The sequence below is a fragment of the Lonchura striata genome, chromosome 3, assembly GCF_046129695.1.
Source record: "Lonchura striata isolate bLonStr1 chromosome 3, bLonStr1.mat, whole genome shotgun sequence".
NCBI lineage: Eukaryota > Metazoa > Chordata > Aves > Passeriformes > Estrildidae > Lonchura > Lonchura striata.
Window position 1 is genome coordinate 42,714,876 of NC_134605.1, and position 60,948 is coordinate 42,775,823.

Genomic DNA, 60,948 nt, shown 5'->3' on the forward strand with positions numbered 1-60,948 from the left:
TAATGCTCAAATTGAAGCATTTCCTTAAATACCTTGCATCGTTCACATAACCTGTAGAGAGCATGGAATATATAGCGCCTATTCAATGTATAATTTGTGTGCATTTTTAGAGGAGGAAAGACATAAACAGAGTTCTAGTGTATTTTTGGAGACCGTCATTGCACAGTTGCTTGCATACAGGATTAACCCTTAAGGACAAATGAGAGAAGTAGAAATTTGCAGTAATCTCTGCGGGGAAGAATGAATTCTGGTTTTTGCATATCTTTTATCCTGTCTCATGCCCTTTCTTATAGGGTTTGCTTGAGGTCTGAGTTCTCATATGTAAATAGGTTTGTCTTGTCTCCAGTGCTTTGTGTGGCTATACAATGGGACTTTTTGCTTATCACTAGCCAGTCATTCAAAAAGTCCTTTCTGTTTCTGTTGCAAATACAGGACCATTTGAAGCTTTCAATGTTCCTTCTTCTCATGGAGAATAATACTCTTTTCTGTGCTTTCGAATGCAGGTGTGTACAGGCAGAATGTATCAATCAGTGTTAGAGAAGCCAAGCATATCTTGTTATTACTGAAGACATTTATTTGTATAAGCATCTGCTAAAATGTGTGCCCACTAATGAAAATTTACACTACAATTTCTTCTGCATTTGTAGGGATGCACTTATTCTCCAGGAACAGAGATCTCAACACACTGTGCCCTTTCTCTCAGTCTTCAGATTATTTTCATTTGTAGGCACTGATTGTATTTTTGTTTCAGTTTAATGATGTGTTACCCAGGGCCCATGTCCTTACAAAAAGTTTGTAGTAGATCCAAAGAGGTGCAGGCTGCCTTGTTCATTTAAAATAAAATCTTCAATGCTTTGTGGTCCTTGCAGCCAAGGAATTTGATGGATTTTCATGTCACTGGTTTAGCAAGTGTAAGCAAGGAGTAGCGGAATAGGAAGCGTGCAACCTGGAGAATAAAATTGAAGGACAGAAACTTTCTAAATGACCAAGCCACCATCTTCACAATGGATTCCTCAAGTAAAATAATATATTTTCACACAATCATATTACTTGAATAAATGGTCATAGCTGAAAAACAATTGGGCATCAAACTGCTGCTACACACAGTGGGGGCTGACAGGTCTCCTAATTTAGGAGAAAGGCAGCTTAGGTTTTTGGTCTCTGAGAGCCAGAATCTCTGCCTGCCAGGGAGAACATCTGTCAGGAGTGCCTATCCATCCCAGTGGCTGGCGGAAGGACCAGATGACCTCTGAGATCACTTCTCGCCCTGCCTGATTCTGTGAAAACAAAACTGTTCCCGAGGGGGTGGCAGAGGCAGCTGCCTGCTCAGGACAAAGAGCTGAGGCTTCAGGAACAGCTGCTGCAAAGAGTTTAGAGGAGACAGCACTTTCCAATACAATGGCATGAAATGACAGATGGCACCTTCCACCCTGCCATTATAGTGAGGAAGGATCTGCACACGAGGGCTTCCTGTTTTGCCATCCTCTATTAGGTCGTGTTAGACAGGATTAAAAACACCTCTCTGAACTTTCAATCAAAATGCTTGTGCAGCTGAATTAGATTAGAATCACCATGCTGGCATTTTGTTACATAAAAGGAGCTGAGTAACACAGAAGGGAGACGTGATAGCTACATACTTCTGATACTGTTTTGTCAGGGACATGACTTTTTTTTTACATTGATACAATCTGTTCTGTTGCACAATACTCAAACTATTGTGGGAGGAAGGTGCTTTTCTTGCTGATGGCCTTTTCTTTCAATGTAGGACCTTTAAAAGACAGAAGCTGCACCATTTCATACACAGATAAGGCAGAAAAAGCACAGTCTGTGGGAACAGGATTGACCTTCCCTCTCCTTCCATCTACACACATGCACACATCATTTACATAAACTGCACAATTCAGTTGAGCAGAAAACTACTTTAGGGGAAAATCCACTTAAAGAAGGGCAGAATACATTTGAAAAAATGAGTTCTTGTACAAACTAAGTCTTGTCATGTGGTTGTGTAGAGAAATGAATACCTGCCATTGTGTTTGTCCACAGCAAAGTTGATTTGCTTCTCTACAGAAAAATGTTCAAATAATGTCCACCATTCCTGAAAAAATTCTTCATGAATCATCAGTGTTTTGTTTTCATTTTGCTCCCTCCCAGGACAAAATGAGTAAGAGGCAGATTGTGCTTTCCTTGCTGTGCAACCCATCTGCCATTTTCACACTACTAAGTAGGGTAAATGTCCTTAGAGGGAAACAGATTCCTGCTTTGGACAAATTTATAAGGCATATGCTCAATGTAATACATTCTCTTTTGGTCCCTATCCTGCAAAATCCAAGACACTTTTTCTGGTGCTGGTATATGGCATGTTATTATGCACTGCGTGTTCTCAATGGGAAATGTTTTCTTCCTAGCTATTATTACACTTCTGTTGGCTTTTGATTTTCAGTGATCAAAAGAACGCTGTAGCCCTACTGAGACAAAGAGAGACTATCTCTACTGTAGCCAAGACATGATACATTTGTGGCTTTGATGGTTAAAACCAAAGCTTTATTCTGGAAGAGAAGTGAGAGACCAAAGAAAGGATCAAAGTTAAGGAGTGATGCATGTATTACAGTATCAGATGGGCTGCAGTTTGCCTGGTAGGGAATCATTATAAAGGTAACACCCACAGATGCTTACAGAGTGAATAAGCCGTTCTGAGAAAGGAGTGCAAGGTGAGTAGAAGTGCTTATATGTTGTTGAGGTCTTGTTTTCTTGTTTAAATCTGTGCAATGTTATTGAATTTGTTTACTGAAAAGATACCAATGGTTTTTAGTCTTTTTAAGAGATATTTTCCTGCAAAATGTACCAGTGCTTTCTGTCTCAAAGTCTCAAACTGTCAAATAAAATACCTTATTTTTTCTTCTAGTTAGCCAAAAGTAAGATCAGCTAATGTGCCAGTTCCCTTTGCTCCAAGTTTTTAAACTGATTTCAGATTTATTTTGGCACACAACAGCTGCAATAACTTCAAAATCATAATAAGGGATCACTGACTTGCTGTATATACTCCTGAAAGTCTTCAGATGTGTATGTTCCAGAACTGCATGCCAGCAAGGGTCAGAATTAAAGCTCCCCTTAGTATAACAAAGACTTTAAACATGTCACCTTTAATATTCACATTCTCTGGCTCCTGGCATGTCTGTTTCATATCTGACATTCATGGTGTTGACTAACTCCTAACAACCTGCAGCTGAAAGGACTTAATGCTTTTCATCTTTCTAAGCAGACATGAACAAATTAATCCTCCCCCAAATCCTGTGATGGTGGAGATACAATCATTTTATGGAACCATATATATGACTTGCTCAAGGTCACAGCACTGGTCAGCCTTAGTGCCAGGATTAGGATTCAGGTATTAATTCAGGTCCCCAGTCCTGTGCTCAGAGAGCCATGGCACGCACTTCTGTGCAGCAAAGCAGTTCTTCTGCCTTAAAAATGTCTTCAGAATTACAGTCAGAGATTGTAAGAAATCAAGGGGATCATCTGGATTTATTTCAGCAGCAGTCAGCACATGTAAAATCTCTTAAGTTCACACTCTTACGCTTCTATGTAAAGGAATTTAAACCACATTTTTACCCAGGGGAAAAAACCCAAACAAACCTAAACAATAGCTATTATTCTAATGAATAGCAATTAAAATACCATTAGCAGTATTCCCAAGTTGCTTTGCAGACCTGTCATTCGTCTACACAGAGCTCAAAAACAGCTTTACAAATTTAGGACAGCAGATCAAGATTTTATGAAGCTCCTTATGTTCATATCTTCTTTCTTGCCACCTCAGTAATATAGTAAGCATTACCAGAAAGACTAAGAAGGTCATAACAGCTAAGGCGTGAGAGAAAATGGGAATCTTGTTATATACAACTTCCTGCAAATTTTAACTGCAGAAACCTGAGTTTCAAATTAATTCATAAACAAAAATCCTACTGATTTTTAGCAGTGGAGGAATGCATTAATTCTCTCTCCTGCCACATGAATTTTTGCAGAGCTCAACAAGATTCAGAACAATCCCACCTTGTGGGACTGTTTAGGTTTTTAAGAGATATCATCCTGAAATAAATTAAATTTTATAGCTTTTGTGGTTGTATCTTAAATTGACCTTGATACCAAGTCACTAAAACAAACATTTTGTGATCTGTTTTTCATCACTAATTTCACTCTCCAAACTGAAGATGGATGTTCATTTTTTACAGCTTGGATTTTAAAAAACAAACATTAATCAAAGTACACATATGTAAGAGTGTCTGTGTATTCCTTCCAGTTTTGAAATCAACAGTGGTTTCCTCATCAACTCCAGATTGGCACTGCAGTGCTTAACACCAGTCGGCTGGGGAGTGCTCAAGGAATGCAAAAGCAGGCGAGCCCCTGAGAAACAAGGGCCTGCTTGTTTTATGAGAAATCAACTAATAGTTTTCCAGTACAGATGTCCTGCTTTACTTTCAGTTTGGTGAAGACTGGGGTAACAAATGGCAGCTTATATGCCTCTGAGAGAGGACTTGTATGGAAGAAAGGGCTCCCTTGTCTGTATGTGCAGGAGGGCACAAGACCTGCCCTTACAACAGCAAAGCCTAATGCAGCACACACTAATGCAGAGTAAAGGGAGAACCTCTGCTGTTGCACAGCTCTTCCTGTTCACTGTAATTCTGTACAGTTGCTAATTCTGTCTTATAAAAGTGTATTTTCAAGGCTGCAGTGCGAACCATTGAGGTAATGAGGTTACTGGTATATTTTCTAGGGAAACCCATAGACTTTACTGCTTGGAAAACATCTTTTGCTATGTTATGCTGTCACTTAGACTATTACAAAAAAGTCTGCAAATAATACTACTCTTTTTTCATGTTCATAATTTGTAAACTTGGTAGAATGTTTTTATATTTGCTTAATGATATAAACATCTATACTGCATATTTTCTTACATATTTTTCTCAAGATGCTATCTCCTTAGTTTTTATTGCCATCTTAATTTTGTAGAAGTCTGCCAGACTCCTACTTTCTCTTTTAACTCTCCTTAGCTTTTACTGTAATTCTCAAATTTTGCATACACTAATTTCTAATTACTTGCTACATGGCCTAAGGACCCACAGGAGTTCCCAGCTCCCACTGTGCAATCACTAAGCCATTGCTCAATCCAAGTCTCAGTAATACCCCTGGTTTTTCTGTGCATTTCATGCAACACAGTTCTGAATTTGCTCCACAGGCCACAATACCCCTTCTGATTCCAAGCAAAACTCAAAAGAGTTTGAGTTTCTATAGGTTCACTCCCAGGCTGCTGTATTTTTAACTCAAATAAATCCTCTCCTATAACTTAATGAAACAGATTATGATACCCAGAAAGAGCTATTTGCCATCCATCTTCCAGCACAGGTAACTGTTTCATTACAAAAAGTTGATGGAAAAAAAGAGACGTTCAAAAGACAATAAAGAGTAAAAGCAAGAGAGATGTGATGGTTTTAAACAGACAGAAGCTTAAAATAGTCTTGGTTCTCTCTGAAGCACCATATGCTTTCAAAAGCATAAAAATTGCACTAATCTGCACCCCCCCCTCCCCAGTGGGTGTCCTTAAGCTCTGCCTAGATTTATGAAATGTTAGTGTATTTGTCATGTTAGTTTCGGTAAAGGAGTAACTTTAACACCAAGCAATGCTGAATGCCCTACATTATTAATGATGCCTCTGAAGACTGAGAACCTGTACCACACCTGCTTTTGTTCCACAGCTCTGTCACTTTTAATTGTCTTCTTTTGCTTCAAAGTTGTGTAAGGGCAGTGGTGACTCCTGGCAGCATTACAAAGTGCATAACTGATATATGTCAGTGTATGTGACACAATAGGTAAACACTGCTTCTTTCAGAATGCGTTCGTGTCCATTCTAGGTGTTCTGAAAAAAAACCTCAGAAAATACCTGAAATCAGTTTTTACAAATTCAAAATAAAGTTTAATTTAAGACTAGCCTCAAATAAAATTTATATACATTGTATTTACAATTTTGCCGCTGACAACATCATGTTTACATATAATAACCTGCATTAGTTACACTGAAATGGGCTCCACTCAGCCTTTAGATTGAAACCACTGCCTGTGCCAGTGTGAATATCAGATGCCCACCAAAGCTGCTCTGTCACTCCCCAGTCAGGCACTAGAGAGAAAACAAAAGGAAAGGCCCACGGGTTGAGATAAGAATGGAGAGAGTTTAGTCACCAGTTACTGTCTTGGACAAAGCAGACTTGACTTGAGGAAATTAATTAATTACCAATCAAATTAAGAGTCTCACGTACATTAAAAAGTTACAATTTTGGGTTTTTTGCTTTCTCTGACATGCTTAGGAAGTTGCAAAATGTAACACAACAAAAGGGCTGTCAGCCTTTGATTTAGTAAAAGAGAATCAGCAACCGTTTGCTTTTCTGATCAAGTAACTTGCATAGCATGGGCAGTTCCATCAGACAAACACATTTGATGTCTTTTGTGTTCATAATCTAGACTTACTCTAAACCTGTTGGGAATTAACTTGAAAATGTTGCAAAATGTTTTTTGATTCATTCTGGAAAACACAGACATGAGACAGCATCTGAGGAAAACAAAGAATGGAAGCAATCCCTATGGACAGTAAGGCCTTCCAGAACTCAATCAGGAGAGTAAAATATTGGATGGAATGAATGGAAACTGGTCTGCACAAAAGTGGGTTTGTGCCCTTTTTACTGTCTTGTGGAGTCTGATTCTGTCAGTTCCTTTGTGGGCTACTTAGCCCTCCTTTTGCCTGCTGAGGAAGAAGGTCCAGAATGTCTACAAATGTTTCTTCATTAATTTAGGCATAAACATTTTTGTTTGTTTGTTAATTTTTAAACTACTACTCTATTGAATAGCCTCATGTTTCAATTTTTGTTTCCATTAAATGAACAGCCAGATGAGGACTGGGTGTGAGGGATGTGACTTAAATGCAGAAGAAGCAGTATCCCTAAGAGCCCTGCATGTTGGGGGTCAGTCCCTTCACTCTCTTCAGCTTTCAGAACAAAGCAGCATTTATGAGATCACACAAAATTTCAAGTATTTATGAGATCGCCTAGAATTTCAAGCCAGTTTAAAATGATCATTGCTAGAGATTACTCTAGAACTAGATACTTTATTAATTTGGATTGTTACACAAACATTCCAGAGAATGCAGCTTGGTATTCCCACTGTAGTTTCACTCTGGAATACTTGCTTTTTCTCTAATAAACTATTTGCAAATATTCACTTTTCTCTTTGAAAATCTGGTTTTGCGGAAATATAAATTTTGGCTTTTACATTTTTCCACTGACTCCCTTCCTCTTAAGGGAACAATTCATCCTCCTCTCTCTGCCAAAATGCACTGATTGGTAGCAGGGCTAGGTTTTTTTAGTGTACCTTTCTTCTTACAGCCACAGCTATGCAGCCAGATTTATAAAACTGTTAGGATAGTGAGACATTCATATTTTTAATGGGAAAATAAACAACCTAAGGCTGAAGTTTTATGGCTCAGCACAGTAAATAGCCAAACCTGCAATGCTTTTTTGTTATCTATCACCTTCTTTATCCCTATGAAAACAGGGCTTTTGTAGCCTGCTGGCAGAGATCATTCCTAGAAAATGATCATCATGTTGTTAGTATTTCTTCACTGGGCTGACATTTCAAACATCCCATCCCATTTTCTGGAACAAGCAGACCACACCATCTTCCAAAATTAATCCAAAGAAGATGGCAAACCAAGGGAGTATTCGGTTCAAGTTCAATGTAACTGCAAAAAAAGCCAGAACAAATTTATCATGTACCATTTAAAATCATAGAAATCATATGAGAATTCATATTAATTTGCGTGTATTAGAAATCACACAAATTTGTTAAACCACTATATTACAAAGACATTAATAAAATTAATATGAAATTTTCATTTTTCAGAAACCCAAAAGAAATCTATTTTTTATGTTTTAATGATCCATGAGTTGCCTCAAATTGTAACAGATGGATCTGGTGGATATAATACCATATATACAAAGAGATAATGGTGAGATAAGAGGTACTTTCTTTCTTCCTTTTAGAATTTTTTTTTTGTTTCAATCACTTTCTATTAAAGTTTAAGGAACACAGTTTTAAACTAGAGCTATTTCATTCATGTATCTGATACAGATTTAAAACATAACAATAATAATTACTTCTGTAACATCAACAGTCTTTCACAAATATTCTATACACATAATGCAGTATATAAAATGCAAAAATGTACCTCTAATTGCCTGAGAGTTTGATATCAAGACAAATACTTTTATAAATGCAAGGCACAAAGGCGTGTAGTCGTGCTCCCAAATAACAGCTGGAATTAGCAGGAGCTTTCCATAGGTGGACAACAGCAGTGCTTTGAGAAGTAAGATGAAGTCAGACTTTGTTTTCAGCATCTCAGGTGTCATCCACCACAAGGTAATAAAAATGCCAATGAAAAATGAAGTTTGCTCTGAAAGGAGATAAGAGGCATTGGAAAGTAAGAACAAAATGCCAAAAATCAAGTCCAGATCTTACTGAATTTAAGTGACATGTTCCAATTACATGTCCCAAATGCAATGGAGTCACATTTTAAAAGCTACAGGCAAATACAAATGTTCTCTATCTCCTGTGTTCATTTTAATATCCAAATATTTCTTAAACCAATTCAGTATCACGACATTCAGAGTAATTCTATCACAGGATTCTATCTAGAGAATTATAATATTTGTGATTTCTGACTCCATATAGCAGAGGAAGTTAAGCACAAGAACCTCTCACTTTCATTTTTTAGCAACAAGAGAGGAGTTTTTTTCAGCTGTCTGTTAGGCTGTAAAACAAAATCAATCCTTCTTTGCAAAAGGTCACCAGAAATGAACCCTTTTCATCCAGCATGAGAAAGAACACCAAGCTACCAGACTTTTTTTGACACCACTCCTGTGATATGCTGGAATTAATGCAAATGTCAAAGAAACTCCCACAATAATTGTAATAGATGAGTCACTACTGAAAAATCAGCTCAATATTTTTACTGACATTATAAAAACCTACTTAAAACAACATTAGACAATAAAGGATTTAAATTAAGCTCTGAATGTGTAAGAAAAATATTGGTTTTAGTCTGCAAGTTTGATTAAAACACTATCACATCTGAAGAAGTATGATAAAAAATGTTTTAACCAGCATAGAACAAAACCACTCCCCTGCCTTCAAGTGCAGTCTTAGAGCACAGAAGTATTTACTCTTTATTGTGGATTACACTGGTCTGTATTTGTTCAAAAAAACCAACCTCAAGCAGATACTAAAGTAAACAATTGGGAATAGCTGTATCACCTTAATGAATAATAAACCTTGAAGTCAACAGAAACATGGAATAAGGCTGAACTCTACACTGATCTTCAAACTATGTCAAGAGATATGAGGCAAAAATTTCTGAATATGGCCGCTTTTCAGTCTCTTCATATCTCATGCTGATCGTATCAGTCTGAACTGTCATTAGGACCAAAACAGGCATTTGCATTAAATGCAGGCAAGTTAGAGAGTATGTGTGTAATTGTGTAACCATACTGGGTTGGACATCACATCCATTCTGTATCAATTTTTGCAGCATGGGCTTGAAGTTCTTCAATGCTTAAAGAATATATAATATAAATCACCAATCTTACCTAAAGAAGCTATGCCAAACATTCTATAAAAATCCCATTCTTTGGCATATCTGATTAAGTCATCAGGATCTGTATTTTGGCTTGAATCCTGTAGTTGCAACCACCTGAGATAAGCTTCACAGAGCAAACAAAATATGCAGAGCTTCCCATGAATCTGGTAAATGAAAGAATAATAAAAGTAGTAGTATTAAATCAGCACAAATTAAAGCCTTAGCAATAAATCAGTATTTAAAATACATCTAAACACCTCTACACAAACACTGCAGGTGTGTTATTTTTCTTTAGTATATAAGCAAAATTACTTCTGTTGAGCCACTAGATTAGCACATCATCCTTTTAACATCTGTTGACATGGTAGTCAAATTACAACACGCACAAAACTGCATGAACAGTTCTGTATAGAAGAGGGTATATAACTGTGGTTAAGGCCTGATCTATACTATTAAAATTGGGAAGGCTATTTGGCTAGGAATGAAAAACCAAAATTGTGCCATTGCCAGCACAGAATTATACTATCTAAAATTTCTGTTCAAGGGCAACTACTCCATTCAGCAAACTGGTTTAAGTGGCTTTGTTTCTCTTTTTCCCTGGGACAATCTCCATTACAAGAAACTGGTAGTGTAGTTATACCAAAATATTTCTTAGCTCATATAAGGGTAAGGCACCAAAAATAAAGGGAGCAATATAACCAAACAAAACTATTTAAAATATCTTCTGAACTGTTGTCAAAATCATGTTGTGAGGGCCAACAGTTAGCATGTTTCCACAATATACAGTCTACAAGGCAGTGCATATATGAGGTGATTTCTGGTCTTATACAGATTTAAACAAGCCATAACAATTTCTGTGCTGGATTCTACTTTTTCCATTGGAGGCAAGTTATGCCAACTGCACATACATGCACAGACTTTGCCAGTTTAAAATTCAACTCAATTTATTTTAATAGATGAACTTTTCACAGACAGTCCTCGCAGAAGCCTCACAGGAAACATCATTACCAATCTCTAGGAGCTAACTTAATTAAAAAACTATTGAAAGATGAAACAAGTGTATTTATTCTACACTGCTTAAAATGAACTGGCTAAGAGGTACCAACATGAACATACATACTTATGTTTAGAGATTTCACTCTAGATCAGCTTCCCTCTCCTGGGAAATCTGTCCTTAGAGTAAAAATATGCAATACTAAAACATTACACTTCTACACTCCAGGCTGGCCAGCCCAACTAAGTAATTCTGCATCAACCACACTTCAAGGGAAAGCCACCATTTTTTGCTCTGGTTTTGAGGGCATGGTTAATTACACAGAAAGAAATTTATGAGAAATTAGTACAGTAAGTTTAACTGGCACAGTATTGTTAATTTGATATGTTATATTCCTACTGTTCATTTGAAAAATAATTGTTTCCAACAGAAATTCAATTTGAAAATTAATCTGCAATTAGGTCTTTCTCCTACAGTGGAATTTAGCACATCGTACTTTTAGCACCAATTAACGTGATAGGCAGGTTAGAGATTAGGTAGAAAACTGCATGAACAGTTCTTTGTAGCTCCTCTTTAACATGTAAGATGACTTTGTATTTGTTGGTACTGCAGCATCACTTCTGTGAAGACAGAAGGTGTCTGAGTAACAGTGGGAGCTTGAGATTCCATGTGTTCTATTCATGATATAACTGGTTCAGCTTGCTGAAATCTGTAGAAGTGCAGGAGATGAACAGTCTTTAAAGTTTTATAACTATTACAACAGACTTACCAAACCAAAATACATTTTTAACAAAAAAACCCTCAAGGTAGGAACATAGCAACTTACATTTATCTTTGTATTGAAAAGAATGTGCCTGTATGCTTGTGCTTTGCATAAAACAGCATTAATCAAGATGATAACAGGATCATACTCAATGTATTTATCCACAGGTTTCTGGCAGGATTTCTGAAAATCACAAAATAAGAACAATTAGGGAAAAAAAAAAAGGAAAGTTTATAAAATTTTTCTCTGATCTTAGTACAACTGGATAAATACAAATTAGCAATTCAATTATTATTAGTTTTTCCCTAATGTCATCTTCATTTTCAATACAGTTTTAATCCACCCAGAAAAATTGCTTCTTCTCCCTTGACACTACACTTGACACACAGAGTTCCCTTATAAAATAGAAAGATTTATTACTGAGTTTTACAGGGTTTGGATTAAGGTCAATAATGAAATATGCAGGAATGGACTTAGTTACCATTTTGTGCTCTACAGATGCAAAAAACTAAGCTACTTTTCTAAGACTCAAGAAACGCACCAGTATTATCCTAAAGGTTAACTGATCATGGCTCATCTACTGCATATTTTATTTGTGTTCTTTTGAGTATATTTTAGAAATAAAATTATTTTATTCTATCACTTTTTTATTTTCAGAGATGCTTTATCCTCCTATCCTACCTTTTTCTTCATTTCAAGGAGACAGTAAATGTTTCTTGCTGTTGCATTATTCTTCCCTACTGTTAAATTGTCTGTCTGTTTCAACCAGTTTTCCATCATTAAGCAAACACCAATACATTCAGAATACTGATAATGTAGTTTTCACACAGATCCACAGCCAAAGAGTCAGTTGCCACTAAACAGTGGTAGGACACTAAAACATCACTTTTCCAACACACCTGCTGGTTCTGCTAGAGAGGCTATTTCACCCAGACCACTGGGAACTGCTGGTCATCAATCTCCTCTAGCTCTATTGATTTACCTGCCTGGCTGATCACTCCTTGATTTGAGTTAGTGCTAATAAAAGGCTGTTGCACTGTGAGCAGGAGGGTTAAGTAATCTCACAAAAGGCTCATCTAGTGGACCTAAGGAGGAAGTAAATTCTAGCAGAGAGCTGAAGAGCAGCAGAGGAGCAGCAGCCACCACTTCAGCCCGAACAAGTGCACTTGCAAAAGGGTGCTCTCCTGCAGGCCAGCTTTCTCCTGCTGCCAGACTAATCCTCCAGTCTGGCTACTTGGTTCCTCCAAGCTGTCCTCAGTTATCTTGGTCCCCTAGGCCTTCACATTAGCTGCCATGCTGAGAACACAACAGTCACAGAAATTGTCTCTATTTCAGTTATAATGAGCGCATGGTGGTGCACTGCCAGAAGAGAAATGTTGGCACACCACTTTCTAAAATGCTGCAACACTCAAAAACGCAGCATCTCGCAGACAACACACACCTACAGACAAACTCCCAGGACGGAACACATGGGTTTCTCAATTTCTTCTGTCATAAAAAGACCAACTAAGTTCCACACTGCTACTCACTCACCCTGCAATAGGATGAGGAGGAGACTCAGAATGTTAAACCCATGGGTGGTGAAAAGAATATTTTCATAATTGAAATAAAGAAAAATGTAATAATAATAGTAATGAAATGGAAGATAATAATAGAGAGATGAAACAAGAGCTGCACAATGTGATTTCTCATCACACGCTGGCCAATGCCCATTCCATCCCTGAGCAGTGATCAGCCCCTCCTAGCCACCTCTCCCAGTTCATTTACTGGGCATGACACTCTATGGGGTATGGAGTATCCCTTTGGCCAGTTTGGGTCAACTCTCCTGGCTGTGCTTCCTCCCAGCTCCTTGTGCTCCTGCTGGCTGGCAGAGCATGGGAAGCTGAAAAGCCCTTGACTTGGGGTGAGCACTAATAGCAGCAACTAAAACATCAGTGTGTTATCAACATTATTCTCATGCTGAATCCAAAACACAGCACTCTACCAGCTACTAGGCATAAAATTAAATCAACCAAAACTAGGACAGTGTCCAAAGTTAACACTCCCTTGGTATTTAACAGAATTATTTTTGTTGAATCTGAGAATGCAGAATTTCACCAGCAAATTGACTCAGAAGTCCAACATCAATGTCAAGAAAAGCATCTGAACAAATACATAAACTGAATACAGGGTCTAGGGAATGCTGCAATCTCTAATCAGGGTTTGGTCCAGCCTAAGGAAAAACTCAACTAATTTCAGTAAGTCAACATGGTGTATGACAGTATACAAGTTAGAGGTAATGAATTAAAAAACTCCCTCAATTAACCAAGAGTTTGATAAATCTAAAAATAAAATGAATTAGATGGAAAAAGGGCATAACACAAGACCACACTTGTAAGATTTAGTAGAGTGAAAAAGAAATTGCTGCTTTAATTAGAGGCAGTGTCTTGCTGAATTTCTTTCTACTTAAAAATCATAAACATATTCTTATAGGTAGTAATTTGCATATGTCAAATCTCTGGGTTGATGTAGCATCAGACAAGTGCAATTTTTTTAGTAGGTTTATTCACACAAGCACTGGACAAAGTAGGATTATTCAACACAATGGGTGTCATAAAGGTCAAACGAAGAGTATCCTACATATACCCAGTTTTATTATGCTCTCAAATTCTTCTACGTCAGAACAGTTTCTGACCAGGACCAAAAATCTTTCTGAGTAAAGAATGGTATTTTCAATCAGAGGATCCCAATCAAATACTGATCAAAAAATTTGCAATTAAGAGGTATTGAAAAATTTTCACTTACAGCTGAAATGATTTTTAGACAATGAGAATTTATCAGACCAACCATCCAGGCAAAACCAACAAATCAGAAATTTACTGCAGAGACTGCTGCAAATGAATATACAAACAGTGGCATCTTCTGCCCCACAGCTTCTGGCAGTCAAATACCAAACCTTCTCTGCAGCTGTGAAAATTATGTTGAATTTAGTATTTTTGTCTTCTAGAGCTAGATGACAGCCCTGTTCTTAATATATTTTATATTCCTAAGATACTTTATTTATGAGTCTCTGTTGCAAGAAGGAAAAATTCCCTGTGCTTACCAAGCAAGTGACCTAGCCAGTGTGAGTTCACCCAGGGATTTGTGAGACCTACAAACCACCTTTGCTGCAAAAGACTTGCGTGTGCACTGCTACAGACTAATTGGCTGATGGTTGCTGTAACATTAGTATACTACAGAACTAATATGCCCTCTAGGAAGAATTTTTTTTCCATACTTGGCTATTTCATTATTTTTTCCAGCTATATTACTAAAACATCTGACACCAACCTCAAATTGGAAGGAAGGAAACCTGTGAGTAAAGCCCGACTTCAGCAAAAACAGTGCAAGCAAGGACTGATGCAGTTTAAGTACAGGTTTCACCAGATAGTTTCAGCTAGTTAAAGGGATGTAACTTTGAGGATCCTGATAATCACTAACACTTGGAGAGAAGATTAGTATGAGCACTCAGCTATGGAGAACTGCTTGCACACTTACTTTTAAGATTTTAGTCAGGCAGTTTAACTACAATCCTGGTGCCCATGTCTAGTTCCCCACTGCTGTTCTGCACAGCTCTAGTCAGTGGCCTGGGTAGAATGCATGAAGAAGGCACATCTTTAACATACCCGAGCTTTTTCATCTTCTTTGGACTTTCTCAAAGATGTGCCTTAGGTATCACAAAAGCAGGAGAAAGAGGTAACTGGATTTCTCTACACTTTCAGCCATTTTTCAACTTGTGCCTTAAATATGTAATTGGCATCAGAAATAAGTAACTGGTCTTTTTTTCTTGAAAAAATAGAGACTAGTTTGATTAAAAGATACTTTCAGATTACGTTGCAAAAGAAAAAAGTCAAGCTTCACACCATAAATTCTATTTACACATCTTCTGATTTGGTAAATTTAAGGAACATTATGAATGTTTGATAGTGACATACGAAAGTCCAACAGATACTGTGCTCCCCTAAAAAAGGATAAGTTAAAAGTATATCAATATTCCAGCAAATTTAAATGGCTATTACTTTAAGAACTCTTTGACTAATCAAATATTTAGGAAGATTTGACTATGCTTGTTGTTTTTTAAAGAAACTCTTCCACTTTCATAACTTAGAAGTTTGCTTAGTTATCTTTAAAAAATTTAAAACCAATTAGCAAAGGCAAATTAAAAAAAAACGAAAACTTCAGAAGTGACCATCTTCTTGATAATGTAGTACATGAGATTCTTCTTGATCAAAGCAATCCAAAACATTTAAGGAAAGTAACATACATTTTAAAGTCTCAGTTGTATTAAATATGACCAAAAAAAAGCACTGATATGTTAATTCAAACTTCACATTTATCAGCCTTTTATAAATCATTACTCAAAAGACATAACTCTTGCTTTGTTCATCAAAGATATTCAACTTGAAACAGTGTTCACAAATGTGTGCTTAATACAATGCAGTATACAATTATTTGAGAAAACACCTTCTGTCCCTGAAGGATAAGGTTTCTAAAGTATATGAACATTACTTTTTTTGATTAATCTCTCTAATTTTAAAACATTATTTATTTTTAAATAAAAATATTTTGGGATGGGGTTTGTGGAAAGTAAAAGAATTCTTGAAGAGGAAGCCATAGGACATGATAGAAAGTAAAAATACACACTGAAGAATAAAGCTTCATCCTGATTTAAAACTACCATGAAAACCACATCAGGAATACATTTGCAAATCTCTGGGCATTAGAAAATTATATATACCTTTCTCCAGGGTTTGGAGTTTGGCAAAATTAAGATACAATTTTTTGCTGGACTACACATACAGCAAATTGTAACAACATTTACATAGCTTCCATGTGAACAGGGGCCCATTTGCATAAGTTCTTAGGAAAATTAAAGGCTCTTGTGAGAGTGCCCTTAATCCCAATTGCACCCTCAAATAATAAAACACATTAGCTGTGCTGCTTTCAGAAATGGATTCTTTATTAGGGATAGAGCCAAGTGTCACAGCAGACTGAAAAACAAAACAGCCCAGTTTCAGATGCATTCAGTTTCAGGAAGCAAATTAAAAATATTGTTTTTCCAGTAGTGAGTTGGCCTGTAAATAGTTACATAAAATTAGCATATGTTATTTTCCAGGATGATCTTTGTACTCTTGACAGATTCTTTTCCATATCACATAAATGATTTGCATTCAAAGCAAGGTCTCTCTGCCTTGTTGCAAAAAAAAAAAAAAAAGCTTTTCAATTATTTTTTAATTGCAGAACAGCTAAATGAAGTGTGCACTGCTCAGGCAATTTGGCTTTCTTATTACAAAACACAAGGGGGATCCTGACTGTGCTCTATATATTGCAATAAGTAATTTCCTTTGTTATAGTCTGGTGGTCTGGAGCATTTTTAACATTTTATTTTTAAACGTAACAACATATATGAAATTGAAAACCAAATTTTAAAAATGTTTGCATGCTTTTCCTTCTACTTCTGAATAAGTAGTTTGCTGATTTCTTTCTGTATTCATTACACTTTGCAGAGTTTATTTCAGGTTAGCCAAACGTGTTCCCACTCCACACCCCAGAATTATTACTGGAGTAGCAGTGTTATTTGAACAGTATTTTTTCCTGACTGTTCTTAATCGTTAGTTTGTAATATATTCAGTAAAGATTTGCTGTATTTTTTAGAGATCAATTAAATTTTAAGGGTCTTAAAATAATTACCAAAAACCTGCTCTAGAAGGAGCCACCTAGGCTTACTTTCATCATCACTTTGTCTCTGGGAATAGGAACACATCAGCACATCCACAGATCAGGACTAAACCCAGACCCAGGAGATGCAAAGTGAGTGCCAAATGTCACCTGCACTGGATGGAATCTTAACATGCCCAAGATTCCACACCCTCCCCTGTTGTTCCTCACTAATCCCACTGAACAAAAACCATATTGAAGAAGTCCAACTTTCTCTTGTAATACAACTTCCACAGCTCAGTATCTGCAGGATGAGAAAATGGTTCATCCACTAAAAGTGAATCTCCAGCAAGAAGGAATGTGCAATGCCAGAGGTCTAGGCTAGGCTTAGGCTGAAAATGGTCTTAATTAAGCAAAACAGATTCAAAAAGAACTTGATGGCACTTAGCCACCTTGCACAGTTATTAAAAAAAGCATGACCTTTCCAACCCAAGTGTACTGTATGGACTTCTATGTTTTATAGAAGAAAGTTGCTTTAGTTCCTTCAGCATCCATTGCAAATTTATTCCCGGGGTGGATAATAACATTTGTGAGGTCTTTAATGCTTGCCCACATTAAAATTACAATATGGAGTTCAAAGAAACTTTTAATTGTATTAAGAGCAGTAACTAAACTTAAGCAACATTAGGCTGAATTTCCAGAACTCTAATATTGTGGGCTGGAAACGCATGTTCCTTAATGGAAGCTTTTAGTATTTGCCTCTTAAAAAAATTCACTCTCTTCAACAAATTAATAACAGAATACAAAATCATAGTATTTTGCTTATGCATTCAAATTTAAATCTTTCATGTCAAAATCACATCCAGATCAGGTTAAACACATCCTAAAATAAATGCAGGGCTAGACAGAAGTTGCTGCTGGGAGAACTTAGCTTCTTCAACCTTGAGATAATGTTCCAAGAAGTGCTGAATGACAGGGCCGTCCTGAGAATGGCAAAGACCTTTTTGATGCAGATTTCTTAATGTATCAAGGACACCTTTAAAATAGTATTGGGGAAAGTCTGTAGGTCAATATGAAACAGTGATGATCCTGACAATGTTCGGCTTGTTCCCAGTTTTCTGGGACCCTCTATTTTACTTACAATATGTAACAAATGTTGGAGTTGTTGTCTGTTTTTTTTTTTTTTCCTTAAGGTGCCAGTATTTCCAGGTACAACTTGAAAATGGGAATGAAACACAAATGCTTCTTAACAAAAAAAAAAAAAATCTAGATGATGCCCATTGGCCTCACTTTGAGTATCAATATACAATCTTTCTATTAATTTTTTACTTCTATTTTAATGCTACAGTGGATTACTCAATGCTCTCATTCCACAAAGACAACTGAAAAATGTTCTCAGGCTGAGTGATCACTTTCAAATCTCACCTGACCTTCAATTTTTCTTAAATACCTTCAGCTTTTCTTAAGTTTTCAGAGGACTACACTCTATGTTTTATGCATAACTGATATAAATGATGTTTTACACTGATAAGTGGGGTCTTCATATATTTTTAAGTGAAGACTTCTAAGCTATCATTATTTTCATGTTTGATCTTCAAGAAGTTTCATAACATTGACACACTCCTATCACTACTCATGGAAGTCTGTGAAGGGTATTAAAGGACACTCAGTACTTGACTATTTTTCATTGTCAGCAGCATGATGAACAACTTTCAAGGTCTCTGACCAGAGCACAGCTTTGTGTGCATGGAATAGAACGCCTGTATAGAGTTGGTACAGTGACAAAACTATCCTTGCAAATTAAAAAGTAAACCAAGCATTGCTCTATTGGAAACCATGAGGCCTTGGGAGCTGGAGACATGAGTACGGCTTTCCTGCCATCCAGAGATAAACCCAAAGTCACATCAGTTCAACTGAAAGAATCTTTTGATCTTGGCAATCTTTCAGCATTCTCATCTCCACTTTATGTGCCATGAACTAACAAGTCTCCAGCTCTCAGCACTGCCTGAGTGGCCAGAAATTGAGGGAAAGTTTTTTGACGATACAACATGTGCCACGTAAGAGCAACTAGAACTGAAACTGAACCATGATGACACAACATAGCCAGAGGAAACAAACTGGCATGAGTCAGTGAAAAATGGTACAGATCTGGGCCTGCATGGCGAAAGGTGGACAGAATTCCAAATTGCTAGGAATGTGTGATTCTTTGCTCTTCCTTTTACTCAGTTCTTTACTCTTTTTATATGAGTTTAGCATTTGTCATGCATACAGCAACTGGGACTTAAGTCTTTGTTCTGTGTGGCATGCCACAATTCCAATAGACCAGGATCTTTGGTCCTCAAATGGTTAAATGCCAAGGGGAATGAGTGATATCTACTGGCTCCAAGGTTGCCTTAAATCTGTTTATCAGCACCAGATTAATAAGCAAGAGGAAGTTGTAGACTTCAATGAGGTCTCCCCTCAGCCTCCCCTTCTCCCAGCTGGATATGCCAAGTGACCTCTGCTGCTCCTCATAGGGCTTCCTCTCTGCACCCTTCACCAACTTTGTCATCCTCCTTCAGATGCTCTCCAATAGCTTTACATCTGTCTTACTCTGCTTTGCCCAAAACTGCCCCCAGCACTCGAGGTGAGGCCACCCCAGCTCAGAGCAGAGCAGGACAATCCCCTCCCTTGCCTGGCTGGTGATGCTGTGCCTGATGCCCCTCAGGCCAGGGTTGGCTCTCCTGGCTACCAGGGCACTGCAGGCTCATGCTCAACTTGCCATTGACCAGGACCCACATCCCTTTAAATAATCATCACTCAGACCCTGACATTTAGGTCCAGTGGCATGGGCGCCGTGTTCAACCATGGAGCCACGTTCAGATCTGCCCTTCAGCAGGAGCCAGGCCGAGCACACACAGCAGCAGACGCACTGCACTGCCCTGCACAGAAGCACACAGGCCACTCACGACAGCTGCACCACACAGGTGCACTCAAGGAACGGGAGGAAATGACACTGGGAAGCAGAGCAGACAGAAAACCTGCAGAAACACAGAATGGGTCAGGCTGGAAGGGACCACAGAGGGTCATCTGGTCCAAGCTCCCTGCTCAAGCAGGGCCATCCTAAAGCACGTGGCATAGGATTGAGGCCAGGTGGTTCTTGAACATCTCCAGTGAGGGCGACTCCACAACCTCCCTGGACAATCTCTTCCAGTGCCTGGTCACCTGCACAGTGAAGAGTTTCTTCCTCATATCCAGGTGGAATTTCCTGTGCATCGGTATCTGCCCATTGCATCTCATCCTATTGCTTGGCACCACTGAGAAGAGCCTGGCTCCATCCTCATGACACCCTCCCTTCAGCTATTTGTACACATGGATGAGTCCCCCCTCTTAGCCGTCTCTTCTCGAGGCTGAACAGGCCCAACTCTCTCAGCCTGTCCTCACAGGACACCCGGATTCAGGGAAAGCGGCCACAGCGCGCGGGCCCGGCCCGAGCCCGGCAGCAGGGGGCGCTCCAAGGGGCTCAGAGCCCGCGTGCCACCGGGCCCACTGCCACGTGCGTCAAAGCTTCCCACGTGCATTCCTGGCCTCCCCCTCCCACTGCTCTCCGCCGCGACTCACGCAGATAGAGATACGGAGCACCCCGCGCTGGTAGTCCCGGTACAGCTCCGTCGCCTCCTCGTTGCACTCGATACAGCGATAGGCGCCGAGCGCCGCCATGGCGCGCGGGAGCACGCCCACCCTGTCAGTGCTTCCACACCGCCTCCTCGTTTCCGCGTTCGGGAGCGCCGCATAGTGGGACCGCGCCGCGCTGCATCCCGGGAGGTGTAGTTTTCCTGGCGCTGCCGTACGCCCGACTGCGCCGGCGGAGAACTCCATGTCCCAGGGGGCAGTGCGAGGGCGGCCCCGTGGGAGGGGCGGCGGGGCACCCCGTGTTCCCGGCTGAGGAGGCGCACATGCGCGCCGTGAAGATGGCACCTGCCGGCGCGCTGGCGCGCGGTCCGTGGGTGCCGCTGGCCGCGCTGGCCCTGCTGGCCCGGGCCGCGCTCGCCCTCACCGAGCGCTACCCGGCGCTGTCCCTGTTCCAGCAGGAGCGGCACCGGCAGCGCCACGGCCCGGCGGGGGAGTGGGCGGAGCAGTACTCAGCCGAGTGCGGTGAGCAGGGGCGTCGCCGCGGTGACCGTCCGCGCCCCGGGGCGGCGGCGCGGGGCCGCTGGAGCGGCGGGCGGGGGCGGCGGTGCCGGCGGCGGGCCCGGGGCGGCGGTGCCGGCGGCCCCTCGTTCGTGCGCGGCAGCGCCGAGCCCGCCGTGCCCTTGTGTGGCGCGGAGCCGCCGAGGCTGTGGCGGCGAGCCGAGGAAAAACTCTCACGCCTGGGACGGGCAAACCTTAGGTGCCACACGGGAGGATCCCTGCTGCCCTGCTCACCGCCCGAGCCCAGCAGCTGGACTCTGCCTGCTTTTTAATTCCTGCGCTCAGTAGGATGGGGATATGCCCACACTCCGTGCTGATATTGCTGAATTTCTCAGTACAAGCAGCTGCTGGAGAGGGTCCAGGGGTCTGGAACGTCTCTCACGAAGAGAGACTGTGGGAGCTGGGCCTGTTTAGCCTATAGAAAATAGGAGTGAGAGGGAATCTCATTAGGGTATATAAATATGTCAAAGGCAGGTGTCAAGAGTGTGGTGCCAGACTTTTTAGTGATGCCCAGAGACAGGATGAGGAGCAATGGCCACAAACTAAAATACGACAAATTCTTTAGCTTGAGGAAGAATCACTTTGTATAAAGGTGTCAGAGCACTTGGAACAGGCTGCCCAGAGAGCTTGTGGATTTTCCCTATCTGGAGACATTCAAAACCCACCTGGATGTGTTTTTGTGTCACCTGCTCGAGGTGACCTTGGAGGAGCGTTGGACTTCATAGGTCTCTTCCAACTCTATCAGTTCCGTGTTTCCGTTTCCGAGATGTGGCTTGATTTAATTTCAGCTACAGTTATATCTGCTTTACTGGTGACCTGGATGCTTCTCTTTATGGTGCCAAGTTTGGGTAGCAGATCTTCTGCTATTTTTCAGGTTAATTGGTGTTTTGTAATACAGGCATAGTTAAAACTATTTTTATCTGCTTGGATACCTTTTGTGTTTGGATCGTGTGGCTTAATATATTATGATTGTTGATCTTGAGCATGGTGTGAATGGGACATACAAAAATGCCAGTCTGAATCACAATGTGAGCATAATACAGATGAAGAAAAAGGTCTGTCAGTTGCTGGGAATGTGATACTAAATTGTGTATAAGAGAATAACCAGTGATGTGTCATGACATCTTAGCTGTCAGCATGGTTTTGTGATTTTTTTCTGCCCTTTATTTCATAAAGCCTGTACTTGTATCAACAATTCCTGTCCTCCCTAACAACTAATATAAAACTAGAATAATCTATTTGAATAATAGATGTTGTGGAAATAACTTCTTACAAGTTTCCTGCACTTGGGTTTTTACTTTCTGCCCTCCCTTGGGTATGTGCTTTTGTCTTCACATTATAAAGTTCTTTGGTTGATTTTTATCACCTTTTTGTGTGTGTGTGTGACCACAGTGGCTGAGAGCCATAGTATGTAAACATGAAATCAGATCGTGAAAGTTATCTCAGGTAACCATTGCTACAAATTATTCAAGCTTAAGCATAAAACGAGGAGACTTTCACCCAGTGCTGAGATAAAAATCTGTATACCCTACAAGTTAATAAATGGCAAAGCGCTTGATTACATCTGTTACTAGACCTGACATGAATGATTGACTCAAGGTACTCCTTCAGAGGTGGAATTGGAAGATTAGATTTTGATTTAATGGCGGATGTTGTTTTAAAGAAACCAGTGTAACTAGGATTGATACAAAGAATTGTGCTTGAATCATCAGGTATCTCAGGTACCTTGCATGCACTGGTAGTAAGATAGGCCTGACTTACAGAACATACTTTCAAATAGCTGTGTAGCAATTCACTCCTTGCTGTTTGTGTTTGGACTAAATGAATTGCCAATTGAAAAATTCCCTTAAGCTATCGGTCTTTGTTTTAGTACAACCTGCACAGAAGCTGAGATTTTTTTTTTTGTCTCAAATAGTCTTCCCTGTAGCCTGCTACAAGGTCCAAAGTACTTTCTCTGGTTGGTGTTTCTGAAAATGAAGAAAACTTCATTTTCATGAAGTTGTTAGTGTGGTTCAATTTTGATTGTGTCTGTCTTGCAGACAAAGGCAGATCTATTTCTCCATGTGAGAAAGCAGTTTGTTGCCCTGAGAACTGCAAGATTTGAGGGGCCTTTCCCTGCTGTAGCTTGTATCAAGCTTGTGGCTTGGCTGTCTTATTCTCTACCACCTTACAAAAAATTCTTTCACTAAATCCTTGCTGTTGTGAAGAAAATTATTCCAGAGGTAGGCCATGCCTGCGCCTCTTTGTTTTGATCTCTGAAGTGACAGTTTCTTGTTGAGTCTGCAGCCAAAACTCTTAAGTCACTGAATCACAAGCACCAACAGAAGGAAGTAACGTGCTAATAACGCTGGTATAGCACAGGAGTATTTGACCAATATGAAGAACAATGGGCAGTGATGAAACCTCATTCTGGCAGCGCTCTTTTTGGAAACTATGAGTGGTTTGCCACTGTTCTGACAGGACTGACTTTAAACTTTGAACTTCTGCTTTTTACCACCCTGGCTTTTGTTGTAAAATTTCTCCCACTGGTTATCATTTATGGCTCAACATAGATAGATCCAAGTTTCTATATTTAGGGAATTATTTTACATGCTGCTTTGAATTCTCTTTAGAAGAAGACTGTTTTTCTTTTTTAGCTCTGTGCTTGAGAGATAGGGAATTAATTAACTGCAATCCTTAAGAAGTCAAAATATAAGAGTGCATCCTGCCCCCATCTTTTCAAACTTACCAGCAAGTTTATATTTACAAACATCAAGGGAGATGATAAAATTTAGAATTTTGACATGGTTTCAAGGAGATAATGCTGTATATTTTTTTTTCTTGTTTATTCTTGAAACATTTAAAGATGATAGAAGTTTTAGGTTCCAAAGATTTGATAGTTAACAATTCTATTGGAATAGCAGTTAAAAGCATCATGTAGGGAAAGTAGTGGTTTCTGTAGTCTATCAATCTGAGAAGGTGTTGTTGCTTATTTAATTATTTATTTGATATTTTAAACTTTTTCTCTGCTATGTCAACAAGCTGTGTTTGACTTTTAGGAGAAATGAATCAGTCTTACGCTTTTTGAAATGACATTCTTAGTAGCTTACCTTTGTATATGTTCAGTCAGTTACAGTTCATTATTCTGGCTCCTTTTTACAGTCTTTATACCTCTGTTTTCTGCAGCTTTTCCCCTACCTCTTTATGGTCCATTCAATTTATTTCCCTCTCTGGGATTGGAATGATAATTTTATATGCTAATTTTTGGGTGAGAGAATGGAACCATAATGCTGAAAGAGGATGTGCCTACCCCAAGCTCTTGATATTTGCTTACAGCTTCCTCCTTTTTCACCTCTGCCCTATTTTTTTAGCACCTCTTTTTATTAATCTATTTCTAACCATAAGCATAAGTAGGGATAAAGCTAATTATATGAAGCTTTCATGTCAGCTGTTGCTTCCCTGGCTCTGTGCATGTAGTGCTATGGGCAGAAAGCACTTAATGAAAGTTCTTCCCCGTGGGATGCCCATTGGGGAAGCTGTTCAGCCAAACATGAGGAAATGTGAGATGTGATAATAGAACATACATGTAACTTTGGGTTCTGAAAGTATTTTCTCTCTCTTCTCGTAGATTCATCATTTTTGCACTTCCATGAATCAGATTGTGACATAGGAGGACCATCATCTTGTGAATCTATACTTTCCTTGAATACAGAAAAAATTCTGGTATGTTATCAAGAGTATAACATTTACTAGATTGTTGAAGTTACAGATAACTTCAGCTGCATAACCAGTTAGAATGAAGTTCAGGGAAATAAATGGAAATAGATCTGTTAATCAGTATGCATAGCTGCCCAGAAGGCTTAAATACAAATAAACTCAAATTGCCATTAGAAGTATTACTTTGTAGTAATCTGTGATGAGTCTTTAGGACTGTCAACTAACTGAATCAGATGAGCTAACCTCAGTTAATCAACCGATTAACTTTTTGTTTTGGGAGTGCAGGAGCTATACCTGAAAAAGATGCAGTAGTTTCTACCCAGATTAACTTCCTTGGGTTTACTGCAAAACGTGTAAAAGTAAGAGTAATGACTTCTAGTCTCTACAGAAGTAGTATTGTGCAAAGATAAGAGAGGCTTCAGACTGTGTTTCACTAAATGTGATACTGACCTGGCATGTGAAGAATATTCTAACAAAAGTAGAGTGGTTTTTCGTAGAGAGACATCAAGGGGATTATTTTGGAATTTGGGTTTTCTTGCAGACTACTCTTAGCCTTTTGAGAACAAGGATCTGATGTTGCATCTTCATCCAGTAGAGTACAGGTGTTGAAAATCTTAACATGATTTCCATGTGAATAACCAAAGTAGCTTTGGCAAATTTTTAGAAATTATTGGCTATGAGGGAATGCGTAAGCAATATTATGACTGGAAACAACTTCTCCAAAGTTGGGAATTAAAACTATTTTACTGCAAATCCACTAAGCCAGTTATTTAACTTGAATATTCTCCTTAGACTTCATCATATATGGGTCAGAAAATCTTTCTAGTCTAATCCAATAATACCAGCAATTCTTTCTAACACAGTGAAAAGTATAATTGTTGGTAAGAAATTTCCCTGTTAAAAAAAAACGAGACCAGTTGTTTAAAAGAGAGCAAGAATTAAACCTGTTGGGATGTGGTGCTATGATGAAAATTCTCCTATTTCTTGAAGACAGAGTGACTGACATTTTTTAGTGTGTAGAGTTGCAGGATGTTTAACCTGTACCTGAATTCAGAGTTTGTTGAGGAAGTATGAAAACAATTTTTCTGCCACCCCAACAGGTTCTGTTACTCTGTAATGACAAAAGAGGTGAGACAGTGGTACTTCTCTTGCTGTCACATGCAGCTCAGTAATCCATAGGAAATTATTGTAATGTATTGTGAGATTCTTCTGCTTGGGGCTTATTTTTCAATATCAGTGTGGGATCTTGCTGTATCTTGTCTTTGTCTGCAGACAGAGATGTGTAGATCTGTTTTTGTAAATCCACCAAGAAAGAGGTTGTTCTTCAGTAAAAAAGTTGTGGTGTTTTTCCTAATATTAAAACAATTATAGAAGAATAGTGTTTTGCAGAATTAAATGTTAAAGGTGATTACATGAAGGCCATTGGTGATACAAAAATGTTGTTTGTAAATGCATATGGATTGCAATGTACATTTAGCTTTCTACCCTGCTCATTTTTGTGCTGTTTTATTAATGGCTTTTCTCTATAAGGGAAATAACTGCCGCACTCTGTTACTGTAGAGGTGCAGATATAGATGGAGTAACAATTTTCAGTGCTATAGTATAATACAGAGCTCATACATTAACTTTTTATTGCAGTAAAAAATAAAAGGTTTGTAAAATCCATTTGCTAATCATTCATGCTCTCCAAAATACTCAAGCTCTTAGAGCAGGCAAAATTAGACACACAGGGCAATAATTGTGCAATGGAATTTGACAATTTTAAGTTTTGCACTTTGTAGATAAACTAAATGTCTGTGTTATGGACACAATTAATGTGTCTACTCTTGATTGGTCAGGCAAAACAACCTGGCACAGTAGTAGAAATGAGCTGTTTAGTTGAATTGAAAGAAGATAACTGAATGGAGAGATGTTATTTTTCTCCCTTCTTGTTTCCTAAAACAGTTTGAAAGACCTATTGATTTAAATTAACATTTTGTATTTTTCTAACATAAACTACTCTGGTAGGCTTACAGCTGTCTATGGAAAGTACTTGTGGAAGTAATCAGAGCTGAATATTTTTTACCTTTCTGAGGGGCTTGTCTTTGACAGTATTGGTTTCTATAGGTGCATTATTTAGGGAACAGACATCCTAGATAAGGCTACAGTTTGAACAAAGTGCATAACTGATAGAATGTCATTGTTGAAAGGACAGACTCTTTAGTATGGCATTGTAAATTTTAGCTTTTCTACATTGATGGAGTGATGCTCTTCTCAGTGTTTATTTTCTGTGTTGTACTCTTCCCTTTGCAGGAGACAAAGGAGTAATTATAGGGTGAACAGCATAAACTTTCATATGAAGTAAGGTGTCTTAAAAAGACCTGAAAACTTTACATTAAGCAAATGCAATACAGAAACATCAGTCACTTGTAAAATGCTGACTGTTCTTGCTGAGGTTTGGTTAACCTTACGTTAGAGCAGAAAACAGTAGCATCTGACTGAAGAGAAGCTTTTCTCCCTGTGGAAGACTAGGAATGAACTTGGTTTGACTTACCTTAGTGAAATCACATTTGTTTTAACTTTATGTTTTAAGGCATTCTCTTAAGGATTTAGGACATGGATTTTCTGTTAAATTCTGTGTTGTTGTTTGCTGAACACTTAAAAATGTGATGTTTTACAGAGTCAAGCAAAGTTGCTTGCTGAGCAAAAACGATTTCCATTTGCTACTGATAATGACAGCACAAATGAAGAATTGGGTAAGATGTTTTATATAAAGTTTGTGAAGGTGATTGATGTGCTAATTATTAACACTGAATGTTTTGAAAATTGATGATTGATGCGATGCATTAATTTCAAATTGATATTAATAAGTCTGGAAATACAGCAAGTTTTCTCTGGTTGTATAAAGCAAAGACTTATCTCAATTGTTAAAAACCTTTCCTACTTTCTTCACTAGAATTCTTCACCATGTCTGCTTAAGCAGATGTTCAAAAAGAATTCTGATGAAGTCCTTTTTAATATGCTTGGCTACTTCCTGTTTCCATTTTTCTGTGATTATTGATGACTAAAACTGTTCAAACATCCAGAAAATGTTACCAATGCAATATGATCTCCATGAAGCATAGATCTTGGATCTGTTTCCTGTCTCCACACTCCTCCCATCAAAACTTATATGCAGCAGGAAGACTTTCTGAATTATGTCCTAGGCTGTTACTTCAAGTTTTTTCAAAGCACACTCAGCACAAAAAAGTGGGGCCATTTCAAATAAATGAACAGGAAATACTTTAATCAAGGGACTCAAAAATGAAGTTATACTGCTTCCTCAAATAGAGGTATTATTACAAGGCAAGCAAAGAGATTGTTGAGAATGTGTGTCAAGGAAGGCAGCAGACCATCTTTTGTATAAGAGCAAAGGAAGATTTTATTCCCCTCTAATGAACTTAAAATAATTGAGAAGGTTTTTTTGGACATAGTTTCTGCCTTCATGAATTTACCCAGGAAAATTTGGGGGCTTAATATTTTTTCATATTCCTAGACTACCTAGCTGTGTTGATAGATCCTGCAAATACCAAACTTCTATTCAGATTAAAATATCTGATACTTTCAGTATATGTTCTGTAGACTTGGAATGCTATGCTGGAAGGTCTCTTTCCTCATGTTTGGCATGTAGGCTGGCAGCTATCTACCCACTTTAGTCCCAGGATGATGTGGTGTGAGGAACCTGGTTTCGTCCTTCTTGTTTGTGCATGTTGCTTTTAACTGTTCTGAGGAGAAGTAACACAGAATGTATGAGACCTTCTGAAGGAATGTTGGGACTGAAATACTTTGGATAATGGGCCATTGTTAACCATTAGATTTTTTTAATAATGAAGTACTTGTAGTTTTGTATTATTAAAGATTAAAAAATCAAAAAGATACTATGTAAAAAGAAGCTGGTACTGTATCAGCTACTAGCTGTCAGCCACTTGCCAAAGTTTTACAGACAATTCACAGTTCAGTTTGGCTTTTTGCAAAGTGTCTTGTAGAAATTAAATACAGTCATTAACAGCAAGACAATCAAGTGACAATGTAAATCTTGGTGATCTTGCGCCCTCCACATTTTTCCTTAACACTGGAATGGTTGAGTTGACTTTATTTTATGTTCCATCTTTTCTGTGTTCTGGGATTGGAACCCTAAAGATGATACTAATAACTGTATAGTCTTGAAGAAGAGTGAAATGAGGAAAATTCAAGAGCTCTTCATCCTGTTCTTCCCCTTCCCATTTTTTTCCCTTTTTTGGTAATACTATGTATTTGTGCCAAGTTGCCGCACTCCCGCCCCGGTTCCCTTTGTCTCAGCCCCGGCTAGCTCTTCTCTGGGGCGAGAGTGGGCGATTGAGGCACCCTCCGCCGCTCCCAGCTGGGGTTTGGAGAGTGCCTTTGTGGGTTCCGGGCAGCGCTAGCAAGCCTCGCGGTGGTAAATGAAGAGCGGATCCTGCTGGGGGCTAAGTCCGAGTTTATTGTAGCCCAACGGGGCCAAATATCCTAGAATGGTGCCAGCCAACAGGAACAAGCACAAGGTGCTTGCACTGGCTTATAAACTGTAAGGGAGGGGTAACCGATGACTGATGGGGATAGGGATAGGGAGTGGCTCCGGGATGGGGGGATATGGTGGAGTCCAATGGGGGAAGGATATGGGGGGAGCCCCAGGTCCTCGCCCAATCACCCGGTGCCCTGAGTAGAAGCTTCTGGATGGATGGGAAGGGGCACCGAGTGACAGACAAGGCACCGGGGGGTGGGGGTAAAGGGAAAGACTGCGCCCCTTCCAGGGCGATGGACAGCCACTGGAGAGGCGGGAAGGGAGGACAAGGCGGGAAAACTGGGGACAAACCAAGTTGCACACGGGGGTACAAAGGAATAAACCAATACATAATGTAGGGATAATAAAACATACAAATAACGCAACTCCACACCAAGTGAAGCTTTTTATGTATTGAGGAGAAAGCTTATATTGCACACAAATATTTCCTTCTTCATAATAGAAGTTTTTGAGTATGACACAAGCTCTGGATTAAATGAACTTCTTATTTCTCTTTCATTTAACTAGTTTCCTTTTTTAATGAACTGTGCTTAGCAGCACTGCCAAAACAATGTGGCTTTGCCTGCCTGAAGGATAAGAGTCTGTGTCCTATTACTAATACCTTTGCTTGAAATTGCTTGTCTCTTCTCATGTTTGAATGAATAATTAAGCGAAGAGGTGTCTCTCCCATTGCTAATTTCATTTTAAGTGGGGAAAGGTGAAATCTGCTTGTAGTCCACTGCCAGCTGTTTGAACAAACTGCCTGGGGGAAGTTCTCTCTAACTTTCATAGCTGTGGTCTCGAAAGTTTTTCATAATTATAACATAGGTAAAGACTCAGTTGTTTTTCATTTTCAATTTCATAAATAATGAAATCTGTTTAGTTGAGGTATTTTTAGGTAATTCAAATGAAGGAAAATGTTATTGTGAACTAATACAGTTTAGCAATATGTGCACAAACAAGTGGAAGTTCCTTAATCAAATTGTCAAAAACAGTAATAGCCAGGTCACTTCGAATTGAGAAAGCATCCAGGACTATTTTATTTGGATTATAGTACCTTTTCTGATCCTGTGTATTCGAGAAGCAAACATGGGGCCTTTCCTGAACAACTTGTAAAAAGGAGAGAAAAACCCCACAAGCAGATCAGAAAACCCCAAAACAGCTCTGAAGAGCACAGTATGAATTGAGTAATTAATAACTGCTAGGTAATGGCTGAGGGAATGTCATTTTAGTGGCCATTTAGGAATCCTCTGATTATTTTAATCTTCACTGCCATGTAGGAACTTAAACATTTTACAATTTGTTAGTATTTAATGCTTTTTAAAAAGTCAGATTTTTTTGTTTTATTTACATTTTTAATGTTTTGTTAGCAATTGCTTACGTGTTGATTGGCAACGGCTTGTATGATGAAGCTATACGACATTTTTCAACAATGCTGCAGGTAAGTTTTCTGCTTGGACTTCAGAAAATAACTTTATAAAAATATCCATTGCCACATATGGCTTTTGATAAAGCAAATATTAAATTAAGGATTTTTAAATAAGAGTAATTATTCTACTGTTTATTCATTTTCTTTTCCATCCAAACATAAGCATACTGTTAAAACTGGGTGATCAGTATGTTGGTTATTTGGTGAGTATTTTTCTCATCTGTAGGCATAAAGTTTTATGGCACTTTGACCAAAAAAGCACGTGCTTTCAGAGACCTGACCTCTGCAGAGCTGAAGTTTTTTAGATTGTCTGCTTGTTGTGTAGGATGAGATATTTTAAAGTAGACTTTTTTGGGTGATGGCATGTTGCCAGTAATATGAGAAAAAAAGTCCTGACAGAGATAATTATTGCTAGTGGCGAGTAACACATTGCTTTCACAATGATAAATTATTTTGTATGCTGGCTTTATTCTTTTTCAACTGTAAGAACTGGATTTGTTTGATATATAAATAAAACATAACTAATACTTACATTATGGGTGTTTTTCCTGACCAAAATAAAGAATTCAGAATCTTCTGCAGCTAAGTAGGAGGTAGTCACATTTAAAACAAAATAAGTCCAAACAATTTATAAGCTTCAACTAAAGATGATTTTAAAATACTTCATTTTTATTGCTAAAAACCTGGAACATCTAGAAGCATGGACATACTTTTTCATTTGAACTGTTTAAAGTACACAAATGCAAGCTGAAAGCAATACTACAAATAATAGCATGTATTTTTTTTAAAGTGTCATATGGTTTGTTCTTAAATTGAGTGGAAGTGTGGCAATTTAATGGAATTATTCCAGGGAATTTATCTGAGGACAAGAACATTTGGGGTTTTGTTTGCTTTTATTTTTATTTGGTTGATATATGTTTTTAGTGATATTGACCTTTGATTTGTTTTAATGTGTGAGGATTTTTTTTTTTTATCCTAACGAGAAATCCTGCTTCCAAAACCACTGGATTTACGTATTGTTTCCTGTCTTTATTCAGAAGGAAACTTAATATAGGTGAAGACAAGCAAGATACACCAACTGTAGAAAGATACTGGGAGAAGCGTTTATGTGATAAGAGTACTTCTAAAGTGCCCACATCTCAGTGTAAAGGATGCTTTAATATCATGCTTATGGTATGCCTGAAAGGTTGTAATCATGATTGTTCACTCAGTTTTCCACAAGGCAATTCTAAATACATACAAAGTGAGCTTTAAAACATTTAACTGAATAAAACAGCTTTGCTTAGCCATGATGTTAAAAGTAGGAAGTTACCTACTGTTGATGTAGCCAAGCATAAACTTGGAATCAGCTGGGTCTGGCTAGCTGCCAGCACTGATGTGTCACAAATTGTGTTGTTTTGTCCACAGTAGAGTTTGTTTCTTGGGAAACAGCTTGTTTCTTGGCAGATGTCCCAGTTAAAGAAGACCAGGCCTGTGCTACAGACTTTTGTAGGACAGCTGTGTTCCTTGCAGGTGTGAAGATTGTGATTCCCGGCTGGTTTTCAGGGAAACTTGACTGTATAGGCATTGCTGTGTTGACAAAACAGTTTTGCTGTGTAGATCTTGAAATTTGTATGGGAAACTGTGGTTGGAGTAAATGACATCAAACAAGAAGTAGATTTACTATGTAGGGTGCATCCTCCCTAAGTGCCCAAGTAGGAAAGTCACAAAATTAAATCTAACTCAAGGAAAGTTGGTTTGAATTTTACAGAACTATTTTGGTAGAATACCTGTACCAAAAGAGTTTTAGTTACTGTCTGAATATAGATTCCATTAGAATGTCACAATATCTTGCTCCCAAATTTTAAATCTTGAATTTATATTGCATACAAAATAAGCTTTGAGTGGCCAAATTGTATGTTTCTTATCAGTTCAGTGACATGAGACAGAAGAAATTACATAATTACCAGTAAGGTTGCAGCTAAGGGGTTGGGTAACAGAATATTCTAATAAATACTGTGTATTCTAATGTACACTGGGTAATAGCTTCTGGTAGGTGGTCACTGGCATGATAACTGCTCTCTGTTAAATTGAATTGGAAGTTGTGAGCATACGAAAATATGGACTGTAATACAATAAATTTATTTGCCTGGCAGCTGTGATTGTTCATTGCTTAGTACTTTAGATCAGCTAAAATTAAATATATATTGAAAAAACCAAAAGCCCATGCCACAGATTAATATTTTATTTGTTTAACAGGAAGAACCAGAGCTGGTTAGTGCAATTTATGGACGAGGGATAGCATACGGAAAAAAAGGACTACATGTGAGTAGATAATTTTTTTAGTTAATACTCAACTGAATTATTTGTGTTTGAACTATAAGAAAGGCTGTAACAGGAATAACTTGACTGGTTAGAACATGTTAAGTACGCCCCAAAGCCTTTGTGCTGTTCTGCTTCCATGAGGAGTCTGTCCCTTGGCTGGTGCACTGTATAACATAGAGGGATCTAGCAGATCGTACTGCTCAAGCCATGGATACATTTGCTTCGTGAGACTGTGGAAGTAAAGCTGCACGACGTAAGTGTGCCAAAGGAGAAGGTTTTAGGCACTGTTGTGAGCGGTAGATAGTAAGGCTGTGAGCCACAGCTTCTTGAAAGAGTTGCCTATTAAAATAGCAGGCATTATCTTGCCTCTCAGAGATAGGTTTATGAAGTCCCACTGAATTTATCTCCATATTGCAGCTGTATTTCATTTGGAAATGAAAAAGTCTTGCAGCCTGGGGACATCCTATTCCAATACAGTGGATTTTGCATTGCTTTTTGAGTGCTTATGCTTGATAGGTATACCACTTTGAATGTGTTAAAAAAAACCCCAAAATTAAATTACTTGCTTGCAATACTTACTGCTCGAGTAACTTCTTGAGCAGAGAGAAATATATGAGTAGACTGTGATCCTTCTAGGACTTTGTGGCCAGTTGAATCGTAGTTGAATGGTTGCTAGAGTTCTAGAAGAATGAACAATTGAATAACTTCCTAAAAGATTTCTTTGTACAGAATGTTTAATTATCTAGGGGTGCTGACAAGAGCTTGAGGTCCCTCATATTTGCTTGTTTTTAGCATTCAGCGTACGTTTGTTTTCTCAGTTTAGCTAGGTGTTGATACAGCTTCAATTTGTAAAAGTTTTTGAGTGACACCTTCAAGACACAAAGGTGATACTAAGCACAAAATTTCTTTGCTTTGAGACAGAAGAAGATCCATGAAATCTAATACAGAATGTGCTGTTTAATTACTTAAATTTTTTTTTCCTAATGAATTAAGTACTTCCATCCTATTAATTAACTACTTCATTGAGGACAGTTTAAAATTTTCAATAGGCAGGATGCTTTTGGTGTCACCCCACTACTTGTCTGAAGTTGCAGACAGTGCTAATGACAACATTGGTGGGTGTGAGTGCGCCTGTGTGTAGAAGTTCATGTGGGAGCTTGAACCACCTTTGCTGCCAAGTAAGGTACCTCTGGAGCTATAAATCTAATATTTATTCACAGAGTTATATCAATAAATTATTAGAGGTACAACACAAAGATGATGTGTACAAAGTTTAGTTTCATTGTTTGTTGCAGGCAGGTGTTTTCACCCAGCTATTTGCAGAATAATGCATCTTGATATTTTTAGCAAAGGTGTGAAGAGCTTTTAATATAAACTGTTAGACTTTCAGACACTTAGCCAATCTAGTTGTCCTTCATCTTGAGAGTATATTAGTCTAAGTATGCACAGTTGTTCACCTTGTTTATTTTTCTCCTTTTCAGGATATGAAAAATGCTGAACTTGCTCTGTTTGAGCTTAGTAGGGTGATTAGTCTAGAACCAGGTCATCCTGAAGTATTTGAACAGCGAGCAGAAGTGAGCATTTTTTGTGTCTTCTCAGACTTTTGGAGAACTTGCAATTATACAGTGTTTCTAGTTATATATTAACTGATTCAATGGCTAAAGCTTAGTGTTCTATTCGCCTTTCTTTTAAAATATACTAATTTTCTCTCAAACAGTGTAATTTGTGGAATATTTAGTTTTAAAAAAAGACCTAGACTATATAGAGTTACTCCAGCCAATGGAATGGCATGTATTATGTGTAAGTGTTCAGTTTTTGACATACTATATAACAAGATCATTTGTGTTTAAGTTTTTTTTAATAAAATTAATCAAAATATCACTTGAACCTTACTGTTTGCACCTTCTTAGTAAATCTGCTGTGAATGCTAGTTGTTAAAATACCAAATTTTTAAAAAATGAAATGTTTTGGGTTTATATTTGTGCATGTAATTTAAAAATCATTCCAACCCACATATATTTTTATTTTGAAAATCAAGTTTTGTTTTGCTAACTAAATTACAGAAAATGGATGTTAAGAAGCAGCTTTGTAGACAAACCGAAAGTGTAAATATTAAAGTCAGCATGCTGTATAATGCCATAATATTTAGAGTTTTAATGTTTTTTGTGATCTCTTAGCACATTTGTGAACCTTGATTTAAAAATGTGAAAGGCATTTGAATAATTGGAAATGGACCATTTTCCATTGGGGGAATGTTTTTTCTCAAATAAGGCTTAGGAGAATACTTTAATGACATTTTCATTTGAATATGTTGAAATGGCTTGAAATTGAGTATTTTGTTTTGACCAACTTGTTTTTAGTTTGGAATACAGGGTTTCTGTGAATGTGGTGATGTTCATGTACACTGATAGTTTTGAGAAAAATTCTTTCAGATTTACTCTTTCATAAGGGTTTAAAAGCCATAATTACCAAAATTTATAGTGGAACTTTCCAGCCTATTCTTGCAAGTACAATTACTCTGTTAAAGCTGAACATGGAAAAGAAGAATGTTCATACTTCTAAAACAAGTCTATTCAGTCTGTCTGTTCTAAACTGTGTTTTGGTTTTGTACTCTTAGATATTGTCCCCACTAGGACGAATCAGTGAAGCATTATCAGATCTCACCAAAGCTATTCAGCTACAACCATCAGCAAGACTCTACAGGCACAGAGGTACCCTTTACTTCATATCTGAGGTTAGTGGATTTTGGGGATTCTCTTTGGCTTTGGTTGTTTGGGATGTTGGTCATTACTTTGTTGACTTCTGTGCTATTTGTACTTTTGTTCTAGAACTTAGTCCATATTTCGTTAAAAAACCCAAATCAATATAATAACAAAAGCCCTCATTCTCCTGTAGCTGGCTGACAGTTCAGAGATATTCTCTAAGTATTTCATTTTCAAATCTGTTTAATGCAGAGAATCAGAAGACAAGCACCTTGCATGCACACCTCAGATTCTATTGTGTTTGAGGAGTAGGATGTGGATAAAGACATTAACTTGATTTATAACCTGCAGCTGCATTTAATTAGTATTGATAAACACCGGTCTAGAAAGGAAAATACTTACGGCCAAGGCAGTAAGTCTTCTATATACTTAAGAAAAAACACTTCTCACAGTAAACAAAAAACCCCTTCAAAAATGCTAATAGCAACATTTTGCTGTGTGATCTGTGTTGTTCTTAAAGCTTTAATGTAGAACAAATACCTTTATCTTCAAAGATTGTGTGAATACTAGATAGCTGATTTCCTACTTGATTCTTCTGATTTTACTGTTTGCTTCCAGCTATTTTTCTATTTACTTTACCATGCTTTATACAACAAATCCTGTACAAAATGGAAGTGTATTGTGCATTTTTTGATGTTCTGATTGGTAGTTGATAATCATTGCTGCTTAGCCCTGAGACTGACTTCATATATTAAACAAAACTCTGAAGTTTATTTTTATGGAAATAAAAGTACATATTCCACTTCATTTGTGTGGTATTTTCTGTGTCATCTGTAATCTTCTTTATTATAGGATTATGCAACAGCCCATGAAGATTTTCAGCGCTCTCTGGAACTGAACAAAAATCAGCCTATAGCTATGCTTTATAAAGGCTTAACCTTCTTTCACAGAGGACTTTTGAAGGTAAAGCTATATTAAACAATAGTTTATATAGAACAATACCCTTTATTTGAAGTTATTTCCATAAAATAGTAGAAATATAATTGGTGTTGATGTATGTATTTTCTCTCACATAAGGAAGATTTTTAAGGTAAAAGAGTGCAAGCAAAATAAAAAGATTCCATTATATAATATGTAAATACTGCAGGTCTTGTTGAATCTTATTAGGTCAGCAATAACAGGTATGTTTAAGGAGTGCTTTGAAATATATTTGTATTTAGCACCTCTGCTAATACTTGTATGATTATATTCAAAAATTTCAAAATGAAATGGAGATTTCCTAGGTTTTGGGAAGTGGAGAGGGATGAAAAAGAAAATAATTTTAAACTCTTCCTTGAACAAGCTAGAGAGTAATCAAGGAAAGAGCCTTGCATTTCTGCATGCTTATTTCATTTATATATTGTTTCTGGAAGGCTGATTCCTAACTCGGGGGAACATACTTGCACCTTCAGTTTCTAAAATCGGCAGGAAAGAAAAATCATCCCATGTCTTTAAGTTTTCACCATGTTTTGACTCAAAGCTTCTCTCTGTTTTAGGTGTAGTAATATTGCCCCTGTCTCTTGTTTGTAAAGTATTCAGAGGTATTGCTGCTATTTTCCACAGTGGAGAGTAATTTTACAAGTATTCTGAAATCCTCAGTTTGAAAAATTAAGATGCAGTGGTGTGATTCCTGGAGTCCAACAAGGGAAGCTGTCTTTTTTTTTTTTTTTAACTTCTGATAATAGCTTGGACTACATTAAGGGTTGTATGCAGAATCTGGAGGGAACCCAGGACTCCTGAGTTTGAGCCCACTGTCTTTCACAGGCAAGCACTGCTTTTTTGATCTCTAATTTTTTTTTTTGTAGTCCACTTCCTCACCTTTTTAATATCCAAACAGGTATTTTTTTACCACAGTCTCACTGTATACTGTGAGAACATCAGACTGTCATTGAACTTTTATTGTGTGTATCTTCTTCCAGTAAGAAGAGATACTTGCATATAATAGTCTGGATTTCTGATTTTTGTTGTAGGCAACAGAGACCCTAAAAAGTGACTGTGAAAATACAGCTGACAAAAATAAATGCTGTCTCAGTTAGCAGAATAGAAGCAAAGTTTTCTTCTTTCTGATACATTTTCAACACATTTCTGCACTACCACCTCCTTCCTCCCAGTTTCTTTTCTCAAAAGAAGCATCTTCACTCTCTAATACTCATGTTCAGAGAGATTGTCACTGAGTGGTTTTTCATCCCCGGGTACACCTTCGCTTCACTCAGATTCAGGCTGCCTTTTAAAGGAAAACTATGCATGCCATCTGTTAGGTTTTATAAGGCTTGCTGAAAATTGAAGATTTGGGTTGAACATATCCACATGTGTTCATTTTTGAGTGAAAAGAGATTTGTTTGAATCGCTGCTTTTGGGAATAATAATCTTGGTTTTAAAACTTATCTATAGGATATGAACCTACCCATAGTTGTAGGTGATTGTCCTACATTTTTGTTTAATGGGTATTTTTGCATGCATTGTAGTGCTCAGAATAGATTTGATAGGTTTCTCTAAATAATAATTTCTAAATTGACTAAAGATACCAGTAATTATTTCCTTACAGCATCTAATTTATTGCACTGAAGACTTCAAGATACTTTTTGGACATTTCTTAGTAATATAAAGTAGTTGATTATTCCATCCTTAATTCTAAGTCTCAGTATTGAATATTTCAGTTGTGTGGCCACTCTAGTTTGAAAAGCTGAGTTCTTAATCAGATTCTTTGAAGAGGAATATTTCTTTAACCTCATACTTATTTTGTTAGCTTTTGTTTTTATTACACTGTATTCCTTACAACAGCAATAGCCGTAATAGCAACAGTATATGCTATTGTGTGAGGATGATCACTTACTCTGTAATCCCTAAAGAGAATGCTCCCAGCTGAGGAAATAACAAAGAATGCAATAGGACAATTAAAGGCAGAGTGCAGATTTGAAGGAGTCTTTTGGACTCCAAAACTGAAGAGGTGTATTATGAATGAAGAAGGAAGACTATAAGGATAGACAGCTTTGCCTTTGGGACCAGATTGTGCTTTGAAAGCAAATTCTGAAGGGATTTAGTCTCTGAACTCTGTTAAAATACTAAAAGAATTGCTCACTCCCACTGCATATTAGACAGAAGAATTTCAGCTAAATCTGTCAGAACTGTAAAGAATGTTTTGGTATTTCATTTATTATGTAATACGTTTTACTCCATAGATTTTGTAATAAATTCATGCCTTGTTTGCTCCTTCCAAAGCTTTTGATATACAACGGTAAATTCCATAGCTAGTAACTACTGAGGATGCTGGAATTTAATGACTGTAGTAAGTTACAAATTTTTCTGTTGCTCCGTTTCTGTAGGAAGCCATTGAATCCTTCAAAGAAGCTCTGAAGCAGAAGGCAGACTTCATAGATGCATATAAAAGTCTGGGACAAGCCTACAGGTACTCACGTTCAGAAGTAGTTTTAAAGTAATTTTTTCTGGTTGTGTTCTTTAAAATGCACTTTTAAGTTTTACACATTTGTTACCAAGTTGTGCAGAACCAAACGTGGTATTTGGTAGCTCCAGTAGCTGATATAGCTATGTCAGGATATGTTCAATATAAATAATTTGTATGTTTACTTTGTATTTTTAATTTAGTCTCTGGTATCTCTTTGAGTCTGCCAGACTCAATAGTTAGTTAAATGGCAGTTTTTAGTAAGATGTGTTTTAGGTATGCTAAATGAATTTTAAATGATAGAAAGTGTTAATATAGCATGAACTGTATCTGGGTAAATCATGGTTCAAAGGTAGTGGCTTTGTTGTTCAAGAATTTATTTGAAACTAAAGAGCTGTGGTTATCACTATTCTGCTAAAAAATCTTTTTGGCAAATGTATTTAAAACTAGTAAATCTTGGTTTTTTTCTTGAGTTGCTTTTGTTTGAATTACTGAATTTAAAAACTGTGATAAACTAGATTGTATACTATTTCTGTTTTAACTTTCTCATGACAGTTTCTCTGTGACTGTTTTTACTGTCTGCTTACATGTACAGCTGTCCTGCACATGGAGTAATTTCAGTCCATAAAATTTTAGTTAGTTTCAGTTTTCAAGCACCATATGCTTTCGTCTTTCTCAGCATTTAAGCAGTTGGTAAATTTTTAAGAACATGTTTGTACTTAAAAGTTAAAAAGACCTCTCAAAGATATATTTTTCCAAGAATTCTTTATGTGGAAGTTTTATTTACTTTAGTTTCTGAAAAAAATACCTTAGGTGTTTTTACAGTTTTAATGTCTGCTGAGGATTGTGAAGATCTGTGGTCTTGTGGATTGTATTTCAGAGTACATATTTCTGGGAGTAACAAACTCTGTGCAGCTGTTCTGTTACTATCCCAGAATAGTTGAAAATGACTGTTTTTGCTATAGAAATTTTCCTTTAGTACTTTGTTTCTCTTCAATGATCTCTCCTTTGGACATCTTAAAATCACCTTTAACAAGTAATTTTTTTGTCACTCTTGCCATCTGTATTTTTCACTTTACACATTCTGGAATCACCTAGAGAGCTTGGCAACTTCGATGCTGCAACAGAGAGCTTCCAGAAGGCTTTACTGCTGAATCAAAATCATGTTCAGACATTACAGCTCAAAGGAATGATGCTTTATCATCATGGAAGCTTAGATGAAGCACTAAAGAATTTTAAGGTAAGCAGGCCCTAAATAAACACAAAATTTAAATGTTTTAACAAGGTCTTGTATTCAACAGGTGCAATAAAATGGACATATTTCCAAGTTTTTCATTCTGAGTGTGTGTGCATTTGAACTAGAAGTATTCTTTTCTGAAGTCTGTTTTACAAGATAAAACTTAACAATTTGTAATTAAAAATGTAATTGGGCTAAAATTGAGGTGACTGCTTTAACTGTTTTATGTGTTTGTAAAACCAAGCTCTGTCTGAAGTGTTTTATTTTTCTTTTTAAACTGGTAATTGTGTTCTTGCTAATACTTTGACTTTAAAGTTTTTTCATATTGGATGGAAAGTAAAATGTACTAGTCTGTAATTTTCAGCTGAAAATAAATTACGATGTTTGTCTAATTTTTCTAGACTATTTTCTTAAAAATTCAGCATATGTTGTGATTCATTGTGCTTGCAAAAATTTTTATGTTGCCAAAATCTTGCCTCTGCTGGCATTAAATAATTGCCTTATTTTGGAGACAGAACAAAAAAAGGCAGATGTTATTTGTATGCCCATATTCTTAAAACAAGGAATGAAATAAGATGCTTTTCCAAATGAGTCTGTACTTATCCCAAGGAGAACACTTTATGTGTATTATTACATATTCACCTTCTATAACCAAGTTTGTAGATACTGATGTAGTTGAAAAGGTACTTCAACTTCTGAGATGGAGATGCTCTTCTAAAGACATGTAATTGCTGGAAGAATTGGAGCATTAATTTCTGAATCGTAAACAGGAATTTGCTGTGTGTTTAACCTACAGTAAATAGCTAAATAACATAGAAATGTACTAATGCATGAAATAGTGAAGAGATGAATAGTAGTGAAGACAAAAATATATATATCTATATAATTAACCCAAAATTATTTGTAATATTGTCAGGAGTATATTTTGTCTGATTTCATTCAGCTAACATTAAGCTAATATTTTTTAGAGAAAAGTATGCAAAGACATATTTGCATCAGCAAGGTTTGGGTTTTCAGTTTTTTTCCCCTTTGATAAAAAAGAAAATATATTTCCTTACATTTGCTAGTAGTTTAAGTGCTCAGCAGCATTTGAAAGAAAATTATGATGGAAGTGGATTTTAATAATCAGTAAATCTTTTCACATTATTCTGGCCAGACGGGTTGGATTATTTGAGGATATTCTTCCTGTCTCTTGATTTTTGGGTGCTTTGTTCCTTTAATCTCCTAGAGATGTCTACAGCTAGAACCATACAATGAAGTGTGCCAGTACATGAAGGGTCTCAGCCATGTTGCAATGGGACAGTTTTATGAAGGCATAAAAGCTCAGACCAAAGTTATGTTAAATGATCCTTTACCAGGACAGAAGGCCAGTCCAGAATATCTGAAAGTGAAATATCTCAGAGGTAAGTTGGAATTTATTTTTTTTTTTAAGAATATTCTTAAATGCTTCAAGGACTCAAGTGTAAGCTTACAGTGATTCTAGAAAAAACTGTAGATTCTCATGAGCACTGTTGACTATGTATGTTAAGAAAGAAGTACACTGATTCTTATTGGTCATAGAGTTAGAAGCTTGGTCCAAAAATGGAACATACATTTCTACACAAATGTAGGTTGTTGTGATACTTAGTTGAAAAAGACTTATTTCTTCTTGGAAATTGGCTAATAGAAAAATTATATTATCTAAAAATAATGACTTAAATAAGTAATGTTATTTAACTGACAAGCATATAACCTGGTTACTGTTTTTGTGTAATGGCATAAGTAAACTGATTATGCAAACAGTATTTAATTTTATTTCTTTCCTCCAGAGTATTCTAGATATTTGCATGCACATTTGGATACCCCTCTTACAGAATATAATACTGATACAGATCTTCCTGGAAATTTCAAGGATCACTGGGCCAAAAATCTTCCTTTTCTTATAGAAAATTATGAAGAGCAGCCAGGGTTACAGCCACATATAAAGTGAGAATTTTTATATTTTTTAAGCCTATTTTAACTGGGGGGATCTGCCACTGAATTCAGTCAGACTGAATTCATTTGAGGTATTGAACATACATACTATGTCTGTTTAGTATACTGGAGGAAGAATGAGTGCTCTTTATCCTGTGTTTAAGTGTTTCTCACACAAATGGTATTAATTTGTAAAACACAGATTTGTTTGCCAAGTGCTTTTTCAGGATTTTTATAGCCAAGCTATGTCTGATGCATGTTTTTCTCCTCTGTAAGAGATGTGTTATTTCAGAATTTTGAAAGCTATAAGCCTGATGTGCAAGAACTCATTTGTGTGGCTGATCATCTGGGTTCCATGATGCAGTATGAGACACCTGGATTTCTTCCAAATAAAAGGATACATAGAGGTATACTAAAAATGTTCTGTAAATTTGAGAGGGGGCGAGGGAGTCAATGTGATAATTGAATGCTCTATGTTTTCTATCTGCAAATTAGTTTTATGCTCTGTTTCTTTCAAATCAGATAGAAAATTTAAAATAATCATTATGTCAGCATTTTCTTGACCTAGCTGGGCACTGGAAATCAGGATTTCCCAGACTTTTTGATGTTGTCCATTCTTTTCCTATAAATACATTACTTTCTCACTTCAGTTTTCCTGTCTGTGCAGCACTGAGTATTTGGCTCTAATTGTTTTTTCTGTTTCTGTTGTTGGTACCTCTGTCCTCATGCCTCACCTCAGCAATGGGATTGGCCACTCTAGAAGTAATGCAAGCTGTGCAGCGGACTTGGGCAAACTCCAAAGTTCGGATGAATGGGAAGACCAGACTGATGCAGTGGAGAGATATGTTTGATATTGCTGTGAAGTGGCGAAGGTAATGGTCATAGAGGACAGAGAGCAAGCCTGGATTGTTGGTTGTAATGATGAGTGCTGCAGCTGACCAAAGGGCTGCAGTCATGGAGAAGAAAATGAACACTTGCTGCCGTTCTGTAACTAGAAAAGTTCTGATAAAAGAAAAAGATGGTGTAGGTACAAGGAGTGCATTTTTGAAAATACTCTATTTATCTTCTTCCATAGAGGAGAGGAAAAAATCAGAGTAGCATTTTCTAGTTGAAGCAAAGCTGAGTGAGACCATTGCAGCTAAGGCAAGTAAAAACTAACAGTTTCAACTCCAGAAACATCAAATGTTTGAGTTGTATAATTTTTATAAGAAACCCTGGGTTTCAGGAAAAGTTCTTTTCCATAATCTCTGAATTCTAGCTTTTGCCTAAAATTGTTCTGTCTATAAATAAAGCTCTATTAGAAATATTACATGGATTGAAATATGTGCCAGTGTTGATGTCCTTTGTCTTTGTAGGATAGCTGACCCTGACCAGCCTGTGCTTTGGTTGGACCAAATGCCTGCCCGGAGCCTTAGCAGAGGTTTCAATAATCACATTAACTTAATCAGGTATGAGAGTTTTACAAAACAGCATTCCCCCACACAACTAAGGGGTTGTACCAGAAATTACCAGCTCTTTGTGAAACAGCATTTTACAGCATTGAATTTATATGTGCTTATTGTTTTACTTAATATTTATTTTATGATTTCTGATGGAACATTTGGGATTTGTGTACAGTTTTCCCTTCTGAGATTTCCTCTTCTTCCTGAATTTCAATTGTACAACTGAGTTACAGCGGTATCTAACAAGGATCCAGAATATGTATGTTTTTACATGCTGTTTTCATTTCCCAAATAACCTTAAATGTAAAAATTTTACTAAGTTCATCATAGTTGTAGCTTTTGTGAATGCTCTTAAAGGCGTGGCATCAGTTTGAAACAATGCTGTGCTATTAGCTTTAATACTGATTTACAGTGAAGAGGAAAAACAGTTCTTGTAGTTGTTTTCAAGGCAGGCCAAAGTAAAGCAAAAATGACAAAATAAGTAACCTGCGAAAGGTAACAGTTGCATTTCCAAATAAAGGTAAAATTTAAAAGATAAAACCACTGTTGTACGTTCCATCTTCTCCCATGCTGCAAAACTCTGTAGTCATAACAGTGCTACCTCCCTTGAAGTGGTACAAGTGTGATAGACTCGATGTGGCAACATCACTGTCAATCACAGGAGCAGAGTGTGTTTGTGTAAGTAAATATGTAGCCAGGTTTCATCTTAATCCACTCCCTCATAGGAAATACTGAATCTTTGATCTGTCATTCTACTTTTATGTGTCTCTATCTCTTTGTTCTTTGACAAGCTGTACTGTAAAAGGAGAATAAGGGTAGCAAAGACTTCTCAAGAATTCTTTCAGGCAGAGAAAAATAGTGATGTTCTGATTAGCAGAGGCTAATGAGGCTTTGTCCTCACTCTTCCTTCCAGTCTGTGGATTGGGCCCTAGCAGGTCTCCTTTACTTGGAGTGGTTAATGCAGCATTAAACTCCAGTGCAGATATTATACTTTGCAAGATGTGCTGCTTTTTGAACAGCCTTGTGTTCAGGCTTCTCTCTTCATTCAAGCCAAGGGTTACATTTGGGCTCCTAGCTGTTTCCATCTTTGCTGCATTCCTGTCTTGTTGTATGTACAATGCAGCAGAAACCACAGCCATCTGTACTTGGAGACAGAGATGCATTCCATACTTCACCTGTTTCTTCATGGTTTTATTTCTAAATAGGAGAGTAAAAGCCTAACTTCTAGCTGATCTGTGTTGGCAGAACGGCATTCATGTAACAATACTTAATTAACATCCTGAAACTAATACTGAACGTTTAATCTGTGGAAATATGTCCTTGTACAGAGTCTCTGTGTCAGGAGCTCTTGTTTTGCAGTGGCCAAGGTACTTGTTTTCCTTTCATCAGAGAGTGCTGGCAAAATTGATGTACTGTTACAGCTGTTTGGTCATTTCATAGAAGTCTGAAGTAAGCTTCATGAATGTTCAGAACTGTAGGCCCACAGTGAGCCTTGTTCTAACCTTTTTGGTTTCGCTCAGCCTTTTGGGGATCTCATCAGCATTTTGGTTGTGCTTCTTTCATAGCTAATTAGTGGTTCTCTGAAAAATACTGGTTTGCTGCCTTTTATGAAGAAACAATGGATTTGAAGCAGTCTAAATACCAGTGCCTTAGCAGTTGCTTGTGCTTTAGTACCAGATGGTGATTGCATTCTTTTTGACTCTGGAATCCTGTTCTGGTTTGGTCATTCTTCAGCCTTAAGTAATAACCATTTTCTTTGATCAGTTTTCTGTTGTGATTTGTTTCTGCTTTTGGCTCCATCCTGTTATTTCACATGATGTGAGGGATAAAATAAATAACATATTGAGTGGTAATGTATTTTTTTATTATTATTTTAGTTTTGAAGCACATTCTAGTTCACAGATTTCTAAATGACAATTTCTTCTTGGAGAACTATGCACATTTGTATAATTTTCTTTTTCCATTACTCAGCTTGTAAAATGGCTGCTGATTGAAGAGACTAATAGGGCACAGAGCTAATACCCTTTTCTGGATAACTGAGATGGATTTATGGTCTTTTGACTGTCCTTCAGGAAGATATACTTTGTTTTATAGTTAGGTTATGGTTTGAAGGTTATTCTCATACCCATATGACTAAGGTTGAATTCTTTCTAAAATAGCATGGCTACCTGACAGCCAGGTGTAACAATAGATTTAGGCTGAAATAGCAGTTTGCATAGTTATTATGTATATTAAAATAAAAGCTGTTCAGTCAAACAAGAAGTGTAGCAACAGCAGTTGGGTGTTCTTCTAGCATTTGTAAAAGATGCTGAGCTCAAGCTGTTCTCTAGGTTTTATTTCATCTGAATTATACACCAGGAATTTCTGTGGGCAGAAATACTCAGATTACTTGTCTGTTACCACAACCTTTTTCTTTACTTGAATTCTTTCCATTGGAAGTCTAGTATTGTTCAGTGATTCCTGTCAAAGGGGTCTTGTCATGGAGGCATTAGCATTCAGTGTCTGCTGAGTTAATTTTTTTGCTTTTCCAGAATGGCAAAATGTTTGGAGTGTGTCAGAAAACAAAAACCTTTTTTGTTTGTTTTGTGTCAGTTTGGGGTCCTTTTTAAAAAGATACATAAGAAACATCTTGCATTTCACAATTTTTGATAGGATTTCAGGTCTTAATGCTCTCAAGATGCAAGTGTGTCATCTGTCTCTCTGTTGGCCTATAGAAAGGGGTGATTTTGGCTTATCTTGTTTCTGGTTTAAATGATCAAAGCTCCTAAGCTTGATTTAAAGTAGAGAAAATGTTTTGGAAAGCTTTAGTTGTTTTCATAGACAAAGCAAGGATCTGTGATCAGCTAAACATTAATGATATGTTTAATGTCCTTATAAAAAAAAGACACTCTGGAACAGTGCAACTTTTGAATTCTTGGTGGTAGTGTTTACTAAACAAGAAGGAGTGGGAATAAATACAAATCACTTTTGACCACCCACCGAAAGTCTTTCTTGGTGCAACAGTTTCTAGATGGCCTTATAGAAGATAGGTCTGCTTTGGACGTATTTTCCAAGATGACACTAAAGGAGAATACACTTCCTTATGCTGACACACTGCTGCCTGTTGTACAGATATTTTTTTAATACAGATGGGAAAGGATGGGACGTACAACAAGGGCAAATTATGTATATTAGATTTGTCTTCATCCTTCTGCTTTCCCTGCCTCCCTTTCCTATGTGCAGACATGTGTATGTGTTCTAATTCTGTTCAGTTTTTGAGAGCTGATTGATGGTTTTCTGAGACTAGGCTTCCTAAGGTGAGAGACTGTCAAGTGAGACATTAGACAGGGACTTGAGCTGACAAAAATCCCTTAAAGTGGAAAGAAAAAGCTAGGTGTATACAGCTTCCTGTGATTGACAGTGGTTTTGCTTCCTCAGAGAGCGATAACGCTTGCTTTATAAAATCTTGTTTTGTAGACTGGGAGAAGAGGAAGGACTCTTACAAATGCAGTAATGGTATGTAATTTTTCCTCGCAGACTGGTTATAATTGTAACAGGTTTCTACCACATTTTAATTTTTTTTTTACTTTCTAGTCCAAGGGGAAAAACACCTTTTAATGTTTTTGTTTTTCAGTTACTACTCGTAACTCTTGGGATTAAAAGCAAAAATACTTCAGTATAGAAGGACATAGTTGAATAAAGAAAAACACATGTGGACAGTCAGAGCAAATCAACATGTATGTTTACAAATATGTAAACTGGACCATGTTGGTTCTCTAGATGTGCAAACTGAGAATTCTTTTCTAGTTGTGTTGTATCTATGAGTCTAGGGAAGATTATATCTCCTACAAATTGATAATTATCATATATAGATAAGATTTGCTAGAATCAAGCACACTAAAATGCGGAGAAATATGCATGGAATGTAGCTTTATCAGAGAGCAACAATTCTAATGATACGTGAGTTTGAGCAAGTTCACTATGTAATCTATATTTAAAATGGGAGATTAGCAATTTACCACGTAGATAAATCCTACATGTTCATTCCTTTAATTTACAAAGCAACTGTGAATAAGATTGTCCGATCTTAATAAGTAATATTTGTCCTGGAATGTTGAGTTGAATGTTTTCCCCTTTCTTTTCTTTGTAGGGGACAGGTCATTAATATGAGGTACCTGGAATACTTCGAGAAAATTCTTCATTTTATCAAAGACAGGATCCTTGTTTATCATGGGTAAATGACAGGTTTTTTGCCCCTGCTTTGTTCTCCTGGTAATAGTGATCTGAATTTTGCATAATACTAATTTCACAAAGTCTGAAAGATTTTTTTTTTTCTTAGTTTAGCAAGTTTTGGTTTCTTTAGCATATATAATTGTTTTAATTCTTACTGGAAATGGAAAATTTTATTTATTGCCACAAAAAGAAACTTAATAGGAAAACCTTTCCCTGTGAATTATAGTATATCTAGAAATAAATAACTGTTCTGAATTTGTAGCAGTGGTTCTGTCATGATTGGATCTCTCTTCTGTTTGAGCATATGATTTATTAAAGATGTTGGGTTTCCTCCTGGTAGAATCAAGTACAGTTACTCTGACTATTGATAAAAATTTATTAAGAAGTGAGGAAAAAAAAGAGAAACAAAGATATGGAAGGCAATTTTCATTGAAACAGGTATTTGACAAGGAGTTTTAAATGAGCAGAATTCTTTACTATTTGTTACATAGATGGGTTGGTAGATGCTGTATGAAGAGAGTTGTAGAATCTTGAATGAAATTATATGACTAAAGGTAATATGAAAATTGATGTTGGCATCTGTACTAAATACTGTGGCTCTGTATTCTGATTACATAAAAAACTAAAAAACTGTTTTAGCTTTAAGCCCTCTAATTTTCCTCTGGCCTGTTAACTTTTATTAAATACTGAGTTCTGTTTTTTGATCTCATCATGCTATTTAAATATCAAAAAATGACAGCACAGAAAATCCTTATAACAGTTGAAAATGTTTGAGTTTTATGATAGTTGCTGAAAATATGTAAGTTCTGTAGTAACTGGTAGTCTGTCCTCTGTTGATAGGAAGTTTGTTCAGAGTAAGCCCAGTAGCATTTGACCTTAAACTAGACCAATTTGTGGTGTGATTTCTAAAAGAATTCTATTCTTAAAATCTGGTATAGTGTAATTAATAATTCTTAGACCAGTACTGCAACAGGTTTCTTCATGATCCAGCTGTGGCTGCATTTGAAGTATTTACTTGTCTTTGAGGCTACCCAGATGCATCTATTTTGTGAAGAATATTTCTAATTTTAACTCTCTTCTACTTCCATCTTTCCTTACCTAGAACCCCCTGCCCACACATGCTCATGCAAACACTGACACTTTAAAGTGGCCAATGGCAAGAGTAAGACAGAATAGTTGATTAGAATAAGATAAATCTGAATACTGAAATTGAGATTTGAAGCTGAAAAAAAATAAGCTGAGCTGATACAGCAGAAAATTGCTTTTTGAAATATAGGGGACCATGTGGACAAGTATAAAGAAACTAATTTTCTGAAAATAAATAATTAATTTTCAATAACTTACCTCATTATGGCTGACTAGGTTAAAGGTATGTGAATTTCCAGAAATTCTACATATGTTCAACTGTAGTATTTAATATTTAATATTTTTTCCAGTGCTAATAATCCAAAAGGACTGCTAGAGGTTCGAGAAGCTCTGGAAAAAGTACGTAAAGTAGAAGATCTTCTTCCCATAATGAAGGTAAATTACTTTAATATATGGTAAAAAGTATAAAATGTGTTCTGGGAGATATTCAGTTCCTCAAGATAAAACCATTGTATATAAATTTACAGTGAGTAACTGGAAATACCAGCTCAGGTTAATCCAAATCTGGATATATAGGGTTAGACCTTCCCTTTAATATGTGCAATTGAGTGATGTATATTTGAAATCCTTGGCCTAACTGTGAGCTGGTAACAAAGTAATGGGAAACCAAAATGTTAAATGCAATTCTTTGAAGACAGTCTTCTCAACCCAAGAGGGTTTGTGGTCAGATCTGCCATAGTGGGCTTGCTCTGTGCCTGTATAATAGGATTCAAAATGATTGATGTGCCTGTAAGATTAGGAATATGGAAGCTGTTCTTACTTTTAGGTTCATTGGTGCAGCTCAATATGTGGTGGGGCTGGCACAGGGAAGTGGGGGAATAGTTGCTCTTTGTGACTGATAACTAAAATGAAATTCTGGATAACATTTTTGAGCTTAGGAAGGCTTAGCAAAAAAGGAGTGGGAAACTTAGAGGTTTTGTTCCTGCTGCTGGTCCTTGTAGAAAGGCTTTGGATATATAACCTGCAAAATGATTTGTCTCAACTTGAATACTAAGGCTTGAGCTGGGTTTAAGCAAATGTTGTTCTCCTTTTCCCCCCCATTCCTCCAAATTAATCTAGGGTGAACATTGTGTAAGTATTTGGGGGTTGGGGAAACAAAGATACAAAGTATGCCTTTTTAAAGGATTTTAAGCAGAGCAGAATAAAATTTGGGAAGAAACCATTATGCTAAATAGAGACAAATTCTTTACTTTCTTATCTTATGTGTCCACATTGGAATTTTGTATCTAAGCAAAGCAGCTGGGTTGCCATAGAGCAGAGATCTCTGAAGCTGCCTTGCTGATACTCCTGACAGACTGTCTGGGTTTGGATGTGTTCTTGATACTAATGCTCACTCGTGCACTACAATTATCTTTGTGGTTTAAGCACTACATTTTTCTCTGGGTTTTAAAATGTGTTGTGAATATATGTTCTTTGAAGACACCCTAATTTAAGCGGTCCTTTTTAAATTACTGTCTTGTTCTTGGCTTTGAAAGATGAAGCCAAATGGATACAAACTGAACCTTAACAAAAGCTTTTGCTGAAGAGGTAGTAGGTGTTGGAGTGGATGGAGAGCTAAGTGTACCCTGCTGACACACAAATGTGCAATCTGGTTACTTTTTAATTACTAGGACAGAAAAAATGCTACCAGCGTATTTTAAAAATACAGGTTAGTCAAAGAAAATTATTAAAATATATAAATATAGTGGACTGTACATTATTGTTTCAAAGTAAATGTCTCAACAGGCAGCAAATATTCTTCCCAGTTTCCATACCTGTACTTTTTGGTCTCCTGCATCCCATTCCAAACAGTATCAAAGTGGAATGCTGTCTCATTAGAGACTTTTTGTTCCTTTAAAATAAATGTAGATTCTCTTGAAACGTAAGACCCTAGATCACCGGTTTTGGGTTAACTGCATGAGTAAACATCACTGCCTACTAGTCTTTATTAGTGCCTATATAAAATTAGTGTCTGTCTAATAGTGATGTAATATGGTTACTTGGGTAGCTGGTGAATGCTGTATGTGGAAAACTGGGCTTTTGGCTTTACTTAAGTGCAGTTTTGCCTGGTTTATACAACTCTGGCTAGAGTGTTACTCTTAGATACTGTAGCTTTGTAAAATTCTTAAACCTAGATATATTTTCCTTCTGATGAGGATAAACATCAATTGAAACTGGATCACAGTTAAGAAACCCTTGTTTTGGATTGTCTTCTGGAATTCACACTTGGACTAATGCAGCCACTTTGTATGTTTTAGTGTAAACATAAAATGGGGTCTCAAATTCCTGAGACCCCAGGATTTCCATTGTCACACCAAAAGGTTTCCATCAACATGCAACTTGGAGGGGAATCTGTACAACTCGAACTGCTTTGTACAGTGGCTTTTCACAAACAGTGTATTTTATTCACTGTTTAGTTATAAAGTTGAATGCCACTATGCCTCATTCAGTATTTATGGTTTCCATTCAGAAGAAAATAAAGGATTAATGAAATAATGCCACTGACAGTAATTTTGTTCTGTTATGTAAATTTGTCCACATTAATTTCTAGTCCTTGTATTTTATGTGCTCCAAAGCAATAGGTAGACAGTCTGTCTCTGCTACCTCTAATATTACTTTTTCTTTTAAAAGCAGTTTAACAGTAAAACCAGAGATGGGTTCACTGTCAACACAAAAGTCCCCAGCCTGAAGGATCAAGGGAAAGAATATGACGGATTCACAATTACAATAACAGGAGATAAGTATGTTCACTGTTTTCAAGGGTTAGGGTACATTAAGCAATGATGAACTGTTAGCAATTAATTGTCTGAAATGCCATTTCTGTTCATATAAAGTGGGTTTTGTTTTTCACTAGTGGCATTTTTGTAAATAATTGAAGTTTATTCATTTGAGGGCTTGATTCCTGTTGTGTTTTCAACAAGAAGGGAATTTGGATAACATTGATGGAACTGAGTTATTCTCAAACATATAGCACAAAAGTGATAAGAGACCTTGTTTTTCACCTTAGACTATAAAATGCCTAAAGGGGAAAAATATCAAGCACCTCCGTCTTTATACATATCAAAATGTATTTCTTGTGGGACCTTGACTTTTGTGTTGACTGAGAAGTCCTGAATGGACTGGAAATTTCTGTGATCTAAGAATAGAAGACACTCTCTTCTATTTGAGATTTTGACTTTTTTTATGTTTGAGATGCAGACTTTTTATCTGCAAGTGAAAATTTAAATAGTACCTAAATGCATCAGAATACAATCAGGAGGCTTTGGGTCACTCTCTGGGTGAGATAGTAAATGTCCTCGCTTTATGGATTCTGATTCCTTGTCTTTCTGAAAAATGAGCAAATCTGAAGCTCAGAAGCACTGTCAAAGTGCTTCTTTATTACATAAAGACTTTAATTTTAAAAAGTTTAAATTTTATGCATTAGAATTTTTCCCACAATTTGTGTGCTTTTAATGAGTGACATGGAATCCAAACTTCTCTGTTAAAATATAAATGTATCTCTTGTTTTTTTTTTATTTTACATTCTAAATCACAGGCTTATATATGATGAAAAGTCATTAAATATATGGCCTCACTATTTTAATGAAAACATTTTAGTGTCAGTAAATAGCCTAACTTTGTTCTGGACAAACTTTGTTCAGTGTCATTCAGTCTGTTTTGATCCATAGTTTGTAACAGCTTAATACCCAAACAATCGGTTTTGGTAGTTTAGAAATGAAGAAAACTACATATAACATTCTATATAAAAATCCTAAATCTGTGAAGATACTTTAAAATTTAATAATTCTTATTTTTTACCCACAATTTAAGTGAAACATGAATCCTTGTCAGGTATCTTTAATGGAAATACTTCATCTGTGATTAGGTGGCAGTCTTTATATATTCTTTCAAACTTAAGATGTGATGCAGCGTTTTTAATTAAATGGGAAGTAATGCACATGATCTCCTGCTTAAGGAAGATGATAGGAAAAAGGTGATGTGTAACTCTAGTAGATTTGTAATTTACCCTGGATATGCATCAAGTTCTGTTCAAAAAATGTCTTACCTCCTTTTCTTTTTCATTTGCTTAACAGAGTAGGGAACATACTATTTTCAGTAGAAACTCAGACGACAGAAGAGAGAACACAGCTGTATCATGCAGAAATAGATGCACTATATAAGGACCTAACAGCTAAAGGAAAAGTTCTAATTCTGTCTGCAGAGCTGGGGGTAAGGCTGTTCAAGGAATTATTAATTCCTCAGAAAAGCCTTTTATGTTTTTATCCTCTCTGTTTAATAGTCTCAGTTCTAATACTTTTTGACAGAGTTCATAGGTGATAAAGTCACTTAAGCCCAATTATGACAAGTACCACAAGAAGTTACTATAATTCTATCTGTTACTTTAAAATTTGCTGGGCTTTGCCTGCAGTACTAGAGAATGTCCAGGCAAGGTCTCAGGATTGCAGGGCGTTCTGTTTTTTTCTGACTTTTCTCATGGATCTGTGTTCACCCTTGTCATCTCCCTGCAAGTACTGTTTAGGGTTTGGCTCATGGTGGTTACATATAAGATGAGTAACACGAATTCCTGAGAAGCGCTAGAATTGTGTTTGTTTTGATATGATGTCTGACTACATTTGAGCTTGTGCTTTTTCTTTACCATCCTTTGATAGGTGCATAGATGAACTGTGATTCACCTAAATGTTAAAGATACAACAAAGTAGTTTGTTCAGACATCTGTTAGTCAGACTTCTGTTTCATAATTTGACATTTTCACATTTGAAATGGTTCTTAAAAAATACTTGTGGTAGTGTAAGACTTTGCAATGTGTAGCTTTGTAAGTTATTACCTGGCTATTAAATTATCTTTAATTCATGCTTTTTTCTTCTCTTAGGAAGTCGATGCTGTTTGCAACTTGATCCTGTCACTAGTTTATTACTTCTATAATTTAATGCCACTTTCAAGAGGATCTAGGTTAGTGTTGGTATTCATCATGTCTGTTACCTTTAATTCCTGCTGTACAATGTCCATGCCTTGCTGTATCTTAATGTATTTTTTAATGTTAATATTATTTTTAGTAGGAACTGTGTGCCCTGCACAGCTTTTCCTTTTCTGGTGCTGTGACAATGGGAACTGACTTGGTACTGTTTTAAAAGCTAGTTTGTAATTGCTAATGGTAACTATTCATAGCTGCATGTATATTTAAAGTGATGGGTAGTCTCAGCTCAGTCTTTATCAATAGCAGCTCACACATTGAGAAGTGTTATTTTTAAATTGTAATGCTTGGTTTTCTATTCCATATTGTGTTACACCACTATAATTTCACTTAGGAAGTTTTTCTGAAATGTGTATTTAAGATGAAATATACTTTGTCATAACTTACTTTAATGAAATACACTGAAATATTATTTTAGTAAATTGTTGCAACCATTAGGGTCACCAAATGAAACTCTAGGATAAAGTTCCATATATCACAGAACTCTTCAATTGGAATTCTAGTTTAATGCAAACCTGCTTACATCTAAAACTATTCTGAATCTCTGTTTCGCTTAAGCACTTAATACCTTTAACCTTCTAGATACAGTTCAGCGTGGAAAAAAACCCTGAGATTTTGGGATTTTATAATCAGATTTTGCATTTGTCTTATAGAATGTAAAAATTACGTTAAATAACTGAACAGCTTTACAGTGCCTCTAGCTCTATTGGAGTAGAGTTCATAAATTCTTGTGGGCTACAGCTGATCTTCTTGGGAATGGGAGTCTGCTTTGTTTTCAGCCCTGTGGAGTCTTAAGATCTCCAAAGTCTGAAAATACAGTTCCTACTAATGTAGAAACAGTACTAAAACTCCTTAGGTTCATAACTTCATTCTAGTGATGTTGGATAGTTACAATGATTTCATTTTTTAAGTGTTTTGTGCTTGGGCTTCTTCCCTCTAAAACAACTGGCACAGTAATCTGTATTAGCCTTCTATGAAACAATTCTATGTTCTATTTCTTTTGTAGTCTAAAATAGCATTATGGAAAAACTTCTACTCCATTTGTTGCTTTTAATTTTATTCTTTCAGTGTGATAGCTTATTCAGTGATCATGGGAGCACTAATGGCAAGTGGAAAAGAAGTATCAGGAAAAATCCCTAAAGGAAAGGCAAGTATCAAAGTACATGAGCCCAGTCTTGATGGAGGAAGTAATACTTGTAAATGTGGGGAAAGAGCTGTAAGAACCAACATAAGTTGCATGCTTATTTGCTGGAGATGGGTCAGCTGCATGCTACGATGTCTTGCAGCCTGAGAGAGTATTGAAAATTCCATTGCTGTTCTGACAGTGGGTGAATTTGGAGATGGTATGTGCAATTATTTGGATTAGTCAAATTGTAGCAGTTTGGTCCGACAGGAATTACGTATCTGTTACTGAAGCATTTCCAGTGTGCTGAGCTGTTCTTTTCAGTTTGCTTTGAGAAGGGTTCTGAGAATACTGGGGCAGAATTAGTGATTCTTCTGGTGCACAGAAGAAATTTTCTGTCTGTACTCTCAGCATATTGTAGAGCTTTTAGGGCTTGGTTAGTAGAAATGGAATTGCAACTTCTCTTGATTTCTCCTTCTCCTCTGTATTCTGCTGAATTCAAACTAAGTCCTAGTTGTCCTGGTTTTAAGTGACTCCATTTGAGTATCATACCACCTTGTTTAATAAAGGATTTCCTTTTCTTTGACAGTTGGGGGTGTTAGCTGTATTACCTTTTCAGCATGAAAGGAGTGAGAACACTTCTGTCTCTTTAATATATTGTCAAAAGAATCAGTAAAATTCCAGTAAGAATCCAAGCTGTTGAAGAAAATACCCTGCATGGATAACTGAAGAAAGAGTGATTTTCTCTTTTGTTCTAGAAAGCCCCAAAAACAATGTACTCCTCTGAGTACAATGGACTCTAGTAGCTTTTAAGAGCAAACAGCATTTGCTTAGCAGCAAGAAAGCTTCTTTTCAGTACACCATTAAGCTGGTATCTTCCCCATTCTGTGGGAGTTCAAGCTAAGGTAAAACTCTGTGGGGTTTCTTAAGTATTTTCTTAGGACTTGATAGAGTAATATTTTACTGACTGATTTTGTGCAGACAAGCAGAGTTTCAGGATTACTTCTAAGCAGGATTTCTGACTCACAGGAACACTGGGGACATCTTTACGTTTGAGGGCTTTTCCTGAGACAGAGTGCCTGAATACGAATAAATTTGTTTTTTAGAAAAGCTTTCATGACGTGGAAGAAATTGTGGAATGAAATTGGAGTTTATTTTTTTGCCCGAGTTGTTAGAAGGGCTAAGCTGGTCCCAGACTTATGACAGCATGCATTTTCAGGGTGCTCTGAAGTCAAAGGTGCACAGTAGCCAAGAGTCCTGCTGTTGCCTGGCAAGTCATTCAGTAGCCATGGCCAGTGTAGCTTCCAGTATTGGTTGTGTTGGGGTGTGCAAACCCTACAGGGAATTTTAGTTCCTGGCTTGAATTCTGACTTAAAACAGATGGTGTGAGGGCGCAGACTGGTTTGTAAGCTTACTCCTGTCTTACCAAGAATATAGGTAAAAAAGCCCTCAAAGTCCTTCCTAAAGTTAGAGAACTTAAAAATTCTGTAATTTCTTAATGTCTCTTCTGTTTTCTTGAATTTTCAGCTGGTCGATTTTGAAGCCATGACAGCACCAGGGTCTGAAGCATTTACCAAAATAGCAAGGAGCTGGATGAATCTAAAAAGGTAAATAGTTTTGATGGGGAATGGGGAAATTAAATATAGTCTTTAATATTTTAAATTCAAAGCTATACTAAGAAATGTTACTTAGAAATTACGAGTTTAGTAAAGGATTCAGTGTATTTTTTAACACTGTTTATGAATTGATGAGAAGATTTACATTTACATACACAGTAGTGTATTTCTAGTATAACAGAGTAGTTAGTAGACAAGACATTCAGTTATTTATTATCCTCTGAGGAAATTATTTGGGTTAATGTTTTCTTCATTTAATCCAGTGGGTCAAATTTATCTTTTTATATTTTGGCTCATCATTAGTACATCTAGCAATGAGTGAACAAAGCAAGAGGAAATTTTTGACCCTTCTTTAAAATTCGTATGTGTCACCTCAAACTGTGTAGCCAAAGTAATTTGCTTATTCTTTAGTTCTGTTTTGATTTGGAGAACAAGTATTTTCAAAGTAGGTAGACATTTTAAATACAGAGAATTCCATTACTTAGTATGCGTGCATGACTTCTGTGCAGTGCTTCAAATTTTTGATTTTCATATGAATTTATAATTGTATATAGCATACATTGACAAGGAATTAATATTATAAATAAGGTGCACTTGATTGGTCCCCTAGTTGTTATTCCCCATAAAAAAATCTAAAAATCAGGCCAGACACAACACCAGTTCTAGTATGCTTCAAGTCAGGGTTAAGACACTTAAAGGGTTCCAAGAGAATTGGCCAAGGTCCTTACAGGGCCATCTATAATGTTGGGAACATGGTACACATCAGGGGACCTTCCTGGTTACTGCAGGAAAGGAAATCTTGAGTTCCTCTTCAGGAAGACCAAATGGTAACCCAGAGAACTGTAGGCTGGTCAGCTTAATTTTGATCCCTGTGAAAGTCATGAAGTGAGTCCTCTAGGAAAGCATTTCAGTTGATATGAAGGAAAAAGTCACAGAAAACAATCAACATGAGCTTACCAAACATTCTGTGACCCAATGGTGGTTTTCTAGGGTAAAAAACAACTTTTGGGTATGATGAGAACAATCAACATTTTTTATTTACTTCAGCAAGGGTCCCACAGTACTCTCATATCAAGATAGCACATTGTAGTCTGGACAAAAGGACAACTAGATGGATTAAGATGATGTTTGGATAACCAGATTTAGGGAGTACTCAGCACTTTGGACCACACTTATAAGCATTCAGCTGCAGTGTAAAGACTATAATAAACCAGAAGAAATTCAATAGAGAGCCACCAGTATTGCCAATGGTCTGGAGCACAGGCCTTGGGCATGTTCAGCCTGTAGAAGATAAGGCTTTGATTGAAGAGCATCTCTGCAGGACCTGTGAGTGTTTGGTGGGAAGACAAAAAGCAATATGCATGAGTTGAAACAACTTTTAGACTTGGCCTAACCTTTTCACCAGCAGACTGCCCAAAGAGGCCATGCAGTCTCCACCCCTGGAGATTTTCAAGATTTGGCAGGGTAAAGCCCTGACACCCTGATTTGACTTCTCAGTTGGCCTTGCTTTGAACAGGATCTTAGATCTCATCATTCCTGAGGTCTGGTCCAGCTTCCTAGAGACTGTGGAACTCTGCAGCTGCTCTTAGTGCCAAACTCTGATCTCACACTGATTAGTGTTACTTAACTTTATTATCAGGGGTTCTGAGCCTGGTGAATTTCACTAGACTATAAAATCCCTTCCTAAATGAAGAAGGCTAATAAGATTCAAGGACATCTTTGTGAAACTTAGACTAAAAATCTACTTGTAAATGAGTAAAATTCAGTATTCATTAAGGAGTGACATTTTTAAACTACAGGTGTAGCAAGTTGTGAATTTTATTAAAAGTAGTCTCTACAAATATTTTGACATGCTTGTCTTGGAAATATGAAATATTTATGGTTCCCACAACTTTTTCTGTAATTCTCTCAATTATATACTCTTCTTTATTAATCCTCTGTTCATGCTGGTTTTGTTTTTGTGGGACTGGATTGTTTTGTTTTTTTTAAGATGTAGCTTTACCAAAGAGAAGCTTCCTTCTTGGGAGTAAAGTCAGCTTAAGATATCCTCTGTTCATGCTGGTTTTGTTTTTGTGGGACTGGATTGTTTTGGTTTAAGATGTAGCTTTACCAAAGAGAAGCTTCCTTCTTGGGAGTAAAGTCAGCTTAAGATACTTCATGTGTTTCTGCTTCCCTCAGCTGAACTGTTGAAACTTATGGGAATCCATGTCAAACCAGATCAGGGAAGTCATTCATGTTAAAAATAACCTTGCCAAACAATTTATTTTCAATCAATACCATTTTGTAGTACAGTAGAATCTAGGGAATCACTGGGTCAACGTAGAGATGTATAATAGGTGGGGAAATGAGCCAGAGTGGAGAAAATGCTAAAGTTGACTTTGCTCAGGGAAAAAAAAAATAAATCTGAAGAACTACAGCCCAAAGGACTTTATATAATAGCATGAAGCTAATTTGCCTGAGTGGCTAATTTGTTTGTGGTAGATAAGTAATAGTGGATATGGTAAATAAGGCTGGAAGACTTAAAGCAATACATTTTTTCTTTAACTTCTGCTGCTTTTGAAAGCTCTTCTTTGTAGACATGGTTTTCATTCTGTATGATGATGGAGTAGTCATGAAAAGCAAGAGCTGTTTGTGAACAACAGATTCTGAGAATCATTGAATCATTAAGGCTGAGAAAAAACTTTAACATCATTGAGTCCAGCTGCTAATCCATCACCACTGTGTTCACCACTAGACCATGTCCACAAGTGCTACATTCACTTGCTTTTGATGACTTCAGGGATGCTGGTTGTACTATTTCCCTGGGCAGCTTATTCCAATGTCTTCACCCTTCCCATGAAGAAATGTTTCCTAATATGCCATCTAAACCTTCTCTGGCACAACTTGAGCCAATTTCCTCTGGTCTTGTCCCTTGTTAACCTGAGAGAAGAGACCAGCCCCCATGTGGCTACACCTTCCTTTCAGGTGGTTGTAGGAGGGCAGTAAGGTCACCCCTGAGTCTCCTTTTCTCCAGGCTAAACCCCATCTCCCACAGCTGCTTCTGCTAAGAATTGTGCTCCAGACCCTTCACAAGCAACCTTGCTCTTCTCTGAACTCATTCTAGCACCTCATTGCCCTTTTTGCAGTGAAGTGTCTAAAACTGGGCACAGGACTTGAGATGTGGCCTCACTACTGCCAAGTACTGGGGGACAACCACTGCCCTGGTCCTGCTGGCCACACTATTGCTGACAGAGGCCAGGATGCCACTGGTCTTCTTGGCTTCACTGCTGGCTCATGTTCAGTTGCTGTCAACCAGCACCCACTCATCCTTCTCTGCCCAGCAGCTTCCAGCCACTCTGCCCTAAGCCTGTTGCATCAAGTTGATTCTAGACACAGGTCCCAAATTTGTTGGAGAAGGTGATGGGGAGAAGTCTGAGTTAAGTAAGTTAATGTGTTAACTTGCAGGGAAATTATGAAACTCATTAAAAATAACTTTTTTTTTTTTCTCTTTCAGTATTTCACCTTCTTACAAGAGCCTACCATCAGTATCAGAGACTTTTCCAACCCTGAGAACAATGATTGAAGTACTAAACACAGACTCCTCTCATTGTCTAAAAAAAACTATAGTTGTTGTATAATTTATACAAATAAAAGGCCAAAAGGTACTGCTTTGTAAATTATTTTGAATAGCAAATTATGGACAAAATGGTTTGATTTTATTTTGGTTTTCTTAACAGAACAAACTTACTTACTATTTATCACCAGTAAAAGAAATCTTTCTGTGCCAAATAATATTAAAGAAGAAAAAAGAACAACTGCTTTTTTTGTATTAAGACACACTGTAACAGAAATAGTTATTCAGGGGCCCAACTGAAGAGCAGAAAGAAACTTGATCATTTATGAACT

At 37.1% G+C, this 60,948-nt stretch overlaps 2 protein-coding genes across 3 annotated transcripts; one reads left to right on the forward strand and one right to left on the reverse strand.

The window, feature by feature from the left end:
• Positions 1-5,455: 5,455 nt before the first annotated feature.
• On the reverse strand, positions 5,456-21,043 carry ARV1 (ARV1 fatty acid homeostasis modulator). Its single transcript, XM_021527156.2, is given in 7 exon segments — positions 5,456-7,780; positions 8,267-8,491; positions 9,684-9,837; positions 11,494-11,613; positions 20,707-20,825; positions 20,828-21,007; positions 21,010-21,043. Coding segments are annotated over 7 exon segments (939 nt in total). The 3' UTR covers positions 5,456-7,673.
• TTC13 (tetratricopeptide repeat domain 13) lies at positions 21,042-60,707 on the forward strand. 2 transcript variants are annotated; one of them, XM_031504327.2, is made up of 23 exons: positions 21,042-21,240; positions 24,884-24,978; positions 27,632-27,707; positions 30,880-30,950; positions 33,177-33,242; positions 34,724-34,816; positions 35,860-35,976; positions 36,797-36,907; positions 39,307-39,389; positions 40,482-40,623; positions 41,849-42,023; positions 42,429-42,585; positions 42,850-42,980; positions 43,313-43,445; positions 43,929-44,021; positions 48,145-48,228; positions 49,664-49,748; positions 51,984-52,093; positions 53,426-53,561; positions 54,223-54,302; positions 55,393-55,471; positions 56,975-57,054; positions 60,557-60,707. In XM_031504327.2, the coding sequence occupies exons 1-23, from the start codon at positions 21,042-21,044 to the stop codon at positions 60,678-60,680; spliced, it is 2,520 nt and encodes an 839-aa protein (XP_031360187.1). In that variant the 3' UTR covers positions 60,681-60,707. The 2 variants fall into 2 exon arrangements, with proteins under 2 accessions (XP_031360187.1, XP_077638230.1); XM_077782104.1 differs by lacking the exons at positions 21,042-21,240; positions 24,884-24,978 and having other exon boundaries at positions 25,346-27,707; positions 51,987-52,093.
• Positions 60,708-60,948: the final 241 nt, after the last annotated feature.

Bases quoted from the DNA above. Each gene is read 5' to 3' on its own strand.
- TTC13 (XM_031504327.2), top strand. From the start codon at position 21,042: ATGCGCGCCGTGAAGATGGCACCTGCCGGCGCGCTGGCGCGCGGTCCG. The intron at 42,024-42,428 runs GTAAGTTGGAAT...TCTTTCCTCCAG, and splicing joins GAAAGTGAAATATCTCAGAG to AGTATTCTAGATATTTGCAT. The intron at 44,022-48,144 runs GTATGAGAGTTT...TTTTCTTTGTAG, and splicing joins AATCACATTAACTTAATCAG to GGGACAGGTCATTAATATGA.